The sequence below is a fragment of the Pagrus pagrus genome (assembly GCF_965226575.1).
Source record: "Pagrus pagrus genome assembly, chromosome: 5".
NCBI lineage: Eukaryota > Metazoa > Chordata > Actinopteri > Spariformes > Sparidae > Pagrus > Pagrus pagrus.
In genome coordinates, this window is record NC_140189.1 from 9,847,926 (window position 1) to 9,920,014 (window position 72,089).

The window sequence follows — 72,089 nt, forward strand, 5'->3', positions numbered from 1 at the left end:
GAGTCATGCGCTGAGCCTGGATACCCGACAAATATGTCCAAAAATTGGCACTGGTGGTCACACACAGCTTGCAATTGGATGGAATAGAACAATTTGCAATTGAAATAACACTGAGCATCTGCACTGGGTGGCTTTATCCGAACATGGCAGCCATCAATGCTGCCCACAACCCTGGCGAATGCTGGTGATCCAGCCAAGCGTGCAAAGCCATCACCAATTTGTTGCAGGTCATCAGGGAACGGAAAGCGGATGACTCTGTTCTTTATTTTTATTATTTTTTCAGCAACCCTGTGAATGACATCATGTTCTGTGGACCATGGGATGCCAAACGCTCTGGACACAACACGATAGGACGTCGCACTCGCCAGCCAAAACAAGAAGACAAGAACCTCAAGATCATGACCCCAGCCGTGGTCAAACGGACAGCGGAGGACATGGACAAGATGGGCCACTGTGGGTCTTGAGAGGCGGAAGTCCAGGTGATGGTCACTTTGGCCGTCAAAGTATAAGGCCAAAACAGGGAGCTGGTGGTTCAGTCTACAGTAGTGAGATGGTTGTTAACACTGTAAAAAAAATAAATACAACTGATAACATAGTGTCATAAAATGAAATGTGCAATAAAAATTATGTTTAACTTATTTTATTGTGTGTGTTTTTATGAGCTACTGGACACCTGAATTTCCCCTAAGGGATGAGTAAAGTATCTATTTATTTATCCATCCATCTAATTAGATGTATGAACAAAGTTGTGCAATGTCTGTTTCCACAGGAAGGGGTTGTAGTCTGACAATACGAGTGAATTATTGACACTGACAATACATTCATGATTTAGATGTCTTGTATAAATGTAAAAATCTTTCATCTTTATACTTACAATCTTAGGACGTCTTGCTAGATTGGCTGGAGCTGCAAATCTCACTCTTCTTCGTCTTGTTTGTTGGATTCTTATTCTCCTTCGATCAAAATCATCTGGATGATGGTGAGTAAGAATATAGATAAATTGATGTTTGGTGGCATTTTGGGGAGCTCTGAGACTCATGAAATTGCGAAGTAAATGGGGTCTAACTATAGCTCTTTGATCACGCGGTACAAGATAAAAGAGACAAAAGATGTGGCGCGAAAATGGTGTTTATACATACACATACATGTATATAGTATATAGATTTTATATAAATGTAAGTATTTATTATTGATAGCCACAACCGGCGTTGATGTGTGACGTTTCAACTGTGCGACACCAGTGACGTAATTAACGGTGCCTGAGTAGTGTTCTTTCTGCCGGTGAGCTCCCTATATAGTCCACTATGTTGGATTCCCTATGTAGTGACTAGGGTGTAGGGAATGAGTGAGTGATTTCGGACACAGCCAAAGAGAGAGAGAGCCAAGATGGCAGAGAGCAAAGAAGGCTGACGTGATCTCTTGGAAGATGACATCATGGACTGTTCAAGATGGTGAACGTGGCCAAGTCACGCCAAGGGCTGCTCAATGGAGGCGACAAGGCTTGAACAAACAATGGAACGGTGTCTGTCGACCTAACACGTGCCTTGAATCACAGTTTGGTTTGGACAGAGTTAGACCATGATGTTCCGAATTTGTTGTGGGTGCTACCGTGACACGTGTCTGATGATATAGCAAAGGTTGTTAATGTTTAGTTTTCAACAAGATGCTCATGAAACTATGTGTGTGCGTTTACCCGAACATAAGAATGTGTATATGTGTGGGTTAGTAGAGAAAAACAAAGAGAGCTACCACTGGGAGCGCAGCAAGGAGGGAGAAACAGCCGTGGAGACAGAAGACTCACCTTCCTATCACTCAGCGGCCGGTGAACGAACTCAGGCTCGAATCACCTTCAGCTGATCCTTGATAGAAACGTGGCTTATTGTATGCTCACACAGTGGCAAAGATATTACTTTAGATCCACAGAGTGGAGAGGCTCATATCAGCTTGTGATGAGCAGAAAGAAAGGCAAGCAACAAACAAAGTTTTACAGTGTAAAACTAGCAGTAAAAAGGACTCAGTGGTCCACAAACTCACAAACAATGTAGCTTACAAGCATGCAATACACGCTAATTTCTAGTATCTGCCCAGACACTAATTAAGCCTCACTTGTGATAGCGTCATCTTTTATCCAGCTCGCTTCCTCAGCCTGGATTAAAGGCGTTGCAGCGTCCTACGGGCTGACGGTGGCTGATGAAAAGAGTTTGACATGGGCGAAGGAAACGGGTCAAAGCTGGTCGCCTTGAGGGGACGCTCTTCTTCTGCAGTGATGAGAGACTGGGGTTGCACAGCTCTCCTCTGGGTCAGGAACGTGTTTGGTAAACACAGGGCAATCTTGGCTCATCCAGCGAGATGAAAGACTGCGGCCCCCGAGGGTAGAAGCTTAACGTTTGTGGTCAGGTTTGTCATCCCCTAGCACTAAAAGATGCTGTTGTGAATCTAAAACATCAAATAATTCCTGAAGAATATAAAGAGTAATGTATATTATGTATGTATGTATATACTTACATGTGGATATACTGTTATTTCTCACCAAAACGCATTAGACATCCCTGATGTTTGTGAAATTTTGTAAATATTTTGAATGGGTAAGTGAAGAACAAAGACTTCTGTGAGAATTCTTTGTATACTACATACACTCCATCACTGCACTCTACAATGTTATGTATGCAACAAATATCATTTCCAATGACAAAAACATTATCCCCAATTGAAACTTTGACAGTCCACTTGTCACAGGCCATTTCACCATACTGTGCTTTCACTGACAGTCCACCTACAATTGGTCCAACAAAGTGCTGTTTTTTAAAAGAGGTAACATTTAATGGAGCATCAGTGAACCTCTTCTCTGACAGCTGACGGATAATTTGGGCAAGAGGAAAGTCTGGTTTTCTCACAAGCTTTTTGAGCTTGGCCAGGTGACTTTCATAGGGAAATGCATTCATTGAATCAAGGCAACCATGTCATACTTCATCTGCCAGATGGACCAAACCATGTACATTATAAACAATTTGATCTTTGCCTTATATTTCACCAAAATGATGAACAAAAGATCTAAGTAAGGTGCAAGCATACTGTGTGAATAAAGGAACGCATGTCTAACAGGACCCCTGAGCCAGATGCGTAGCACTCGTCTAACAACACCTAAACAAACCAAATGCATATAGTCCAGAGGGAACTGTGAAACCATGCCAACACTGCTGTCATTAAGTGGATGTGGCCCCTCATGATGATGACTCTCATCAACCTCGTTTTCGAATGATTTGTCTGTCCTTAGGGCATAGTCTGGTAGCCATTGTGGTTCTTAGTGTTTTAACAAAGGACCTGGCTGGTGTGTCACAAATGGCTGTGTCCAGTTTGAGCTTCAAATTCCTACCCTCAAAATCAAAACCTTTCTCTTCGAAATCTTCAAGGAACTCTTTTGCTGAGCTAGGTTTCTTTGGTCCGCAGAACAAACCTATCACTACTGGTTCTTTCATGGGAACACTCAGTAGAAGACCTAGGATAGGCCACAGTTGCAGACTAGAACTCTTAAACTGAGGAAGTCCATTAATGTTTATTTGCAACTTTAAAGTGAAACTGTCCGCCAGTGTGTGGGGGTATTTCTAAGAGATGGCAGAATACCAAAGTAGTGATACTGTCCTCCAGACTTTTCCAGAATAGAGTATTTGGTCTTAGTCTTAAGGAGGGCCCTAGCATCCTTTAGAAGATCAGGATGGCAAATTCAAAGTATGCCCAAAAGTGCTGTCAAAGCAACCAAAGAAATGCCAAAGTGTATTGCCCAGGTGAAAATGCTGTCAGAGTGAAGTCTTATAGACTTCATCATCAGAATGTTCTGAATCAGATGACTGAATCGGCCCATCACAGCCACCAGCTACAGAGCCCTCAGTTATGTCCACCTCATCTACTTCTATATCACCTTCCTCCTCACTAAAGACTACACCAGTTGCAATGTCCTAACAAGTTGGATTGTCTGTGCAATTTGGTTCCTCAAAAACTCTCCTCTGAAGTCCCTCTCTGTTGTCACAGGCACAGTCTTTCTATTCATTTTATCTGAAAGAAATATTTCAGAAACACAAAAGACAGATTGCAACCAGTAAGGTGTGGAAAAGTGGCAATGATTTGTGATGTTTTTTAAAATATATATATATATATATATATATATATATATATATATATATAAACGACAAGAAAATATGACATCAACGTTTTCACTTATGATAATATTTTGCCATAGCTGTAATTAGGGATGCATGATATAATTTGGTCTGATATTGGCAACTTTTTATTTTCTGCTAGTTATCGGTATCTGTGAAATTATAGCCAATCAATAGAGGCAATAATACAAAGCTAAAATGCTTTCATTGACTTCATCAGTGCAGCATTCTTCACAAAGGGAGGAGAGGAAGAAGAAGGAAAAGAAGGGGAGGAACAAGCGTAATATGCTGTTGTCACACTCATGGCTTCAAACCGTGTTTCAAAGGAGGTCAACATGATTTTAATATGCAAAACAGGTTCTACAAGACTTCAGAGAGGACGGGAAAAGTCTTAAAGTGTTTTAACACTACAAATCTTCGATGTTGCCTCGAAAGGCAGTTAATGATCGGCATAGCCTGAAAAAAATCCATATCATCCACTGCCTAGTTTTTACACTTTGATCTGTGTCATGTAGCCTGGTGAGTTGTGCTGGACGTACCTGATGGACCAATCAGAGCAGCAGAACTTTGGTTGAGTGGTTTCCAGGCCAGAGAGACTGTTGTAGGCCTAAATAAATAAAAAGGAGAAGCAGTTGGTGTTCCACAAAAAAATATTTACATGATGTAACAATGAGACATTTCTTAATTGCTTGTAAGTAGAGATAATAGATTTTACATGGCATTTGCAGAGGTGATATAAACCAATAAAACACATCATGAAACAGGGCTGTCTATTGGCATTGATCTCAAGAGTAGATTTGATTATGATTCACAAAAACCTGAACAGATTTATTTCAACTAATTTAATCAGTTCAATGACATCAATTCATCGTGGGAATTTATATTTGTTCAACCTTCAACGAGTAATAAACACTGTTTCCTTGAAAATAAAACTGTAAAATACAAATTGTTAGATTAATTCTAAACAGATTAACCCACTTTTAAAAATAATGATCAATGATTTTTCCACCTTGTGCAATGCAAAAAGACTAAAATATGACATGTTATGATAAGTCTACAGTGTGCAAAATTAGCGATTTTGTCCACCAGCCAAATGTCTGGTGAGTGTTAAAATTATACCAGCCACTTGCATATTTTATCATCAGTTGTTTGATGGCTGGTGCTAAATTTGTGCATTGGGCAGACAGGAGCAAAACAGTCCCGCAAAAGACCGGCAACACAACACATTTTTCTTATTAAATAAATGCTATCTGATACAGTTGCACATACACTTTCAGTTCTAGCTCATTGTGAGCACAAATAGCACAAAATGTTAAGTTCAGTCACTAATTCATCTCACTGTTTGTCATTACATTTTTGTTAACAAGACATAATTTCACTACTGCATTAAATATCAACTACTCCTGCTGTCTTTGTAAATATCACTATATATTCAAGCCAAATACAATTTGGTTATACAGAGCTGGAGTTAAAGGTTGAATTTGAGTTAAAAGAAAAAAACAAAGTCCTTGTAGCTAATCTCTCAGTCATAATTAAGCCTTCATACAGTACAGTCACACGAAACACAGTGCATATTTCAGTGTGATTAAACTCTGAGAGATGGATGACATCTCTGAGGTAAATGTCCATAAATCCACTTTAAAATCAGAGAAAAAAGCTTCAGAACTTGACTATGAATTATCGTGTTTAAGTTTTCTTCAGTGTCAAAGTAACCCACAGATACTTCTCTGTACATCAATGGCTACATAGCAAACGGAGCTGTTAACGGCAAATTAAGCAGACTTACAACGCCCTCAATTTGCCAAAATGTGAACATATTGGCTAAAAACAGGACCCAAACGTGTAGTATAACCTAGCTTCAGCAGCCCGTTTGAAGCTAGGTTAGCATTGGTAATGCGTCAGCATTAATTTCGCCTGTGAAGGGGGGTTGTGGAGAGTACACAACGTTTTGCGCTTGTGACTGAATTAAACGTAGCTGGGCAGGTAACTAGCTAATGTGAAAGCCATCCTCCCAGACAGAAATAAATCCAGTACAAATGAGGCTTGTTATCTTTTAGAGCTCACATTAATGGTAACGTTAAGCTAACTTGTTGCAAAGGTTAGCTAGCCATTATCACACACTGCTTAATTAGAAATGACAAAACCAAACAGAGAACTACGTTTGACCGATAACGTTATAATTTTACTGGCTGTAGTCAACTGTAGTACTAATAAAGCATATATTACATAGGTAACTTACTGTGTTCCTGTCCTGATGCTAGTCCTCAGCTCCTTTCCAGCTCTCCCTGAGAACCGCCAGAACGGTTAACTGTTAGAAATCATGAACAAAAAAAAACAAAAAAGGCACGCACAATGTGCGGGTCCGCCTGGTGTCCGCACTGAGTCCGCTGTTTGACGGTGCGCCACCTGTAGGCAGGGCTGATCCTCTTCGCATGTCCGAAGTGACTGAGACAGTAGAGCGGATGTGCCGACCTGAGGATGGATCTGCCCCGCAGTCCACTGCTTTCTGGGAAGTGTCTTGGCAGATACTAGATATTATCGTGTATTATGTGCATACGAAGTCTGATTTATGTGCTGCTTCTGAATACTGTAAAGTATTCTGATTGTTTGCCTTTCATGAGCTGATTTGAGCCTCTACACGTTGTGGATCCAAGTGTTAGCTTTGCCACTGTGTGAGCGCAAAATAAGCCATATTTCTATCTGTAACAGGGACCAGAGGAAGGTGATCAAGCCTGATAGAAAAAGCCTGGTGATAGAAAAACAAATATTGTGTCTCTTCACGGTCTAAACCTCCTTGCTGCACTCCAAGGGTGAATTCCAATTCCTCGCTTAACCCTCAATCTCAAAAATGCGCGCTCCCGCTAGTGCAAGTGCTGTCCCGATTCTCAGAAAAATTAAGTTGAGGGGCAAGTTTAAGGGCTGTATAGCCCTCAATATTGAGATTTTCCGAGACCACCCTTGGGAGTAAGGACTACCCAGAATGCATTGCGTATTTTGACCGGACAAAGATGGCGCTGAAAGCAGCAAAGCGAGTAAGCTACAAATGTAAGTATTTTCTTTGTTAATAGAAATATAAAAATTATGAAAACCATTGTATTATCTTAGTTTAGGCCCATTTTATGGATTACTTACGTCATCGTTGGTTAACATTTATTTTTTATTTTACGATCTTTTGTCAATAGCCAGCCGGTGCGTACAAGCCATCGTTTGCTATCTTTTACTTTTCAATAAGCTGTGGTGTGCGGTAACTTTCAGCTGAATATGTCCGTGGTTGTGGTATTTATACAGATTATTTGTATGAGTATCATCTTATAACTAACTGATAGGCTGCAAAAATTAATACCGTAATAACCTAAGCTTATAACTGACAAACGGATGTGATGGACCCGAGTCTTCTCCTTCGTACATCTCTCCGTTTGGCTGCGGACAATCTCAGAAAGATGCCTAAAGCCCACGCAAAAGACATCAGCATAGCAGCAGACGGCATTGTCACTGTTTTGTTTGTGTTGATACACGTCGTGTCTATATGCGTCGATGGTAATGGTCGAGTACGGATGACGTAAATGCGTTCTTCTTCTTCTTTTTTTGAGTTGACGGACTGGACGCAGCTTTCGCGTTATTCTGCCCCCCACAGTCTGAAGACGCATTTAAGGGGTGTCCCATTTCTAAGTGACAAAATAACCCTCAACACTTGGTTTTGAGGGCCAGTTAAGATTAAGGGTTGAGCCTGAGGGTTAAGATTGAGGCTTAAGATAGGAATTGGAATTGGCCTCAAGTCTCTTTTTCCTTTGCTCGCTTTCTCCTTACTACTAACCCAAACGTACACACACACACACACACACACACAAACAGACATGCATCACACACACCTCTTGTGAACAGATCAAGTTGAGATCGATTTAGTTTATTTAACCCCTAAGCCATTGTTACACCAGATGCATGTGTCGCGGTATAACACACACCTACATTGGGTGTGTAATGTTCAGCTCTGTCCAACTCCATACTGTGATTTAAAGACACGTGTTAGGTCAGCAGACACGGTTCAACCATTGTCTCATCCCAGTCTTGTGGTCGCCGTCTGACCAGCTGCTTGCCTGCCGTACCCACTGACGAGGCCATGTCCGCCATCTTGCCTCGCTCTCTCACTCACACACACACACACACACACACACTACATGCATGTTTTGTTGATGCTTAAGTGTACCGTTGTGTTTTGTAGTTTGATAATTGATGTTTATGTATAGAAGTATTATTGATTATTGATCAATTTTGCTAATGTTGAATCGACACTATCATACTGTACAGAGCAGTTGTCTGTGAATTTTTGGTGCATATGTGTTGTAGTAACAGCCCTGTTATTATAATTTATATTAATAATTAGATGTAGCACAAAGGACTCAAACATAGTTTTTTATAAAACCCTTTTATACATTTAATTGCAACCTTGTATTTACCTTGTAATAATCAAACCTGCCCTACCAACACTCTCTGTACTCAGCCAGATCACCCAAGTGGTAAGCGACAGTCTATGACAAACTTAATGGATAAGTTATACAGATATTTCCATATATCTTTATAACCCTAATCAAAATGTAGAGTTAAAAGAAATATGAAGCTTTAACCATCAATCCGCTGACAAAAAATAGTCCTTTTTATTTCTTTTTCCATTATTTTCAGTCAAACTACATTTCATCTTTATCAGCAGATGGAGTTGCCCGGTTGTCATGAAATTGAACACATTTATATTTTTCTAAGCACTATCCCACTTTTCACTCTTTTTATTATAAAAGCAGAAGTTTGAAGTTAATTCTTGAGCTTGGAAATGGTAAGGAAGGTCTAAAATAAAGCTCAACTTGTTACAATCTCAAACAGGGGACTAAAAAGCAGCCGCAGACTCAGGGGTAGATTGGAAAAGTTTTTATTGTCCAAAAACTGTTTCAGAGGGTGAGGGAAATGGAAGGGAGAGAAGTCCAGGCAGGGGAAGGCAGGAGAGGTCCGGGTGGAAACAAAAGTGGTAGGTGGTGGTGTGGCAGGCAGGCAGGCAGGGAGACTGAGAATGAATCCTAGGCACAAAAAGGCAACGGTTAGAAAACAGAGCAAAATTCACAAAAGAGCAAAAAACGCTAGAAAAACACAAGGAGCCGGAGTCACAAATACCACAGAGGACGTTTAACAATCTGGCTAGGATGGCGTGAAGAAGCGGGGTAGATGCTGCAGAGTTGACTGCTCGATGGGCTGCCGGTGAGCGGCTTGGAGCAGGTGTGTAGATGATCTCAGGGAGCAGGCACAGACCACACAGACACAGACAGGAGGAAGAAGGAGGGGGGGGGGAGAAATCAAGGGTACAGCCGAGGCCATAAAAACAGATGACAGATGTGACAGAAGAGGGCAAGAAACCACGGCTAGTACAATAGACTTCATCAAATAAAGAATAAAACTTAAAAACACATTAATTGCTCATGTAAAATATAGAAATACAACCAAAATAGAATACAGGAGACAGAATGCAGTACTGATCAGCTGACAAATCATATGTAGTAAATTTAGACAATGATCTTTATAGAATTTTCTTAAAAGCACAAATGGGAGTCACGTTCTCTCTCCTAAATTTAATTGGTTCCTCCCCTTCTCTTCAGCTTTATCTCCCCTCTTCCTCCTCTCATCTCCTTCCTGTTGTAAATCCACTGTCCTCTCAGCCGTGTGTGATTGACTCTAGCAGAGCTGATTGCTTCTAATTACTCCAACACATTGCTGATTAAACCTCTGACACACATTGGAGCACATGCACAGATACAATCTGCAAATACAACAACTTCCTGTGTTATCTTATGCTTATGAGGACCTCCAGTATCTTAAACTATAACTATTCATTTATGTCCTACATTTAAAGTTAAACATTTTTGGGAAATATTTGCTTTGTTTCCAATACCGACATGACAAAGAGGAATGATATCAATATCATGTCTGTTTGTTATCCGAGGAAAGTCTGCAGTGTCTCAAGCTCTGCCTAACTGTCTTCTTGTTTTATGTTTTATTTTGTTACCAGCACATCAGCTGTCCCATATACAGCCGTTCTGACTCCCAATGTGTCAAATACAGCAACCTGGTCAGTATCAGATTTATCAGATTTCTACAAAGTAATGTCAATTGATTATTATTGATTTATATTAAAAATATATAATGTAAAATAAGTGATAGCATAAGTATTCACTCCCTTTAAAGTGACCTTATTCAACAAAAGTCAAGCCAGTTGGTGCTATATTGGTGAAAACTTATGCAATCACTTATTTAACGATATATATTTTTAATTAATTGACATTACTCTGTAGAATTCTAAAGCCAAATGATATTGACCATGATTCCATTTATAAAAGTAATAAAAGGGGAAAACATCGGGTGAATACCTTTTATAGGCACTGTATATAGTCATTCTTTGATAATGAACAGTCGTTATACAAACTCTAAACAGTGACATTTGAAGACTATCCAGACTAAACACCATGAACTCTGATTGTGGAAAGAGACGTTGCTGCTGATGTTTTTGGAATGTCATTTTTTAGTGCTGTGAGCACCACATACTGAATATTATCTTCATGTGTTTTATTGGAGTGGAGGCAAAAATATCACAGTTGGATATCTCAAAACCTTGGTGGATAAATCCAAAACTGTATACCCTTTACAGCGAATGAAAAGGTATGTTTCTTTATGTTTGGGGTTAAAGAAAAAATCACATATAATCCACCACAAATTGACTCAATATGTTCACTGAAGCTGGATTTACCTTGCTTTTAATGAAGGTTATTGGTGTGTGTCATGTGGTGTATGTCTTCATATTAAGGCCAGGTAAAGCTCTGCGTGGCTCAAACTATGATTAAGGCTTATACAGGTACGTTGTCAAGACGTCGTCATCAAGGGTGGATTAAGGGGTGAAGAGGCCCCTGGGTACAGAGTCTGTGCTCGACTACATCCGCCATACTACTGCTAGACCCTGCCAAAGCCCAGTCTGACCAATATCCATCTGTCGATCAACACTCTGTAATGAAAAATTGCCAAGAGTGTGTCACTCTGTACATATCTGTGTTTTATCTAGGAAGGAGAACATGTTCATGTTCTTTTACAACACTTCACAGTTAAATTAAATGCTTCAGTGGCTATGTCAAGTCATTTCATATCGTTGTCTATTTTGAATTAGCATCCTTTTACAGCATTTTTTTAACAATGTGTTCTTATTAGAGGCTTGTAACTAATGTGGAGTAAAACAAAAGTAATTTAAAATATTGATTAGGCATTAACAAGGCCATGAAAAAACCCTTAAAAAGAAGTGTCTAGTTAGACTCTAGTGCTCAAAATCTCAAGGTTCAAGCTTGCTAGCTTTTTTCCAGAGCTTTTGACTCCCAGCATCCTTTGAGGTCTCCTGTCTGTGTACTTGAGTACTCTTTGTGGTCTCCCTGACAGCAAGAGAATTCTATTGGGAAGTATTATGGACGACACCACCGCCATCGGCTGCATTACAAACAACAACGTGAGGTCATCAAGGAAATCAACAATCTCGCTGAGTAGTTTATTGTATTTCATCATCAAAATCATCAAGGAACTATTTAGGAACTGTTTGCCAATCTTTAAAGTCCAAGCGTGTAGGATTTAGTGGCATCTAGCAATGAGGTTGCAGATTGCAACCAGCTGAATACCCCTCGCCTCACCCTCTCCTACAGTGGCCGCTAAAAATGCCAAAGGCCCTCTCTAGAGCCAGTGTTTGGTTTGTCCACTTAGGGCTTCCATAGACACATTGGCTATAAAACATGGCAGACTCTGTAGAAGAGGACTCACTCCTTAAATCGTACAATCTGGACTTTTAACAGACCATCCCTCTAGTATTTACAGTTTGTCAGCATTGTTAGGTTAAGGCAGCTCTTACCAGGAGCTCTCCAGCCAGTTACCACGTTTAGAGAGCTGCAGCACTGGTGTTAGCCTAACAAATCAGTGATTTAACCTATTTACTGCAGTTATCTGTATTTTTTTCCTGCATCACTGTTCACAGAGGAGCACAGAATAGCTGCAGGGCAGGTTATAAACTTTTATGAACCTAGTCTTGTCTCACAATTACCATACTGTAAACCAGATACAATGGAAATAGAGAAAGGTGACGGAACATTAAGCTGTAGCTGATGGAAAAGCAGAGAGGAGGTGTGGCATAGAGCAGCACAGGGCCTTGTGTCTTCACTACTTGAGAACCGAACCTGTGTGTTCAAAAGGGGCAATACTCAGGATGCCACCAGGAAGGGCACTTTAACTGGACAACGATCACAATGTGCACTTGTCGACACTTAACAGCTAATGATTGGAGGAACTAAAATGTGAATTTTGTTGGATGTAGTGTGAGTGTAGTGTAGTTCTGGGTATTGTGCATTGCAAAAAAAAAGCATTAGTATTTATTTGACTCTTTGAACTACAAGCTTAATAAAAAGCAGTTAAAGAAGCTGTTTCATGTTAACTGAAGCCCACCCCGACACTTGAGAGTATTCAAAGCATTAGCCCTAACAGGCCACTCACAGCTGACTTAGGGTTTGTTCGTGATTGCCAACTAACATACTACTCAAACCAAGTTTGACGTCAGTTGAGTATGTAGTGTGTTTCAACTGCATAATATGCAGATTTTGTGTACTTGAGAAATACCGGTTGTAGATTACATTGGCAGAATTTCTGAGTATGTGGCGAAAGCTTACTGCATATACCCAACCGCCCAAGAATGCATTGCGCCTGTTCAGACAGATGGCATTGCGATTCGGCCCCGCGTTCCAGACGCGGATTCTTCCAGGTCCGAGTACGGTCCGGTCATGGACCGGTTATGGCCCCGTCACGGAGGAACGGGAAGTTTTAAGAGACTACATCTGTATCACCAGAGTAACGGCTGACTGATGCTAACAGTATTCTCCTTATACATCTGTGACTGTGGTGTAGTACCTCGAGCTGAATATCTCCACCGGAGGTACAACTATAAAGCGGTATAACGAGACAGGATGAACTGAAGCTAGCTTAACATAAAAACTTCAGTACACTGTATCAAAGAAATTGATGCCCAACTAATCAGTTCAATCAGAATAGTTCAGGCAACATACATTTATTAGTTGACTCAACTGTGTTATCTGTGGCATCTGCAAAAATGCATAGGCAACCACACATAGCCAACAGGGGTCAACAGCAGTTCACCTGGACGGTGCCATGCACTACAACAACCCTAATTTTTGGATCAGGAGTTCTCAAGGTAAGAACAAACTTTTAACCTGCTTGTATTTATCAAAATTCTTGTTTAATTAAGTGCTACACTATGTTGTCAAAGTTAACCTCGCAGCAGCATTTTTTAATGACTGAAACAAACAAACATTGTTTATAGCCAATTGTATACCCTGTTTAATTCTTAGCTAACGAACTGTAGTGAACATAGCCAAACTAAGGATGTTGTCAATATTAGTGCCCCATTTCTGAAAAAAATATTGTTTGCAAATGAGTAAATCATGGAAAATGACTATGACTGTGCATATCACTTTTTTTTATTTCAGCCTTGTGTGTTCATATTGGCCTTTTGATGAACTGGCAACTTGTCCAGGGTGCACCCCACCACTCTCCCAATGTCAGCAGGTTCAGCTCCAACCACCCGTGACCCTGTCAAAGATAAGCGGTTACCGATAATGGATGGATGTTCATTTTGGTTGAGTCTGCAGTACACAATTCATGTCCCATTCTTAATAAGAAAGTTCAGTATGGTTTACAGTATCAGTGCAAAATTGGGTGATATGGTTGACCAATTTGGGCCCAAAGCTTTTTATTTGCCTTGGGGCTGCATGTTCATCCAGCTCCAGCAGAGTAAGAGTGTACTACTGTGTGACAACCATGCAAGCAAATTATTTGCTTTAATTTAAAAGCCCTAAATATGATAAGAAAATGTGTTTGGATTAGAAAGTGGCAGCATCTACAATAAGACATCCTCTTTGTACCTGATGTAGCCGTTCCACAGCTATTGAGAGCCGTGCCAGAACGGTTACACCTGTGACTGAAGTTGATCCGGAGCAGAGAGGGTGTGTAAACTGTATCTCACGGTTGAACTCATCCTTTATGTATTGCTGTTGGTGTAAAAAGAGAAAGCGACAGCAGATGTGCACAGCAATCTGTTGAGGCTTTGGAGACGGGACGAGAAATCCAATTTAAGTGAGTATAGCGGAGATGCATTTTAACACCAGGTGTAAATGTAATCCTGCTAAATCAGAGCAGAGACACACAGCAGATACGAGACACATGCTGGTGCCAGTTGGAGAGAAGGCCAGAGCTGGAGAAACAGGGGATATCGAGGGATCATATCCATCCTTTTGTTATTCCACCACTGATCCATTCGCTGCTTTAGTCAGAGAGCTGGCAGCCACATCCACAGGGAGGGAAAAGAAGCAGAGAGTGAGGGAGACTCCTGAGGTATAGGAAGAGCTCCACCTAGTGGCGGGAAAAAAATGGAACTTATGCAAACACAGAGAGAGAGAGAGAGAGAGGAGGTTGAACACACACACGTGTCATATAATGGCCATGGCACAATCAAGATGTGAAACGCACACTCTTTTTTTAATGCAGATATTAATAAGTTGTGAAAGTGCGAACCTTTGCTCGCAAAAGACACACCTATACACACACACACAAAGACTCAATTACATGTCAATTCCACCTTTTAGTAACACCCTCTTTTCCCCTTCTCTTTGTACTTTTAATAGAAGCCAATTGCTCATTATCACACCAGGGTCAGCCCCTTCTTGCTGCACACACACACACTCTTATATCACCCTCGTACACAGCGTTATAAAAGGTGTCAGGTGGGTTCGCCTTGCCTGATGACTAACATGTCTGTATTAATATGGGAGGCAGCTTTGTTAGCAGATTCATTCATCAGCGGCTGGTTGTTTCTGGCAGGGAGAAGTGTTTGGTAATTTATGAGGTGCTGTTGATGCAGCGCGGCGTGGAGAAACGTATGCTGTGTGGCAGGTTATATGGTGCACAGCTATAGTTTGCCAAGTCGGGTGTTACTGTATCTTATAAGGTTCCTTCTTGGCAAGTGTGATACTGTGACTCAGGTAAGAGAAACACACACACACACACACACACACACACACACACGGCAGATCAGACACACTGCTGATGTTGAAGCTGCACAGTGGCCAACAGCAGCTCTGAGCTCTGATTGTGTGTGACTGGGGGAATACTGAACAGGGTGTACGGGGAGAAGAGCATTTGAAATAAATAAACTAAATAATAAAAAAGTTTTAGATTTAGATATGAGAGATTTCATTGGGGCCATTTCTGGAAAGTGAAGATGGAACTTCATCCATCAGGTGGGAACAAACAGGACTCCAGATCAACAATGTGCAATGTTGCATGTAGCAACTGTTCGCACAGTATTCATATGAAGTATTATGGCTGGACCAGGTATTTTTTTGACATTCAAAGCCTCTATTGAGGTTTTCAAATTAAGCGGCTTTGTCTGTCTCTTGTCATATTTTCTCACCCGAAAAAAACGAAATCCTCAATTTGAGTAAAGTGATTTATCGGACTAAAGTGAGTACCAAGCACATGCACAAGACATATTTTTACACCAGCAATAGACAACTTTTTGTTTACAAATGATTAGGAAGTGTTTTATTTTTTTTTCTTTAAAACAGCATAGATGTCATTTCATGTATTCTGGTGCCTTCTAACAGGTGGCTTGATGCATGTATCTGGATATACTAGCATACTAACATATTTGAAGATGTTGAGAAGAAAAAGTAAAGAAATTGATTCAATGACTAATTTATATGTGTGGTAGAGGCATGTGATAGATCCTTGTTTCTAGCTGAAAATAGATATTTGCTAACACTTCTAATAGCAAGCTTAAAGCTCCTGCCTGACTTGTTAACCTTCATACCTTTTTGTTTACTTCACTTCTTTACCTCTTCATTTCAGCCCTTTCTCTCCCTCTAGTTTAGTTTCATTTACCCTCTCACTTTCCTGTCACGTTTCCCTTCTTCCTTGTAAACTTCCTTTGCTTGAGGCTTTTTGAGGAGACATTGCGTGACCCTCCCTAACTCAGCGTCCGGGCATTCGTAACTTATGCAAGGTAGCAGTGAAAACGTGGTTTGGATTTTCATTGATTTGGATTCTCTCAATGAGCAAGTGAAATGGATTTGATAATGACACAGCGCTTTGAAAAGAGCACCGAGCGGATAAACCGATGCGTCTTCTACAAGGTAAAAGTTGTGGGTTGTAAACTAATTACCACCCTTCCATAATAGCTGCAATGGCCATGAGCACAGCTCATTTAAGGGAACAGTGAAGCATGAGGAAAAGAGTAAGTTGTCAGTCGCTCAACACACAGCGCAGGTTAAAGTTTGCCAGTAAACAAAGGCTGGACCAGAGTGAAGATCCTGTGTGCTGTGCTGGAAAGGAGAAGGCCTGGGAAGAAAACAAACACCTCCTCTGCTCCCTGACTACAGCCTGGAAACTGAGCAGGAGAGGCTAACAGCCGACATTGATTTTTTGTTACTGTGCTTATATTATTGTAATTTATGGTGCTGTTAGATTGCAGTTACACCACCCCCAGGTGGTGACTCTGTGTCGGGTAAGTGGGAGAGCAGAGCAGTTTGTACGACAGAGAAAATGTTTTGGAAAGGCTTAACACCAACAAATATTGATTGTAGCAGAATATTTTAATGGATAAAAAAATGTTTTGGAAATTATTTGAAATATCTTCATTCAGTAGATTCTGACTTTTGGACTTTACAGCGCTCTGGAGTTATTGGACATTTTGAATCACATGAATCAGAAACAAGCCACACAGCCACCACTGGAAGATACTTCTACAAATAGTAGGAATGATAATAATATTAATGTAGATTCATCTTTACCTGCAACTTGGCAGACATTTAAACAGAATAAATAGACATAAAAACAGATGCTGGGCAGCATTCGATTGTTGATTTAGAATTTTGAATGTCATCGTGTTGAATGAAGCTTCGAGGCTTTGAACTGTTCATTACAGCTCAATCAGTATATGACAACATGTCCAAAAAAAATCTGTTAGTCAGCTTAAAACAGCACAAAACAACCCATAGCATTCTCTGGCTCTTGATATACAATTAAAACAAATGAAATGATGCAGCAGCATATTGTCATTTCTATTACATGCATTCTTCATCCTTGTCAAATTCTGGTGCTTACATTACCCGAAATGCAACCACCAACAGTTCAATCAGGGTTATGTTTTGGGCAGAACATAAACCAATCCGAGTGTCGTCTCCCGTTCTCTTTAAGAGCCAGGAGCACCAGGACCTGAAACATAGTAACATGCATGTGGTCCTCAGCTGCTGGACCCTCTGCCCCGCCGTCTCACAACCATCTGTCCTATCAACAGCTCTGTTTGACTGCATATGAAAAAATACACAGATTTTAAACACAGATTTTAAAGGAGGAGGAGGAGGAGGAGGAGCACTGCTGTCTCTTGTGTGTGCTGATCTCAGTCCGTGGATCAGGAGGGACGGGTCATAAAAAGTATCATCCTGATCAATAACGGTGGGATGAGAGGGTGAAATACGTCCTTAAAGAGGAAAATATTAATGACAATACCTGCAGCGATCCTCCAGCAGCACAAACCATATGTGTATCTCTACATTAACATGCACATTTGTGCAGGAGGAACGGCTGATAAGCTTTATTGATTATTTAAAACTCCTGACTCATTCTGTCTGGAGAGTTTATAACTACAGCTTTTAGTTTTGCTGATTGAATGTGCCATGATATTTGTTACAGTGACATTACCGTGTTCATGGCAATGTTTAAAGTAACTGAGAGCAGCCTCTCAAATCATAAAATCAGAGTGTATGAACGGTGTGAACCCGCCTGTGTAGGTGCGTCTGATGCGTCCTTTAAATAGCAGGAAACAGACTGCGCTTTTGACTTCAGACCAGCTTTTTGTTCGTTTATGGTGCTGTCACTTTCTGCTGCCTCAAGATAGCAATCCTCCATCAGTGCGCCTGACTACACCTCACTTTAAGACCAAGACACCCATGGGCACACAGGTGAGCGCAAGTACATCTGCTATTTACACAACGTGGGCGCTGGGCGTGAAAATGACAACTGCGTCAGTCTGAAACTAGCAATGACACCTGAGCTGTGTGCTGCTTTGTGACGAGAGTAAGACAGAGCCCAAGAGGTGGGTGCCACACCTTTAGATTATTACCTCCACCAAGGAGGTTATGTTTTCCTCTATGTCTGTTGGTTTGTCAGCAGGATTACACAGAAACTACTGAACAGGTTTCCACCAAATTTGAATGCAGAATGTGTCTTGGTCCAGAATAGACCCCATTAGCTTTTGGTGCAGATCCGGATGAAAATACAGATCCAGGAATTTTCTGCATTTTCTTTAGCATTGTGAAATATGGCGTGTTCCAACAATGTTTGTTTATTTCTCAGGGAATAATGCATAGATCTGGAGGGGGAAAAATCAGGCATATCTAGGTGGCTGGTATCTATGAGTCAGTCATTCTTCTTCCACAGCCCAGTGGAGATTATGACTCTATCTGCAGTGTTTTGTTCTCCTGTGGTTGGCTGCTACACATCTGCTGAACTTAAATTATGGTTCAGCAGTTATGGGTGGTTTAATATTTAAAGTGATGCGGTGCTATCCAGTTTGATATTGGATTAGGTGTGACTGAATTGAAGGGGACTGTCGGGCCTTGGCATTTTGACACATCAAATGTGTCCAGAAGAACATTTCGTTTGACTCATGTTGAATTTTTTTATCTTTCATTTGATTTATTTTAAATTAAAAATGTGCAAAGTTTTATATTTTGTTTTAAATTTTATTATTACAATATTCGTTATTAATGATTGAATGGCTTTTGCAGAAACACACACACAAGGCTGATGTGTCCTTCAAGCCTTTTTTCCCTCTAGTTCAAGTCTTATTTTTTAACACACACACACACACACACACACACACACACACACAGCTGAAATCACATAAAGTACATCTAAGGTGAGAGAAGATTAACCCCCCTGCACACCTAGACTTCCATCAGCTTTGTATGTCTTACACGCACAAACCCACCAACACACACACACACACACACACACACACACACACACACACACACATACACACACACACACACACACACACACACACACACACACACACACACACACACAGTGATATCAGGCTAATCTGCTGTGGTACAGCCCCAATGTGTCTACAGATAGTGGCCAGCAACCTCGCTAGGTGTTTACTCCCATAGACAGGGAGATTACACTGGCTTATTGAGCCCTACTCATACACACACACACGCACACACACACACACACACACACACACACACACACACACACACACACACACACACACACACACAGGTTCGCAAACACTCAGATGCATCAAAGGAGCTACATACTGAATACTATCGACCAAGAATATACACACATACATGCTCATGTCATTACATAAATGTGTTCCACAAGAAAATCAAAACGTCTCGCACTCAAAATGGAGATCACGAAAAAGATAAAGACGCAGCGAGAACGTAAGACATTCATACACACACACACACACACACACACAGCTATTGTTCAGCTGATGGTCCATTATCTGCCAGACCTTCTCATCAGTTTGTGTGTGTGTGTGTGTGTGTGTGTGTGTGTGTGTATTTGGACAGCAAACCTCTGTCCCACCCACTGTGGCTATAAGCTTTCTGTCACACTACATTGCTGCTACATTTACTCCACACGCACAGAATGAAATACACACCCACCTGCACACACACACATAAATGCAGTGATACACAAAACAGCTATTGTTGCAGCAGTAATCCACAAGAAAAACATCTTCTGGGATGAGAACAGGAGCATATTGTCTTGACAACAAAAAGCAGCTGTGTTGCTTTGTGAACGGTGAAAACCAAAGTGAAAACAAGAGTGATGATCCACAGAGATACCTAATACATAACCCTGAACATGTTGATGTTTATTGTACAGTAGATAATAAACTAAACATTAACATGTTTAGTGTTATGTATTAGGTGTCTCAACAATGTACACTTAACAGGTTCTTCTAAACTATTTACAGTATGTTGACCAGAACCAGCAATAACTTATGTATTTCAATGTCTACAGGTGTAGTTCGACTCATCTGTAGCATTTATGGAGTGGATACAGAAGCCTGTACTGAAGAAATAATGCCTATGAAAAGTCTAGACCGTGAGATCTGTGGATTACACCGAGAATCTGTAACTGTTGGTGATTTTTCCCCTTCGGAACACATATACCTACAGATACAGCCTCTCTACCTCCTCTATGTGCGTCAATAAGCTTAACTCTAAATCGTTTTTGACTTGTGAAAGCAGTAAAGGACAGGTGGAATTAAAAACACTGGTACAGTGCTAGTTCAAAACATGCAGTCCAATAATAAAACATATGATACATTATTATTCATCACACTATTCAGCTATTACATTAGAATTAAAGCTCCACCCTGAACAGACATTTGCCTGGGGCCACACTTCAATAATCTGCCCCTGAACAACACACACAAGAGAGTTACAAAGCAGCCGTCTGGTAATAAACATTCTGTTTGTACAGCTAAAGCGTACACTTAAATATCATTCAAAAACATTTGAAGTAACAAATGCAGTATAGTAAGGCGATACAGTAACAAGATCTTGATTCATATTTGAGCAGTGTATTCAGATGCTTCTTTCTTCACACTAGTGGCATATATGACCTTCAGTAAACGCCTGAAAGGTTGTAAAGGGAACTGCAAACATAGTTATTGATTGCAAAATAGGTGTATTAGTCGCTTGCATTGATGTAACCACTGCAGTTATAAAGAAGAGCATGGATTTATTTAGCCATAGTGATGTTAGTGTCATAAGATAGTGTGGCAAAACTACTACTGGGCTACTTTTATCCACAGCAAGTTGTTTGCCTCCCCATGAGAAACATGTTCCCAGCTTCTGTCTGCAGAGTCTGCTGCACAGAGCCGTGTTCCCTGTTTATTCAAAATGATTCATATTGAATTCATAGTGTCGCGTGTCTAAATTCCACCAAATTCAACACAGCACGTCCTTGTGTCCTCAGCATCAACCCTGCCAAGTGTGAGGTAGATTGGATGAATGGTTCTCAGGAAATGCGAATAACATACATACAGACAGACAGACAGACAGAGGGAGATACATTTATACAGTTAGACAGATCAGATTCTCACAGCCCTAAATTGAATAGTGCCGACTCACGAGTGTGCAAAATCAAGGGATGAAGTATAGAGGAGAGTGTTTAGGACTAGGGGAAGGGTGAGGACATTTTGTTTAGTGATGTCACCACACTGAAGTCCTGTGCTCATATCTCCAGCAGCCACCAGAGAAGAGAAGACAAAATCACTGTCCAATATCCCAGAGAGTGTTTCAGCATCTCAACAAGATGGCAGCTTCTTGCTGTCATCCTCAGCCTGTTGTTGAGACAGTCAATACAAAACTGATAATGGCAGCTACACTCACACGACACACACACACAAACGCTTATGATGAACGACACTCGCGATGAACAACACACGCACATACACACAGAAGCACACACTGTGTATCAGTGTACTCACGACAACAGAAGCTTTGGTGGCTTCATTCCCGCTGTCACTAAGGGGATCTGTACTGACGAGATAGCAGACAAAATGTGTGTGTGTGTGTGTGTGTGTGTGTGTGTGTGTGTGTGTGTGTGTGTGTGTGTGTGTGTTATGAGAATGAGGGCTGAATTGCATTCAAAGCTCTGTTATGACTCTCTACCTCTCTCCCTCACACAGTTTCAGTTCCTCTCTCTCCTATACTCTGTCTGCCTCTCTCTCTCTGATGCTCACTCACTCTGTCTGTCCTCAGATTGCACTGACAGACAGAGGCTTTGAAAAGAGAAGCAGACTGATTAAAGCAATCTTGTTTGCTTTCTTTTATCATATTTGTTTTGTAATATGTACAACTGAAACATATTGTGGTCCTTAAATAATGCAGCAAAAACAAGCTCACTAACCAGTAATACTACTGCCTATATACCAAAGTGGCATTCTCCATGTTGTTCTGATCATACAATTCATTTTTGTTCATTCAGCTTTTTATTTAAACACCTTTTCAAAAGTGAAAAGTGTGCATTTTTTAAAGTAGTATAAAGCGTTTTGTGGCTCCAGAGGAAGCTGCATGTAAAAAAAATGTTAAAAATTGCTCCAGTGGTGCCACTCAGTGGCCAAGTTGCATTGTGGTTAATGTAAGCACCAGCTTTTGGAAAGCTGTTCACTATACTAACATTGCTCTCCTATAACACTGTTGGACTGCACAGAACTGATACAGCAGAACCAGCTTGCAGGTCGATTAATATTGTTTATTTAACCTTTACAAGGGTAAAGTTGGACACAACATTGTACACTATACACTACACTTTCAGCATATTTGTTTAGGTTATTTTAGAGAATATTCTGGACAGTATCTGTCTTTGTTTTGGATTGTTGCAATAATAAGAAATATACATTTTACATATTACATTTAACATACATATTTGTCACACCCATGTTGGCAAGAGTATGAAAAACTAAAGGTACATTAAGAACAGATAAAAAATTTGCCATGTGTGATTAATTGCAAGATAACTATGTACAATCATGCGATTAATCGTGATTAAATATTTGAATCGATTGACAGCCGTATATATATATATATATATATATATATATATATATATTTATATATACATACACACACACACTTTGTAATATATACATACATTACATAAGATATTGTGCATTGAATTATGTGACTATAAGGTACATCAATAAACATTAATTGTATAAACAAGCCTGACTCCTTTATACAATCATGTGTTGAACCTCGCCCCATCCTTAATTGGATGTCACTTCATACCCAATCCTGATACTATCACCAATAGAACCTGTTTACCTGTGGAACCATAGCCATTTCTTGCTATATGCAGATTATGCAGTTGCATACTGATAACAGGTGATAGCAGTAGAAACAGCACCTTGTTGTGGTGGCTCAGCACTGAGCTGACTGGACGTCCTGAAAACTTGACCCTTTTCATCGCAGACATTTGGACTTAAGGCAGGAAAACAACAGGTGTGATCGATAACGTATTGTCTTAGTAAGTCATGTCAGTGAGTGAGCATGCACAGTATCAGAGCCCTGGAAATAGCTCACCTAAATATAATGCAATCATCATTAATAATATAAATTCCACCTGTGATTTTCCTTCTTTGACACACCAAAATGTCTGCCATGAAAATGTATTTATTTATGATGGTCCCAAATAATGAACAGTTGTCCTAAATCCTGAATCCTGCCCTTGTTGTCCTGAAAATCAGTAGTAATAGATAAGATATGAAGACATCTGTGTGCTGTAAGACTGAACATGACTTGATACATACTCCTGGAAATCAAAATCACAGAGGCTAGATTCTGTAGCCAAATTCTCCTTAACTTTTACAAAGAAGAAATAGAAAGCATCCTGACTGGAACCATCACAAACTGTCATGGTTCATCACAGTCCAGGAAAGGAAGGCTCTACAGCGGGTGATTAAAACCACCAAGAACATCACTGATCATGACCATGATCACTGACCATCTACAGAGCATCAGTGACATCAGTGAAGTGAGATGTCTGCACAGAGCCCAAAGATACTAAGAGACAACACCCACCCAGCCCCAGTCTGTTCACCCTGCTGCCATCTGACAACACATACAGAAGTATCTGCTGCCGTACCACCAGACTACAGAGCAGCTTCATTCATGAGACTGTGAGACTCCTGAACTCATCCTCAAAACTCCATTTTATAAAATAGTTTGTTTTGTGTTTCAAGTGGGATAAAGGAGCTTAAACTCTGGTGATGTCAAATGACAAATAAATGAGCCTTTGACCGAACAGGCATAATGCTGAGGACTTGGAACTGCGGACTTGGTGACACAGTAATTTTGATAAATGCAGCTCTGAACTTACTGTGTATTTTTGAGTGCTGCCAAATTGTCATGAATTATTAATAACATAACAGAGATGTGTGCAACAAGCTGCTGCTGTCACCAGAATAAAGAAGATGATATTCTGATATTCAAATGAGAGAACCCTTTCATTAAATTATGAAATAGTCTAAATTAATTTGAAGATCGATTGTTTTTTTGTTTTTTTTAACTGAATCTGTGAAGATATTCTGATTAAATGACGTAGGTATGCTACAATTTCTGCTTTGAATGGTTGAAAATGTCCTGTTTGTTTTCTGTAAAATATGTGTATTATTATTTTCCCCTGTCTATCGCACTGATCGCTCAAACGATGGCTGTCACTCTGCCTGTTTTAAACCAGGTGACAGAGTGCAGCTGCTACTGCCGGAGGAAAACTATCTGAAACTATGTTTGTTAACTCGTACAGGTTAATGACAAACTTGTCTTCTGCAAAGATCTTTGAAATGACTGTAGCATACCTGTCACCTGGATATAATAATTCACACGTCTTTTACACACAGCCAGCACACTTTGCGTCATATCATCCTAGAGCCATCTATTTTATCCAGATTTACAGATTATCACAATTAGAGTGTGATTTTACTCTAATTGCGCTATACTATTTAATTTCTCTAATATTTAAAATGAATCCACCTGTTTGAGTCACTGGTTGAACATGACGTTAACTAGGTATAGCATACTGAATCAACTGGACCCAGGAATAGTGTGTGGTACCTACTTTTTGAAGTAAACATTACTGTTTGAATGATGTTACTTGTAATATGGTTGTGAATTTATTCTTGTTAAAAATAAAAAAGAAGTTGCAGTAACGAGGACGGGGAAGTGTAGCTGTACACAACTCAGACACAGAGTGATCTGACACGATGAGCTGACAGATGTGATCGGCAGCGCACTGATGACTGCTGTAACGGAAAATGATGCACACACTGTTCATTAAACACTGTCATTGTGTCTCTGCCTGTATTCCCACATTAAAGTTATTTCTATCTATTTTCTTTTTATTGTGAACAACTAAAATAACAGCAGTAAATTAAACTTCTGTCAAAAAGTTTTTTGTTGTGTTGTTGTAAAGCAAAAATAAAAAGGGGTTTGGAATCCCCTCCACCATAGTTTCCCAAAATAGGGCCCCCCAAACAACATTTTGCATAGGCCCCCCCAAAAATAGAAATGTGTTTTTGGAGCATTCCATAACTTTCAGTCTTTTGTACCCAACCAGTTTGAAATATGTTGCTGCCATCAAATTCACAATACGCTTATATCAACAAAAATCTATGAAGTTGTTGAGCCAAATATTAAGTATATTTGACTTATGTCACAAAGGATCACATTGTGTTTCGTTTCTGTTTTGTGGAATGGGATCGAATTGTAGTTGAGATGAGCTGGGCCAGAGCAGAACTGATCAACAGTGATCCCCACCCAATGCATGTCAGTTAAATCTGTTTCTATTTGTGACATCATGCTGACACACAGCAGAGTTGCCTGACATCACTGTTTGTTTGTGCGTGTGCTTGGTTTTTCCTGCAGGTTCCATTTTCCTCCACTTTCCCTGACAGCTGCAGGGTGGCGATGTCTCCTCCAGGGGGCTCTGTCTGGTTGTCTGCTCTCACTCCTCCTTGGCTCCTTGTCAGGGCTTGGTGCTGCTAGTTGTAGTAGTAATGTGTTGGTAAAAGCTGGCTGCTGGAGTCATTGGTTTACAGTGCACATGGTGAACCTCTAGGTGTCACCCATAATCTAGTTGTTAGGGCAACAGAGGTGGGAGGTGACTCCATCGAATCCAAACCCCTCCTGAAACTCTCAACAGCTCTCTGTCTCTCCACAGCAGCTTTTTTCCATCTGCTTCCACAGCACATTTCTCCCATTAGCCACCACACATCCAAGCCTGATTCTTTTGTTTTGTGAATTCAAGTGGCTCAGAGATTGCTGACTGAACGCAGAGCCTCTCCGTGTTTTTCTGGGCTAAGACAACAACCCTGGCTGTATCAAGTCATTTAGTGTCTGTGGAAATGCTTCAGAGCTTTTTCAAATGAGCAGGAACATGTCGTGCAGATTGCAAACACAGTCAAGAACTGAAATTTGCTGATGTGAAAATGAGGAGTCCTGATAGTTTGAGTGAGGGGTACTTTTGTTCTGTTCATACACAGCGTTTTCAGACACAATCTGTCCACGCCTTTCAGTAAACAAGAGCACTGCAGGGCTGCTGTATGACTATTGTTAGAGATATGTCTGATGTCTACTGGGACTTCAAATGTCTTTTTTTGTCTGACCAACAGTCTGAAACCCAAAAGAACCAGAGAGATGTCGCACATACTTACTGCCTAATTGTTCCAGTACTGAAATGAAGTAATGAATTCTTCCCCTTCAAAACATTTTGTCTTCTTTGGTACTGAGTGTGTGTTGTGTATTATTTCACTTCTTACTTCAGTGGCATTGTAAACATAGCTGACAAACCCGTCTCACCACAAGGCCTGTTTACTTGTAGAGTAAGTCTTTATTAGTCTTTAGTAAACATCTACAACTTCCTGGCAGCCGGGTCGACTGTATGTGCTGAGGAAAATCAGGTGATGCAGATGCAGCTTCTGATTGGATAAGTAAGATAGTTCGTATACTTCATATATCCTCAACAGTGGCTGGCTCTGTTTTCCATTTTGGATATAAGACATGAACTTATTTTGGTGATAAATATTCAATTATTTAGCTTTTTTTTTTCTATTTCTACTTGTCCATCATCTTCTATCTACGATTTGTACCTTGACCCCTTCTTGATTGGTTGTTGCAGCCTGTAAAGATGTCTTACTTCCATATTGTGAGTTGAGAATAGAATTGGAGGTACCCAAAATGTATTCACTCTTATAAAGTACATTTAATACTATAGAACCTCCCACTATCATAACAAAATACAGATATAAACCACAGACACCTGAATAATATTTGTGTATTATTATTTTTATTTGTGTACGGTCCACTTCCCCACAATAATCCACAACGACAAATGTCCATTAATTAATTAATATATTTATATATACATAACATAGTGACAAATAAAAAAGAATCACAATACAAAAGACAATTTAAATATGTAGAATGTCGATCGCATGTCAAAGTCTTGATTCAATGTTTTTAAACTCAACATGCATTCGAAATATAAAAATAGACTTCTGATTAAGTTTATATACACTTTTTTTTTATAAATATAAGCATACAAATGTATTTTTAAAATACAAAGATAAATACAGTCACATAGTGTACATTGTGTACCAAACCAGCAATTACAAACAATTTTTTGGATATTTAGCATTCACAAAACACAGTTATTACATTAGAAATGCAACTTTAACGACAATTGCAGGTCTTGTTTTTTGTCTCATTGTTTTTTTCTCTCTGCTTTAGATTTTTTCTGTCCGTCTTTTTCCACCCACTGTCCCTCACTTTTATTGTGAAGTAAAGAGAGCAGTCAGTGAGTGGTGAATAAATAAAGAGGGTAAAAAACGGATGTTTAGCTCTGCCGAACATCCTGTAAGAGTTTGTTGATCTCAGCCACCAGCTCGCTGGCATCCACTAGCTCATGTCTGCTGTCGCTGCGTTTGCCCTGAAGGTGGCTGAGCACTGAGTCAAAATCATCCTCCTCATAGTTTTCTGGGATCTCCTCCATGGCTGGCAGCCACTTGGAGGAGGGCCCGGGGAGAGGAACTGGCACTTGCACTGGGGCCGGGGAAGCCTGCACCATAGTGGGGCTGACCAGTGCTGTGAGCAAAGGGCTGCTGTGGGGTTTGAGGGTGTGGCCGCTGTTCTGGGGGCTGTTTTTGGGCACCTGCAATCCCTTATGGCTGGTACTCTGAGAGCTGAGCTTGGTGCTGGGTTTCAGGGTGTGGTAGCTGCCACCCTGGTGGTGGCCAGATGGGCCGATGCTGCTACCCGGGTTCTGGAAGTGGGTGTTGGCAGCCCAGGCTGCCACTCCCTGCTGGTGGACAGAGGGGTTGGACTTGCCAGGGAGATGTCCCCTCCTGCGATCTAAAGATCCAGTCATGGGGACACCCACCCCACTCAGGCTAGTCCCCTTCTGGTTCTCGTTGACCTGGACGTACGAGTCCAGACCCTGGGGTAGCAACCGCTGGAACACACTGCTCATCTCTGACAGCAACGATGTGGTCCCACACAGATCTTCATCTCTGGCCTCTCCCTCACCATCCTCTCCCCCCTCCTCTTCACCACCGTCCTCACCAACCAGGTCCTTGCCGAAGGTGGAGAAGCTCTGGTTCCGGGCGGGGCCAGTGTCAGTGCAGGGCTGTGGAGTCTTTTCCTGGGACAGGTCGGCGGGTTGGCGGGCTTCTTCTCCCGGGATGTAGAGGTTACTGCGGTAGTCGGACGAGGATGAAGCCGGGGAGGCCAGGGGGGGCATCCAGCACTGATCTGAGTGGCCCAGGACAAGACACTCCTCTGTGCACAGCCTCATAGCTGGGAAAACAGATAGAAACACTCATAAGTAATCAGCCACATGCTGTCACTGTAGCCAGAAGTTCAGCGCGACTGACAATTATACTCATTACTGATTTAGTTGTCAATTAATCATTTAAGCGATTAAAGTCAAAACACCTCCTGTTCCCAGAGACATCTTCTCATGTCTTGTTTTGTTCAAGCAGAAGTCCAAAACCCAAAGATGTTCAGTTATAATGGTGTAATACAGAAAGAAGCACAAAAAGAAGCTAGAAGCTGTTTTGTCACATTTTATTGATTAAATGACTAAAACGATGAATCCATTATCAAACTTCCTGCCAAGAAGTTTTTTGTTGATCGACTCATTGATTAATCTCCTAATTGTTTCAGCTGTATTTAAACTATATTGATTAAGAGATTAGACTGTACTGAGGTTGGTCAGTTGTATACGTGTTGTATTTGCTGTGCAGATATGTGTATGTGTGTGAGTATACACAAATATTTAAGTAGAGAATGTGAGAACAGGAAGGGGGGTGGGAGGAATTGCTTGGAGCCAGTGGACCAGTCAAACCCACAGAACTCCATATTTGGTGATTAAAAGGATGACCCAAAATATTCTACTTTATGAGCTGAGAAAATGATCCTGCATATATTAGATGTACTTTGCAGATAATGCTAAAATAAACCCTATTATTTTATGTGTATGTACAAACCATAAGTTTGATCACAAAATATAAGAAGATTTGAAGCTGGTTCCTGTCAGGAAGTCTCTTTCCTCCCATCTACTATTTGTGTGCTTCTCTTCAGGTGTTTTTGCTGCACTGTCTCTGGAAACATGGTAGAAATCTGCCCTAATTAGTCTGAAAGGCTCTCTGCAGGAGCACTGCCTGCTACAGTACAGTACCTTCCAACATATTTACCATGGAGAGACAATTCAGCAAGGCTGATCAATGCCTATTACCCATTCAAAATAACTCCTCCTCTAAAAGCCCTGCATTTTTCCCTTTCAAGTCACTCTTTTCAATATTAAATCTTCAAATAGAAAATCTCTGAAGAATAAATTAGACAAATCAAATATGCCAACTTAAAGCCTTCATTAAAAGAGTGCGCCGCTTTTCAGGCGTGCTATTGAGGGACTTCATTATCCCCTCATTAACATGAAAGGAACATTTATAATACATCTTAGAGCAGATGAAAAGTGCATTTGGGTGCACTGGAAGGGAAAAAACAGCGCGGGGGCAGCAGCAGATTGGTGCCCTGCTGATGAAAGGGTAAAAATGAAAGATTTAACCCAAATGATTTGTGTGTAAAAATGAAAAGAGAACATGTCAGGCAAACATTAACTGAAAGCCTGCCCGTCTGACTGACTGCAATGTTAATTCAGCTAACTTCCTGACTGATCATTTATTGGCCAGTAAATTAGACTAGTTTTATTCAGAGCTCTAAACTAGCTCACTGCTGATAATGTGTTTGTTTATTTAAGAGCTTTTCTTTTTTCAAATTTGATCAGGATGCAAGAGGCAGGGTGCTGTTATCCACTGAGCAGAGGGACAGACAAGGAGTGTTGGCAGTGAGATTCAGCTTAGACTGAGGACTACAAGACTTTGATGATTTAGTACAGTTCCACAAAGTCCGAGTGACTGTGGGAGAAAGATTCAAACAAGACTTGTCCAAATCGAGGCAGCAGAAGCTAAGATATCAGTTTCAGTTCAGAGTATATGGCCAACTGTAAAAACACTAGTTCTACACTTGCCATGATGCAACTAGAAAGCATCTATCGTTAGCCTGGTAAAGACAAACTCCAAACACTCAATTTATAACACAGGCTTTAAATAATACATTTGTCTCCACGCCCAAGCTGGTAAAGCCCTGATTTCATCACTATGACATCTTCAGGGTTATTTCCCCAAAGTGTATAAAGAGCCACACAAGGTCTTAATCAACAGTTTTAGTACTGACAGGTAGTAAACTGACTTTGACATGTGAAATTGCCTACATGTCTTTCTTCACTCCTGCCTGTGCGTGACAACACGTCTCATTCATTATGCAAAAAGAATGGGGTCAGGCTCAACAGTGAGAATATTTTTAACCGACGTTATCGCACACAAACTGTTTTCAGCACTCTGACCTCCCGTTCATCAGTGTTGCGGTACTTATTTTCTCTTCTCACTGTATATCACAAAACATCAGCTATTCTTGAAAGAAGACAAAACAGAATAAGGACCGCAAAGGGGTTCTTTGGGCATTTAAGCATGAGTTTTGCAAGCCCGAAGGTAAACTCCCAGGTGATACTATGTATAATATCGTCTGCATCTATAGGGCTACAACAAAGAGTTTCTACTTCAGCATCCTTGTGTGGGGAGAGTTGCCACATCCATCCATAATGACAGGGCACTGACTACACGCTGCCTGAAATCATCCGTGCTGCAGTGGACATGGGGGCGGGAGGCGGGGTGAACATACAGAAGGAGAAAGGTGAGCTTTGAGATGTAATTATGCTCTTCAGGGCTTAATCATGAGCACAACTCTGTGCTGACTCCATAGCAACTATTCGTCACATGGCAATTAAATGCCTTCTTTTCATCAGAGGAGCACTAGGGCTTCATTTTTGGACGCCTGAAAGTGAAGGCTTGAAGGTGGGAAAAGGGAGAATGACTAACAAGCAGAGCTCCTCCACACAGCTATGAAGGGAAGGCGGTGGGAGGGGGGTGGTGTTAGTGATGAGATTGTCTGCCCGTCTGGGTCGACTTTAATTGGGATGTAGCTCAAATGCAGTGTCGAGTGATGGCTGTGTGGGAAGCTGGCTGGAAAGACGGCGGGAGCTCTGGGAGGAGAGGGATGGCGTGATAAAGGAAGCTGTGGCAGCTTGCAACCTGGGTGAAGTTAGCTGAGACGGGCTGAGAGGCAGAGGAGTTTTAGAGTGTGTGACCTAGTGTTTCCAACTCAACCAGTCAGGGAAACCTGCCTGCCAGATATTTGATGCTAGGTGGGTAGAATATCTGGAAGTCAGTCAGGTCAATCAATGTTCAGCAAGTGTTCAAAATTCTTCCTCGTTTACATGGTTGGGGAGACTCCATGCGATGTGACAGTAGGGAGAAGACATGGGTGACTGTGAAGGAGGATCAGTTGAGCTATCCAGAGAAATATATCAACAACTTTGTGACAGTGCAGTGAAACAAAGTGGTGGAGTAGGCACGGTATCATTCACAAACCTCCAAGGCCAGTGCACATGCAGTCACTTGCAGAACAAAGAAGGCATGCCGAAACTGCTAAAGCAGTGTTCTGCTAACAGGCAGCGGATGAGTACAAAGGGGTATGGCACTTGTTATGTCTTAACACAAGATTGTCATGATCCCATCATGAAGGGAGCCCCACATGTAATGACAGAGGAAATTAAAGATAGGCTAATTTCCTAAAGTCTGTCTTAATACAATAAAGCCTTTAATTTGCCCATAGGCACACTGAGTCATTGGTCAATGGCTGCCAAGTGATTACTTTGTAGCTTGACTCCACTGTTAGAGACTGTTCACATTTGATATCAACATCCGTCCTGAGTGATTTTAGTCACAATTTTACAAATGACTAAATTTAGTGAGAAAATTTATAAACTTTGTGAAACACTGTCTCTGACCAATTCCTAACTATTTGGGCCTTCTCATTATTTCGGCAAATGTCATACATAATGACATGTCTTTAATTGTGTAAAAAACATTGTTTTCTTCCTCATTAAATATGTTGAAACTGTGCTAGAAAGGGATCACTTCAGGGACAGTGTATGTTTGATTGTACATATAGCATGTGAGTATTGCATTACTATAGACTTAAAAAGCAGAACATATCCTTTGAGATATATATATATATATATATATATATATATATATATATATAAATTTATATATATATGTATAATTCAAAACTATTAAATCAATCTCTACACTGAAAATAAATTGAGCGCATCAACATGTGATTTCAAGACATCTGCCACAGTCTGTGCTCAACAGGTGACCTCTATAGAGGTTAATACCCTGAGGTTGAGAAGCTTCAGCCATAGTTAAAGATTTAAGAAAGTAATTGTGGGCTGACGTTTGACCAGAGTTGATGATCTGTGTTACTGACCATGTAGTGACATAGATGGAATCATTTCCTTTACACTATAACTCTTTTAGTGCTGAACAATTGATAATTGCTCAACTTGTCTCATACCAAATGAAAATGTTTAACATACGCATGTTCCGGCCCCTGTATGTCTTTTCTCTGGGTTTAAATCTATATTTTAGAGACAACAACTTGGAATTGGGAAACTTGTCATGGGAATTTTTCATTTCAAACAGTAATGAGAACAATTATCAGCCCTCATCTCTGCTCACACCTTTCCAGTGAAATTTAGTAGATACAGTATAACAGTTTTTGGAAACCTATAGTACAACATAAGGATAGGTAACGTTTCATTTTACAGGTCTCAGAATGTCATGGCAAGTAGGTGGTTGATTAATAATTAGTCACCTGATTCTTAATTATGAAGTTGGTAATTAGCTATTTATGGTGGTTAACTATAAAAATTGACATTTAGATAAATTGTTCCAAAGTTGGACTGATCTGCTGAAGTCATATACATTGGTGAGAATGTACACACTTCAATTTACTGATCAGCAGTTTTGCAGAAACCAGGTGGAAGTTTCCTGGAAATGTATTAAATAAATTAGCAGCTATTTATTAACTGTTTGTTGGAAAGCAGAATATTATTATTAAATCATGTTGGGATAATTTAATTATCATTACTGTTGTGATTTGGGGTTCAGTTCAAAGAATTTCAAATGTCGTTGCTGTCCAGTGAAAACCACTTATCTCCAAATGGTGTTTTTGTTTTTCTGATAAAACTGAAGGACCTTTATGAGTTGAGACAATTCACGTATTTGTTCAGCCAAACAAACCATTTACAAAGTGATTGAATGATCTGAAAAATGCATTTCCACAAAGCTGAAGACATGGCTGTTTCTCCTAGCTCATTTTGGAGATATGTGGTTTTGACTGGACAGCAACTCTATGTTAATTACCACCAAATTCTTACCATGAAATCTATGAATATAAATGAATTGATGCACTGTAAAAACTGATGCATAAACTGCACTCTGGATTCAGGACTAGATGCGAGGGAGACAGGAGGGGAATGGTAGGGGATATAAAGGGAGGGTTGTGGGGTGTGGTGGATGGGGGACCAAAGGGTGTACCTGCATGCGATCTGTGCTGGCCATCAGGGGCATATATCTCAATAAAGCCCTCACCAAGGAGCCTATCCATGGGTGACTCCCTGCCAGGCTCATAGTCGCTGTCTCCGGCTTCACTGTCTCCGCGGCCGCTGTCCTTCAGACTGAACTTATCCATCTCATTTAGGGCGTATCTGCATAGAGAGACACACAGAGGTTTGACACATTTCTCATAGAAGACTGGCTAATCACTGACAATAATATTATCAACTTGTTAAGGGGAAGCCATGCTACTGATGGATAATAAGGCGCACAGAGAGGCAGAGAGTGCTCTGCAGAAGAGGTTTTACATAAAATTATGCAAATTCAAAGTTAGTGAGCATACACTTTGACTCTAAACCAAAAAAGCTACTGGATATGGATATAACAGATTATGTGAGAGTGCTGACAACAAAATACAGTGGAAAAATATTACAGAGGCGTACACAAGGGTATCCCTTCATTTTGACCTTACTTCTGCCAATGTCAGACAGTAACGGCTTCAGACACTTCATTCTGTATGTGCATTACCTGTAGCTCCTGGTGTATTTGTTGCCTCTGAAACTTGGTCGTGGCTGGTACTGGCCCTGATGGAGCATGGATAGAAGCTGTGAGACTTGCTACAATCCCAAGAGAAACAAAAAAAGACAAAAAGAAAGAAAAAGACAAAAATAAAAGGAAAAATGAAGAGGGGAAAATGAATGGAGTCAAACAAGCAAGGCCACAAGACAATGTTGGGTGGGGGGATTGTGGGGAAGGGGTAGGGGTGACATGAGTTTGTGACTAGGTCCTGTATGTGATGGTCAACAAAAACATGACACAAAGGGCTGAAGGTAACAGAATATGGGAGCAAGGGATAAATTCAGAACAAATACTTGATTTGAGACAAAACAAAACGTGCATACTGGCCTACGGGACAGAAATATGAAATGTGGTTTATCTTTTGGCTTTAACAGCTGTGTACAGATGATGTTTACGGGACTGTTACCACAAACAGCAGTCACAATGTAGCATATAAGTCTTTAAGGATATTAACGATAAGCATGAAATCACTGTCTTACCTCGACAGGAGGTGTGGCGTGGGCCAGCTCCAGGGCAAAGTTCTCCGGCACATGATTGGAGGAGATGGTGACCAGGCTGTTGAGGGACTGCCGGCTATGATGGCTCTGCCTGCTCCCCAGGGTGCCCCTCTCAGGTGTAGGGGAGGCTGAGGGGGAGCGTGGGTGGGCACGGATAGGCAAGGTCCCGTTTACAGTTGGGACCAGGGTGATGTCTGCCTTGTGGATCTGCCTTGCGGGCTTCTTGGGGTGGTTCTGGTAGCTGCTCTCTGCCACTCTGCAGTTGTAGTTGTGTCTGGGGTCTTTCTTCTCCCGGCTGCAGCGGGCAGTGGCAAACATCACCATGACGATGAGCAGCAGAGCGCATACGGCGACTAGAGAGATGATGACGATGAGGGAGAGATCCAGTGAGGCCTGGCTGGAGCCAGTGGGGTAGAGAGGGGGGAGGATGTCCATGGTCTCCTGTAGAGAGAGCCTGAGGAGGGCCCCTGTGGACAGCCGACTGGTGCCCCTGTCCTGCACTTCCACCCTGATCTCCATCACGTCGCGTGGAGCCTGCTCCAGGCTGGCGTTGGTTCTGAGCTCACATCTGCGGGCGTCCATCACAAACAGGCCATCCTCATTGCCACCAATGATGGTGCAGCTCACCTCTCCATTGGCACCGGCGTCGCGGTCAGTGACTTTAAGTGCAGTGATCAGCTGACCCGGTGATGCGTACTTCCACACCGGCAGCTCAGCAGTGTGATTCCTGAGGGAGGGGGAGTGGATGATGGGCGGGTTGTCATTTTCATCCAAAACAGTCAGCAGGACAGTGGTGTTAGTTGACAGTGCAGGGTTTCCCCCGTCACGAGCCTGAATGGTGAAGGCAATCCGGCTGACATCCTCATGGTCGAAGCTGCGTAAGGCGTAGATGGCGCCGTTAGAAGGGTCAATGGTGACGTAGGTGGAGATGGGGCTCCCCTGGACCAGAGCATCTATAATGGTGTAGGTGACTTGGCCATTGGTGCCCAGATCTGGATCTGAGGCCACTACCGTCATCAGGTAGGCTCCAGGAGAATTGTTCTCTGACTTAAAGACCTCGTAGCGGCTCTTCTCAAAACTTGGAGGATTGTCGTTTTCATCCAGAACCTGGACGGTGAAGTGTTTGATGGTGGAGAGGCTGGGGGAGCCCCTGTCCTCAGCTATGACTGTCAGACTGTACTCTGACCGCTTCTCCCTGTCTAGAGAGACATTGGTCAGGATCATGTAATTCTTCTCGTAGGTCTTCTGCAGTCTGAAGTGGCCGTGGCCGTGCAGCCTGCACACCACCTCACCGTTGAGCCCAGCGTCGATGTCGTCAACACGCACCAGAGCGATGAAGGTGTCCACAGGGGCGCCCTCGGAAATGTAGGCCACTTCCTCTTTGCCAGGCGTCATCAGGTTGATGTTTATCTCTGGCTTGTTGTCATTCACATCCACGACTTTCACCACAATTTTGCAAAGTCCAGGAATAGAATTAGGGCCTAAGTCCTGAGCCTGGACGTCCAGCTCATAGGAAGCAGTGGTTTCATAGTCCACTTTTTTAATAAGAGTAATGTGTCCATTTTCTGGGTTTATCTTAAACGTTTCAAGGATCTTTGGTGAGACATGGCTGCTGAAAGAGTAGACTATTTTCCCATTAGTGCCCTCGTCTGGATCTGTGGCGTTTAAATCAATGATTAGAGTCCCAAGGGGAGAGTTTTCCAGCAGATTAATGATATAAGCCTGCTCATCAAAGGCTGGGCTGTTGTCGTTGGAATCGGAGATGCTGATCTTGAGCAAAGTGGAGCCAGACTTTGGGGGCACACCATTATCTGAGGCCGTGAGCTGCAGCTGGTAATTTGACTGCACCTCCCGGTCCAACTCCCTCATCACCACCAGCTCTGCGTACTTAGCCCCGTCCGTCCTGGTCCTGATGTCGATCTTAAAGAAGTTATTGGGCGTCAGGGAGTATGTGTGCAGGGAGTTCTCCCCGACGTCCGCATCCACGGCGCCATCCAGCGGGACGCGCGTCCCCACGGATGCGCTCTCGGAGATCTCGATTGGAACGATGGCGCGGGAGAAGTGCGGGGAGTTGTCGTTGATGTCCAGCACTTCCACCTCCACATGGAACAGCTGCAGGTACTCCGTCGGGAGAGTGACCACGTCGAATTCAATGGAGCAGTTTAAGTTTTTCTCACAGAGCTTCTCACGGTCGATCTTGGTGCCAATACTGATCTCCCCGTCCTCCTCCCGGACGGACAGGAACGGCGTACTCCCTCGTTGCATAGCGCGGAACCGAAAGGTCAGGGTACTCGGTAGTTTGGACAAAACCCCGGCTACATCCTCCTTTAAGCGTGCGATAACAGTGCCCACTTTCTGCTCCTCGTAAACTTTATATTTATAAGTCTTACCGGAGGCACCGTGCACAAGCGCGACCAAAAGCAGTAGTTTGAGCAGTGCCGAAGAGAAAATATTTCCTTTGGTTTGGATTGTTTTTGGCCCCATCTTCTGCGCGCACACTGTGGCGATCACTTCCACAGAGGGAAAAAGTCGGGGCGTAGAATAGATGTCTTCTCAGACGTCTGGCATGTTAGATCCTCGGCTGCGCTCTCACCCTCCGCAAAGAGCTCCGCAAAACAGAAGGAGAGGAAAACAAACAAAGAATAAATAAATAAATGAGTAAACTTTACTTCTTTGGGAAGAGAAAAGCGGCCAAAAGCAACCCGCGGCGCTCTGCTTGTACACAGATCTGTTGCATATATCGACATATGCCCGTCGCCTTACGAGCGTGTGCGCCTGTGAATGAGTGAGAGTGAATGTCTGAGCGAAGAAAAGGCGCAGCTTTCTCCCAGTCTGTGCACGAGAGAGTGTGTGTGAGAGAAAGAGAGAGAGAGAGCGAGAAAGGGGGAGGGAGGAGGGAGTGTGTGGAGCGGCGACAGAGCAGAGCGCACGGAGCAGGGCGCACACTCTCTCTCTCTTTGCCCGCCCCGCACCCAAACTGCGTATCCCCCCTCCTCCCCCTCCCCCTCCTCCTCCTCCTCCTAAAGCATCAGAATGGCCTCCTTCAGCAGCACAGGAGGGACTATTGATAGCAGCCCCGTCTCTCGCCCCCACCTCCCCCCACAGCACAGAAGACACCCCGGTATTGCAAGTGTGCCACAACAATAGGCCGGAGCAGGAATTATTCTGGGGGCAGCCACTTTTAACACAACCACACACTCACCCACGGCAGACTTACATTGTTATGGTTGCAATGCACAACGTGTGCCAAGTCGGGTCTTTTGTCATCAGGAAAGGAAACATGGTCATCACTCAGCGCGGTTATGTGACACTTTAAAACAAAATCGCAGAAAAGTTGTCTGTTGTGTTTGTGTTGGCCAAGAGCAAACTCGTATCTACTTTACCTTAACACTGCCATCATTTCCTTTAAGTGGCTCAATGACTGCTTCTCTCACCAAACCTTATGCTCTGTGTGCAAACTGACTGCGCAATAATGCACGAAATACCTTTGAGTTGGTTGATGCTGGTGCCATTAAACCCCAATATTCATGTCTTTGAGCTTTGTATTGGGAACTTAGCCAAATAAGCCCATATTACCACCGGTAATATTCCTGTATCATCAGTACAAGAGCTGAAGACATTGTGTGTAAGACACAAGATATCCAGAGTTTACACTACTTTAAAATCTGATTGCATTGCCTTCATTTCCTTTGGGTGCACATAATATTGCAATTTATCCAGGTGATCTTAAACTGTTTGCTTTTTGCATTAATTCAGCTTTTTCTCCTGACAAAAAGAAGAACGTCAATTGGGGCGACAAGTCTGCCAAACCAGTGACTGCAGCTCAAGTTTGTCTTCTCAAAAGTCATAAGTGTGAAACCACTGGATATTTTTAAGGAGACCAAGGGGCATCTGCTGCATCCACATGACTGTGGTGACCAAAACAGGCATTTTAAACCAAAACATGCTGATTTTCTAACCCTACCAAGTAATTGTTGTGCCACACCTAACCAGAGACAAAAGAAAAACTGAAAATTGCAACATAAAGACTCGTAAAGCTTTAACATATCTGTAGTTTGCAGAAACACACGTTCCCAACATTCATTCTTGTAATTGGGTTGATTCTAAAACAGTCGTCTCTGTATGTTTCCATATATTTATGATGCTTTAAAACACATCCTCGCGCTCACCAAGTGTTAAGTTATGGTGAGTGCTTTGCCATCTATGCAGCTGACCCCCCACGTGTGCACTTCTGGCACACCTCCCCCTCATCCTCTTGCTGCATAATAATGTTTTATGCGAGCCTACAACTCCTGATCCCACCAAATTACCATCCTGCAAACTCAAAGTGTCGCTCAGAGAGCAAACAACTGGGCAAGCAGAGTCTTTATGAGAGGAGCAGCAGGCCATCTGGCTCGAGCTTCAGACAACCCAAACCTACAATTATCATCTATTCAGACGCTGCCGCCTCCCAGCCAAGCAACACCAAGTGAGAATAAGCCCCAGTCAGATAAAGTATGATATCCTCATTGTAGTGCTGCAGTATGACTCTTCTAAAGCAGTTTTATGAGTGTCCTAATCAGTAGTAATGAGAGGCAGTCAGTGAACTTTGGATTGACTTTACTTGGATGTCTCAGAGCTGCTGATTTGTTTCAGGAGAACAAAAAGGGCATTAAGATCACAGAGGCTGATAAGGCTTTTTATGTCATATTAATTCATTCTCCACCCTTAAAGTGTGCAGTTTCACATCAGAGCAAACATTTCTATAGTACAGCCTCGTCAGTGTGTCACAGTCTCCAGTAAGCCAGCAGAAGCCCATTCTGAAGGCTCCCCAGATTCCATTTCCCCCAAATCATTCGGAAAGTAATGAGTCGCGCTTAGACTTATATTTTCAATAAGTTTCATTCAGGGTGCAAGCCATATCTGATAACTGGCGCACTGATTGGTTTCAACAGAGCAAATTATCTGGGGCCGGCATCTTTGAGAGGATGCGTCTCTGTGATGGATTTTATCTGCATTTTAAATTCCTATGTGTGACCCGTGGGAACAGGCCCTCTGCACTGCCATCTGTCTCTGAGCAAACACATGGACATCAGCTCTGAGCTGATATACACACACACTGATGCTGAGTGACTCAACAAGGGCAAAGTGTCCATTCAGTCCAGTTTAACACTGGAAGCGCTAGAATCCCATGAAACTGCTGGGACTGCTGCGAGTCCTCGTTTTGTCCGCTACGATCCAAACTCTGTCAACTCTCATGATAAATCCCCAGTGGAGAGAGTGATGCATTCATTGTGTTAGGATATCTTTTAAAAAGTCAATACAGGTGTTTGAACTAATGTCCCCCTCACACACACACAAAATAAAGTGGAGAAGGTTTGGAAATTTGGAAATAAAACTGATAGAAAATACAATAAAGTAGCTAACTAAGTCAGTCAAACATGGGACATTGACATCTTTACTTGAACATACAACAGATACTTACAAATTAAATAGTTGGATGCAAAATTTGGACACACTCACTATAATTTAGGTTACAAAAATCAAATGTTGCACCGCTGAACTAAATCTGTGTGTATTTTGTATCATTAATGGGTTGTAAGTGTTAAAGTCATGGTCTCATCCACCCGATTACGCATTAACAGAACCATTACGCACGGTGCCAAGGTCTCTCCATGCGCAGCAACAACACTGTGGTGGTGTCTCTCACAGGAGCAGACATGGTGCCCCAGCATGTCTACAATAGAATCAGCCGCAGATGAAAGAGTCCCGTAACATATAACAACATTAGCCACGGGCCGTTGCTCCTGCACATATAGCTCTACAGCCTCCCTGGTGAGAAGCTGATGGTGCCCTAATGCCATTATTGGAGTCGGGAACGCGCTCAAATCACATTTCCTCTGCAAGAGAAGAAAAAGGAAAAGCTCAACACGTCACACAGATTTCAGCCAAGAAGTTTCTCTAATCCCGACAGAGCTGCTGCTGCAGAGCTGCACCAGGGGACTGAACTGTGTGTGAGGCTGTGGCGCCTGATACAACCTAATGCATAGACAGCCTCACTGTGACTAGGTTATGGATGAGTTATTAAGACCTAATTCTTTTAAATGAATAACAAACTTTCTGTCAACTGGTGGGGATGATAACGATCTGAGGATGATGATGATGATGATGACGCAATCACATTCCAAATGTTCCCAGTTTCAGCAAATTGAATTTTCAGTCAGACCCATTTTTAACTCTCATTCTTCTTCCAGAAGGCAGAAGGACGGCAGCATCCTCCCAGGCCACTCGTATGGCCAGTTGGAGGGAGGATGACTGGGTGGGTGATGGGGTAAATGCAAAGTTTCTGCCCTTGGGGACCATAAAATTGCTGAAAGGAGTTCGGAGGGGAGTGTGGGGGGTGCAGGGTGAGGGGCAACTTTGTCATTGAAATGAAACAGAGGATCCAGATGACAAAGGCTGCATAGCAGGTGGAGAGAGGGCGGCGCAGGGCGGCCCTACCAAACCATCCTCCCTCCCCCAGAGAATCAGTGCACACCAGGGGTATGGTGGTGGAGGCTGGGGGTGGTGGTGGGAATATACGTGCTCCCTCCATTTCCATTCATCTGTCGGATTTTGTCTTTTCTTATTTTCAATTCATATAATATGCTGGGAAAGAGAGAGAGGAAAATTGGTAATAAGAGAAAAAGAAGTAAGAATAAAAATAGCTGTTTACAGCGAATCTTTACTATTCAGTAGAAACCGCTATAGTTATAAATTCATTTGCATCCCTGTATGTAGATATTCATCATCCCTCTGTCTTCATCAGGCAGGAGGGGAGTCTCGGCGTGCGTCGGGGGGTCTGGAGGATTGTAAAGGCACGCGAGCATCTGCCACCATCTCATTAGCATGCTGTTAGCTCGCATGAGACGGAAGGGATTTGGGCTCAAAGAGAGGGGAGTCAGGATCCTCTCCTCCACCCACCCAGCCTGGCCAGAGATGACACATCATAAAGCCAGAATATAAATGTGACACCTCACCAGCTGATCACCGGTTCAAGTACTGTTAATAACAAAAACAAGCGGGAAACACAGTCTAAATTAATGAAGAAAATAAAAGCATGATCACTGATGACACAGTGCTGAAGCAAAGTTGACCCTGCTGACAAACATTTCACATTGTATGACATATTATGACGTTTATATTGTTATTAACGTTGTAAAAAAGTCACAGTTTGGTTAGGTTTTAGGCACAGTTTGAGGAAAATACCATACTTTGGGTTAAAATAACTGCATTCAGTGAATGGCCCACCCCTCCAGCTCAGACTTTTCTCCCCCTTTATACCACTGCACCAGAGGGATGCATCTAGAAGTGATGCTAGTCATGCAGTGTCAAACTTAGAAGTGCAAGGCCACTGACCAGGCTTCTGTATATGATGGATCTGGGAATGAGACCGGGCTGTGGTAGGTGTATGTTTTCTACATTTGGGCAGAGCTATGCTGGCCATTTCCCCTCACTTTCAGGCTTTATGCTAAGCTAAGCTAATCATGTCCTAGATCTGCTCCATATCTAGCGCTGAGTCATGAGATTGTTATTTCTCCTCGCATCTCACTCTCAAAGACAACATTCAACATCCCCAGGCCCCCTCACAAAATTCTGTCTCTTAAACATGCGATGTTCACTGTATATCAGCAGTAAGTTTGACTGTTCTGCTGCATCCTCAGCATGCACTGTTTATCTCTACAGCAGATAGTGTTTTCGGACATTTCTGAAATGTGTTGGAAAAAAGGTTCTTTGTTAAGATGTGACAGTGGAGAGAAGATGTTGCACAATTGCACAAAAAGAAAGAGGACAGGAGAGAGAGTATTGTGACAGATCTGCAACCGTGCAAGCTGCATATTTGAATCTTTGTCTCATCTGGATTTCCTCCTGGTAATTGTTAAACTTTGGTGCAAATAGTTGCCCTTTGATCAGAGAGACATCACGTTCTGGTGTCAGTGCCTTGGAATAAAGCTCCATTGTAGTTGTGGAGAAGCTAGCACAGCATGATATCATGTTGTCTACATTTGCAGATATCCACAGGAAGAACAATACAGAGACAGCTTCTGTTTTCTGGGTTTGGTCTTATCCCCGTAGGTCTGATGATGGAAGGTCCAGAGATACTCACACGTCATTTTCTGCAAGTCCAAGCCAAGTCTCAAGTCTCTTATGGGTGTAATGAGCGTTCCATCATCTGCTACATGCTATCTGGTCTGCTAGAACACTGCATAGTTATATCGAAGGAATTCAAAGCATGATAGCCGATGCTGAGCATCACATGTTTGCTAACTGTCCATTAACTTTGACATTACCAAGTGACTGACCTATCGGGTGTGTTTTCAGGTACGTGATGAAGTTTGATGTGGTCGATCCAGCATCTTTTATATTCATTCTGCAAACATTGCATGTTTGCATCTTTTGTTTGCACCTTGTGTGTAATTCCTGAAGGCAAAGCTTGTGACACATGGGAGAGCAGCAGCAGTTGTTGTGCTCGTCGCCATAGTGTTGTTGCCACTTGTGGCCATGTGCACCGGATACAGAGTCTCAAGTCAAATCTCAAGTCACTTGTGAGCGTACAACTGAGTATCACTATTCCCCATTGGACCAAGCCAGGTCCATAAAGAAATGGGCTGCTTGGATCCACCTGGTTAAAGGCTTCCACAATGAAAAGCCTACCTGGAGTTGATTATTTGTTAGGTCTTGAGAACCCGATTACATGTACCTTGGTGTCAGGTATGAAAAGGGTAAAAACTACTATCATTGACCAGCCTGTTCTTACTCCCATCGTATCAAATACAGAAGCCTTGTTAGTTGCCCTACCCTTCTGAGTTTGACACTGTAGGTGCCTCTCTGCAGTAGAGCAGCAAAAGTGTGAGTCAGGGGTGGTTGGATGAGTCATACATTGGCATTTCCCTCCAGAGATTGGGGTTTGTGTCCCATTGGTGACCAAGAGTCAAGAGTGATTTGTTTTAAAGTTATGTTACATAAGTTAACGTGCTGAATGTAAATAATGTAACTTACATCACTGACATTATGAGACTAACTGTAGTTATTATAACTCAAAGCATGATCTTTTCCTAAACCTAACCAAACTAGGACTACTGTAATAATGTCATAATATGTGAACTGTGACGCTTGTGTAAATAACTGCCAATCAAGATGCTGAGCCTTGACCTCTGGGTAGTCAGAAATGTTGCTGACATGTTAAGACTGAGAGATTTGGGTGATTCTGTTTTAAGCACACGGTTGCTTATAACAGGCATTTTGTAACTGGACTTTTGGACTGTTTTGGACTTACATTTGACATGAGTTGAATTCATTCACTGACATCAAATATCCGTTTCAAATAGTCCCGGTTATTTGTCCAATGCATTTACATTTGACCTCACAATAGACTTTGAGAGACAGGAAAATGGTAATAGTACAAACAAGTGTTTGCCAACAGACAATAATGCAACAGCATATTATGAACATCAGCAATAAAAGAAAAACATCTGTACTCACATCAGGAAGGTTTGAACAGCAGTCGGCCTCTTCAACAACATGATTTTCATGTGCTCCTAAATGTTAGTGTACAGTGATCTGTGTATCGTCAGAGAAATACAGCAGGCCTGTGTCACATGACAAAAGATAAACAAAGAAAGAGAGGAGTCGTCATGTAAATTCAGTGTAAGTTGTAATTACTGCATTGTTTACATCACATGTGAGGGGGTTCATCCCGAGCTGCTCTCATGCAGTAAAGCCTGGTCGCCTTTCTCTGCAGCAGAAAAGCTTGTTTGCTCTCCTCTTGTCTCTGATCAGCTCTGATTGTCGGACTGCCAGCCCATCCATAAAGCCCCTGCCTCTACCTGGGGTGCAGTCTTGTTAACTGCCCCCCAGGACTTCATTCACATTTGGAGGTATTGAAGGAGCTCCTTGACTTGGTGATGGGGTTTTCGAGCTGTATACAAGGCCCTTGTCTTGTTAGGTATGTGCTGTGCGCCACCACCATTTACCTTGTTGACTTTCTCCGAGCTTTGAAAAGAAGCTTTTAGATGTCCTGTTTGGCTCTGAAGAGCAGCTCTCACAAAGAAACCACACGGTGTAAAAAGGTCTCTGAATGTGCAGGGATGATTTGCCCTGAAAAGAAAAATAAAATTAGACTCATTTCTATGGAGGGACTTGAAGGAAGCCACATTTGTAGCCTTCGCTCAGAAGTTACACATTTTAAACTCGGCTCTTGCTGAAGTTGTTTTACAACTTATGAAATATTCATGAGCTTCAAAAATCAGGAATATCTCGTCGATACTCTCTGCAAGCAGCAAGTTGTCATCGACCGTGCTCTGTAAATTAGAGCAGTGCTGACAAACACCACAAAGGTATCCATCTGTGAGGATTCTGCTGGCGGGTTTTCTCTGCCACAAAGGCTAATTGACTTCTCTGGCTCACCTCAAAAGACTTGCGGCAGTCTTATGTTTCATGTACGAACAGCACAAGCCTGTTTAGGATGATCACAGGCAGGTTTTTCAGCGGGTCCTTCCCTGCAGTCATCTTGTGACAGAGCCAAAGCCCTCCTCTCTGATGGACACACGTCTGGCATATGCTGCCCTGATACCTGATCACTTGTTTTTGAATTCGCACAATAGCCTTTCCTGGTCTACGCCCTCTTTTCATATCTTAGGACTGGGAGATTAGTGTCTGGCTGGTTGTTGTCACAGTACAATATCTTCTAAACCTTCAATAATACCTTTATGTATCCATCCACCTTTATTCATTTTACCACACCCTTCTTTTACTTTTCTCTATCTTCAAAGGGGCCAGATATCTGCCAGATGCCACTTTTCTTTTTGTCTGATTTTAGTCACATCCAAAAGCCATTCTCTCTGCTAGCCCTCATACCCACATAGCAAAGTTGGTCAGGTCCAGTGATGGGTAACACAGCCACATCCACCCACATACAGCCTTGAATTATTGGTGCAGAGGTGGTCCAGATCCGGTAGACAGAATACAGGTGCCCATGACACACAGTAGGTCTGGTTAAGCCAATTGTACTTTGACTGTAGCGGGCCCAGAACCCAAGCACAGGACTTTCATTCAGGAGACCACTGTTCATGTCCAGAGTGAAACCAGAAGTCAACAGTGAGTTCTTTGAACTTACTAACTTAGTGAAGTAACATCACGTGACACAGTAACCCAAACCGCCATGTTTTCCTGAACCTAACCAAACTGCGACCGTACGCCGAATGTCTGGTACGTGTGACGTCGTTACTGCAGCGGTCGTGTTGTTTTGGGAATGGTGACACATGTTGTCGTTTTGGTATGAGGATGTGTTGGAGCTGAGTGTAAGTGGTTGCGTGGCCTGTCACGGGTCCAGGCTAACTTTGCTCAGTCTGTAAAGTAGCAGTGGCTCCTCAAGCACTAGTAATTGTTCTGGTGTTGATCATAAAACTCACCAAGTTATTGCGGTTGCTCCCCCTAACATGGCTCACTAAAATCGTAGTTTGCCAACAACATGGAAGAGTGTCAACTCATTAGGCTCTCCAACACAAAGCTGTCTTTTCTCAACCTGTCTGAGAGTTGTGGGTGATGCGTGCTAGCAGGACAATAGGGGGAGGACAGCAGCAAGTACAGAGTTTTTGTGAGTGTCGGTGGGGGAGAGGAGAGCGAACAAAGCCCTCCTATCTGGCTCGAGTTGAATGTTTACCACGTGCAGGGCCAATGGGTGACATATTTTCGGAGGTGCTCATTCATTAGACTGAAGATTTACTACCCGCAGCCGCCCACCAGCCCCCACTTCTTTTCTGTTTGTCTTGGCAGATGTGAGGCAGGCGCTGGCCTTTTCTTTCTCTCTTTTTCTTTGCGTTTTTGGAGTGGGGGTAGAATCTTTCTGACCGGAGCGCCACGTGTTCTTAATTTTGGAGCCATTTGCATGGAAACTCTTGTAGATCCCTGGATCAGCTTTCACAGCAGGCTCGACGTTGTCCCTCTGTTGTGATTTGGATTTCGGAGAGGTCTGTAGCAGAGCCCGAGTCCTGTTTTCCTCCAGTCTAACCGGTGGTCTAAACTGCCTTCGCTTAGTCACCCTTTTGTGTGCAATTCCCTGTAATTAGGAAGCATCTAATTCGTATTCATGTCATATTTTATGTTTTTAATTGTTATATTGCAATTAGATGCAAGACTTCCTTTAAAGTGGGGGCTATTCCTCTGATTTGTTCGTCATTATTAACCATTACCTTACTAACTTTACAGGCAAACAAAGTTCCCATTGAGTAATTGGGTGCACCACAGAGCTTTGTTAATAATGGCCTGCTACGGTACCCCACACAGACACCGACATTCTCTATATGGAGTTTCACAATAACTGGCTATTACAGGCAATCCAGTGCTATTAGTTATCACTGCAGGATCTTGTTTTACAACCTTAATTAAAAAGTCCAGACAGTGAAAACAGCAGTTGTGTTTATCATGGTGGCCCGAGGGGAAGGGGTACTAAAGGGTGTACTTATTACACGGCCCATAACCAGGCCAGTCGTAATGATTCTCAGACCCGGTGCTTTATCCAAACACATTCCAGGTTTGTCCTGTGGAGGAAACTGCGAGGGCCTCATCTAGTGAACCTTAAAGGCTTCAGCACTCAACTAATGACCTCAGTATGAGCCTCAGCTTTGTCTGACCTCCAGTAGAAGCGAGGTCTTGAAGGAAATTCAGGTTTAAGTCGGATAATCTAAGAGAATCTCTTCAATCAAACAAGTCTCGTGCGGTGCATACTCAGCCAAACACCAGCAAAAGCCAAAAACATGACAGAGTCGGGCTTGTAGAAACAACTGTAAGTGTATATTTGTTGAAGTCTGCTCTCAAATCCACCAGTTGGTTTGAGTCGCTAAGAGAAATAGACAGGGGAAAAGCACAAGTGCAGCCGGTACAAGTTTTTGGAAGTGTAGCAGGGATGAGAAAGCCCCAGAGTGGGGCTGTGGCGCGGTGTAAAAATGAAAAGTAAACAAGATTTTCTGACAGCTAAAGAGTCTCCTGGCATCTACTGAGCTCATGTTCTCCAGACAGACCCACTCCCAGCTTCTGAGGGAAGTGTACAGGCAGCTGCAGGGCACAGCGACCGGGGCCTGCAGTGTGTGTGTGTCTGTGTGTGTGTACGGGGGCGCAAATTTTGTGTGAAATCACGTGACTGAAATGTGGGCCAGAGCGAGCGCTGCACCCGGGGCCAGTACCTGCGTGTTGATGAGGAGGGACACGTTAAAAGCAGCCCCCGATTCACATTAAGAGCCACAAACACTTAGCGGCGTGCTCCTTCTTGAATCATTCATAAGCAACTCAACACATACATTCAAAAAAGACAGAAACGTGGGGGCAGGGAAGGAGAGGGAGGTGATTTGCATTAGGAAAAGTTGAAATGTCAGACGACCGAGAAGCATTTCTCCTGCGAGCTGCTGCTTCACATACGGGAGCGAGCTCTGGCATGCATGTTAATAGTCGGGCTAATTGACTATTAATTTGAATCAGAGCCTTGCGCAGGATAAAAATAACTTTGAGAAACCACCCTAATGATCTGATTTGGTGCGTTGCGCGCTTTCTTTTTTCTCCGTTCTCCCTGCCGCTCTTCTTCTTCTTCTCCCCCATTCATCCCAGTGGGTTTGTTAATGAAAACTTAAGGCTCAAACAGATCCAGTCCTCCCAGGAGAGAGTCTCTATCGGGGCAGGCTGAAGAAAAAGAGGGAGATGCACCAGAAGCATCTCTTTGCCTAGCTGTGTTTAAGCTAATGAAAGAGCTTCCTAATTACTCTGCCAGCGTTGATTTCCATGAGAAAGCCCTAGTCATCAGTCACGACACCTTATTCATCGGTCTTGCCTAAAGGACACCCCCACCCCTCGTCTACTGCTTTCATTTCTAATCTACTCTTCCTCACTCCCTTGCTTTTCCCTCCTATTATAATAAGCCATAGTGTTTTCAGAGTGAGGGAAGGGGAGAGGTGCAATAAAGGGAGCATGACACAAAGCTTCATGGAGGCTATAGGGATGAAGTCCCTGAGTGTTGATGTCAAACATGGCGAGCAGTGGGACATTGTTTTAGGTCTTTGATGCCAAATTAAAAGTCCTTTATGATAATTGGCAGTTTAATCTAAAGGGCTTACCATGGGACGTGCAGGCAAAGTTCATTTAGAGGATGGAACTTGATTATACAGTGCTGAGGACAGCAGAAAACATAGGAGTGATATCTCTTCTGAAATGTAATCTTAATCTCTCGGGTCACTCATAACATTGTACTACTAACCTGAGTTCACAAGCAAGAAACACAAGATTACTGGGCTTCCCAGTGTTCCTGTGTCTCAGCCCTTTCATGGTTATGACGACATAACCAGAGAGAATGAAGGTAAAAACTGAAAAAAACTAGAATGGCACTCATTAGAGCACATACCTCCACAAAAGCCCAACGACCCCTTTACCCTTTCCACTAATACCACTATGAAAATAGTCCTGTACAAGTCTTGCATTCAAAAATAAAATATCCTGTGTTAAAGAAAGTGAGGAGAAATTCCTGGATCCGTCCCTGTATCTGGATCCACACCAAAAGTTACTGGGGTCTGTTCTGGGCTGAGACCCATCCTCCATCCAAGTTCTGTGGAAATCTACTCTGTAGTTTTTGTGTAATCCTGCTGACAAACCAACCAACAAACAGATACGGGTGAAAAGATCACCTCGTGGCGGAGAGTCCACTTCATTTTCCACCGTATCTTAAGGTCTTTTGTCAAGACCTGCAAAGATTGAGATATTATCCCCTGGAAACTATGTAAGATAGCCTAGAGCTACTCCATTTATCCCTAAAAATCCACAAGTTCAACTACATAATGTATTTAATAACTTAAAAGCAATACTGAACCACTGTTACACAGTATGTGTTTACACTCTGTCTTAATTCAATACACCATACTCTCTGTGGTAGCACTGTGTTGGTGAGTCTGACAAAAGCTGCGCTCTGCACTCTGCACCTGTTCATCTGCTGGTACGCTCAGCCTTCACTTTAAGGTTATTTCGTCCAATCGGACCAATGAACAGCTTCAATGAGATGCAGATGGATGGCAGCCTGAATCAGCCGATCTGCTGCTGCTCGACAGCAGGCGCTGCTCAGCGCCTCATCGTGCTGGAGCACATCTACAGATGTCCACCACCAGCCCCCTCTCTCTGCTGCTCTCCGACGTGCTCCCGCTCCCGCTGAGGGATAAGTGTCAATGTGTCGGGATGTACAGATGCTGATCCGTCATTGTTAGAGGCCAGGCGAGAGCTGATGGTAATAAGTCTTCTCCTCCCAGCCCCCACTCCCAGGAACATGACTTTTTGTTGGGGGTTCAGGCCCCTTTTATCAGGCCACATGTGACCCCTGACCCCTCAGCCCTTCCTCCACTGGCATGTGGGGTTAGGGCTTAGTTTAGTTAAACCCTAACTCACGCATTCTCATAAGTCGCGCGCTGCATCACCCTCCCACAGACACACTTCCAGACAAAGACACTTGTGTGCTGACACTGATTCGACCCTCTCCCTCTGTCTGCGTCTTTCTTTCTCCGAGCTCTTTGTGGGAGGTAGGCCTCCTGCAGGTTATTAGCGCGCAGTGTGCTGAGATTAAGAGAGCCTCCTCCTTTAATTAAGAGTAAAAGAAAGAGGAGCGACACAGGGGATAGATAGACATTAGATGGAGAAAGAAAAGAGAGAAGCATTGCTTGAACCATTAGCGCTTACGGAGCAGAATACCTCTCACCTAACTTTCTCCTAAATCAGCCCGTATCCATCACTCTCTGATTGAGGCTGCCTGTAAGACACACACAATTCAGTATTAATGCATTTCCCCACATTAGCATTCACATTTTAACAGCTTCCTTAGGGGACATCGCACATAAAGAGTTTCCTCCAGGAGATCACACATTACCTTTGTCAATAACTGAACCCGGAACATTTCTCTTAGCTCTGCATTATCAAGGGGGGGTTCCAGGAGAGGGTAGTTTAAAGTTTTTAAGCGAACGATGAGTTTTTCTTTCTTTTCTGGAAGCAAAGTAACTTTACCTCACAGTTTGAGGATACGCGGGGAGCTCAAGTAGTTTGTATTCCACTGTGGCCCACCTCATCGCCTGGATTTTAAGACATTATACAGAATGCCTCAAAAAGTACTGAGGGGGGTTGGCAGTGGTGGAAATGAGCGAGAATCGAAAATGTAAAAAGATGAAAGTGGGCGACTTATCGGGATGAATATTGATGTGGAGCCTATTTGGAAATCACCCTACTTTCTCTACATCAAACTGGGGGAAAAAAAACAATATTGACCTCCTTTCTACCTTCGCCTCCATGCTCAAAGAAGTACCAGGAAAATCAAACAGTCAGATCAGTGAAAACTTGCTTAAGGTATGCCAGTTTTCTTTGTTATTAAAAATGCAGCACTCACTAACCGGGTTAAATCATAAAGTCCAGTCATCTGAATACATTATCTCACAAATGGATTGGGAGGATTTCAGATGACTGCAGGAACACAGTGCAGTAAATATAGTTACTGTTTAACCGTGCGCAATAAAGTCATCTGTGTCTGTTCATGTAGAGGTTGTAGTCCTATGGGCTGAGGGTGTGGTATGCTGCACAGGGACACAATCTAAAGAAAAAACACAGTGTGGGTTTGATTGCTGCAATTTTATTAAGTCTGAATAAATAAAGTCCACTTGCAGGATGTCTGTGTCACATGGGATCAACTACTTTTTCACAGTTTTGTTGGTCAGGCACAGCTTGAAAGAGCGACTGACTACATGCCATTGCATATTAGTAGGAGGAATACAGAATCAGCAGGTGGAGTGAGGCGGCTTCAGTAATGACCAATCAGATGAGCTCCTCTCATCTCCTTTTAAAGGCAGCAAAGAAGATGAAAGGAACCAGAGGAGAGAGGAGAGTGGAGAGGAGTGTCCGGGAAAAGAACAAAAAGCTGATAGGTGACATTTTTTAGCTAACGTTCAGACTTTAGACCATCGCTGACACCCTGTATAATAACCAGGTCAGATAGTAGGTGTGTCTGGTGATTGCATCAAATGTTCCACATTGTGGCAGAGAGGGCTGAAGGAAACTCCTCTCATTCATACTCTCCCACACGTGTGATGTGTTAAAGGTACCTTGTGGACCTCTTTTTTGAAAAGAAGCAAAGTTTTAAATACATTAAAAAAGATGTTTAAATCATTTTGTTAGCATCCATATTTGCTAGCCGTAAGTTTTCTTCTTACCTTTTCTGACACGTTGCTTGGTTTCTTGTTGCGTTACCACCGACATCAAATGACATCCCTTTATTAAAACAGCTGTGGCTCCTCTACGCACAAACAAGTCTTCCCAGAAAGAAAATAATTGTAGCAGGAACAAAGGAGCAAGGATAATGAATGTATCTGGAATATAAAAGTATGCCAGAGTCAAATTCACACCCAAAAAACAACAAACAAAATAAATAAAAATGTAACTGAAGTGCTTTATTTAGACCAGTGTAGTGTTGATGAAGTCTCAGTATAATAGAAATCAAATGAATGACGGTCACTGACTGGGCACTGAGACGTGTTGAAACCTGAACACGTATCAGTCTCATTCTGCCAACTGGAGGGGGCTCTTCGTTCTTTTTCAGTCTGAGCAGCACCTCGGCTAATCAGTGCAGCAATCGGCCTGCTCTCTCGCTCTGTGTGTGTGTTGGTGTGTGCGTGTGTGTCTAATTTCACTGCAGCATTCATTCCACTCCATTTGTCCTCGCTGCTCTGCCACCTCCCCCCGACTGTCCTTTCACATTCTGTCACTCATTTTCTTCTCTTTCCCACTTCCTTAATTTCTTTCTTTCAGTGGCGGACCCCGCCCCTCCCACCAAACTGTCGGCTTGGCAAGGACCTCCTAGCAGTTGTGGTGTGCGTTTGTGTGATTTCAAAGCAAGGCTACCAATACACAGGCATACACATTAGAAACATGCTAGCTAAATGCCCATATGTGTGCACACAGAGCACCAACTCTCTCACACACACACACACACACACACAGAAATGTATGCAGATCAAAACGCACCACATCACAGGCATAACAGCGTACCACATCACACAAACACACAGAGGGACAGCACCTCCCTCAGTCTTCCTCTTGAGGAAATTAGTCTCATCTGGAGCCTCACAGCTCTCTCTCTCTCTCTCTCTCTCTCTCTCTCTCTCTCTGCCTCCCCTCTCTGTCTCTCCACCCTCCCTCAGAGAAAATCAACCCCAACTGCATCTCAACCTACAAGTCTCAACCCCCCGAAAGCTGAGTAGCACAATTTATTAGCAGCATGATTGTGAGGGGTTAATATTTAAATCATCATCACCATCATTACACACACCAGCTCATAATATGACAACACACTAACATCATTGAATCATGATCTATTTTTAACAATGCAAATCATTGCAGCCTGTCAAATTATTCAATTTCCAAACACAGCACCAAACTCTTATCGTACCAGTTTGCCTTGCCGGTGGATTAAAGTGTACCGAGGAAACAAACTGGGACACTGTGTTTGGTGATAAATTTAACTTTTAAAAATCAGCCAAACATGTCAAATAGAAAATCATTAATGTGACTTACAGCAATACCCTAGGTGCTGTTGCTTAAAATATATTGGAGGTTTAGGGGAAACACAGTTCAGGTTAACAGTGAGAGGAAATACAGAGGCAGGAGAAATCTCTTTGGAGGCAGGCTTTGCATACGGTGGATGGGCTCAGACAAGACTGTTTACATCCATGACCACAGTCTTTACCATAGACTTATCGTATCTGCAATTAACCAACGCAACCGATTATAGCTATCAAATAAATGTAGTGTCAGATTGACCTCTGAAATGTAGTGGAGAAGATAGTAGCACACCATAGCAATACAAGTACTTTATTTAACTAGAGTACAGTACTTAACCTACTTTCCACCACTGTGAAATACTCACTGTTTTTTTCATTGTTTTTGTACGGCAATGTCAAACAGTACTTTACTATTTGTTTTGGAGAACGTGTTTGGTTACCGACCCTCCACTGGAACAGCACGGGATGATGAAGAAGGTGACCTTGAATTAAGACAATAATTTGTAACAATCGTTTTTAGGTTTGTTCTCATTCTCATGTGTTTATGATGAGACTTGTTATATTGGTTAGGTTGTTGTTGTACCTGCAGTGATTTTATAGTCATTTCAATTTTCAAGATTTTTTTTGTTCTAATTATGCATGTTTTGCTGATTCATGTGTTTAATTTTATTGATTCACGATTTTACAGTGCGTTTCCCTTATCAGCGTTTAACTGTGTTAAATGCTCAGCCAAGTTTCTTACATCCTACATCAGGAGGTCACAGAGGTGTGAGGCACTGGCGCTTAGAAGAGACATCTTCACTCACTTAGGTTTATCCCAGTGCTCCAAGCAACATATGGACGGTGATGAGGCAGGACACTGGGATGTGGGGGCAGAGGTTAAGCTCCCCCCACCACCTCCACCACCTCCACCCAGACACACACACACAACACATGCAGCCACGAGCGCATCTCTTCCCCACAATGAGATCTATGAATGCATGGGGTCATGGAGCAGCGGAGGGGACTGTGTGTGTGTGTGTGTGTGTGTGTGTGTGTGTGTGTGTGTGTGTGTGTGTGTGTGTTTGGAAAATGGAGGAGATGACCTTGGTGATGTGATTCACACACACAAATACCACAGGTGTGACTCTAGTCTCACTATCTCACCCCCTCATTCTCTCTCATTCTGTGTTTGTTTGCGTGTGTGTGTAGCGTCACACAAAGACAGTGTGTGTCTACCAGCTGGACACCTGACTCAAGGCTCTTTTAATAGTGCACGCACACACGTGCAAACACACAAACACAAACCACGTGTCAGGGCCCACTGGAGATGTTCTCAGTGTATTCTCCCATAGCTGTCTGTGCTTTATGTTGCCAATGAGTCATTAACTGCACACATACGCACACACACACACGCACACACACACGCACACACACACACACACACACGCACACACACACACACACACACACACACACACACACACACACACACACACACACACACACACACAACATCTGTCATTAGTGGCCAGTATTTGGGGACCACTCTGGGTGCCATGTGGCTGCTAAGTGGATGGATTGTGGACACAATCCTTGCAGGCAGTAACTCTTCTAAAATGTTACCTGGCATAGATTAGATTCAGTACAAGTCACAAGGCTCAAAGGACCTGCAGACCAACGATGTATATTAGCGAAATGCACTTGTTACAATTTTGGGAAATGTACTGTACTTTTTTGAAAGCTTATCAAAAGACATCCTTTCAATCTTGTCACGTGACGCAAGTTACGTACGTTAACTTACGCGTAACATAAATTAAAAAACAAATCACTCTTGACACAAAACGGGACACAAAGCTCAGTCTCTAGAGGCAAAGTCCAGTGTATTACCCATCCAACCATCACCTGAGATCCCCTTTCTACTAGTTACCCCTGTGGAGGTGACACCACAGGGGTAACTACAGCGTCACACTCAGAGGCAGAGGGCCACTGACCAGGCTGCTGTTTGTGATGCGTTGGAAGTCTCTCATACTGTCCTTGCTGCAGCACCTATATTCACACTTTATTTTAGTGCCTGTCAGCTCTCACATGCCAGAGCAGGCACCACCTACCGTGTTTCTACATCAGCTCCGTCAGGATTTTTGCAGCCACAGCCGTACTGGGGTTGTATCTGAGGGTGGTGACTGCATAGTTGTGACATCACAACCGTACAGAAGTCCTGATGGCTCGTTTAAAGGCACAGTCTCTTTAAATAAGATTATGGTCTCAGGAAACATCCATTAGTATGTTTCTGAAATCAGGAACAGCTCAGGGTTCAGGGGACGAGTGGCTGCAGCTGCTGTGGATGAATCAGATGAAAGAACGCAGTAAGTCTCACAGGCTGCTGGTCGTCCATACATACTGTAGCTTCTGAGACTCATAGCACCCGGAGCTGAGGCTTTAAGGCAAAGTCAAACAAATGCCATCAGGACATTTGGCATTATTTTAAGACTTGTGACTATAAACTGTTCTCATGCTCGACTTCCACATGTGCGCACTTTCCAGTCGGCTCCTTTCAAAAATCATAACTTGAGTGTTGTAAACTTCACGGCACTTTTTACGACTCTTTTATTTGTCACATATGTGTCGTTGTGTCTGAGCGCAGAGCCTCTGTGTCTTCAAGAAAACCTTCTCTCACAAGTCGACGAGCAGAACAGAGAGAAGCAGAGACGATGTAAGATGATTTAAGCATGATGAAGCAGCAGAATTCCTGTGTTTAGCCTCCTGGGCTCGCTCTCTCTCTCTCTCTCTCTCTCTGTGTGTGTGTGTGTGTGTGGGACGGAGACGAAGTAGGAGGTTTTGATGGGAAATATTTATTTTGGAATCCGAATTTTTGGAAACTACAGTTTCTTTCTTTCTCTCTCTTTCTCCCTCTACTTTTTTTCTCCCCCTCCACTCACCACCTCCACCCTCCTGGTGTCCCATAACCAAAATGGACCACTCCACATCACTTGAAACATAATACCTCCTCCATCCCACCCCCTCCTCTCTGTCTTCTCCCTTTTGAGGGAATTCAAAACAATGAGATCCTTTATACTCTCTCTCTCCCTGTCTGTCTCCCCAGACACCAGCCGACCCCCGGCTCCCCACCCCCAGTCCATACCTACACTCCCCCTGCAGCCCGCTGCCTCAACACTGAAGGAAGCCCTGCTGCCTTTAAAGCAAACCTTAGACTTCCTCTGGCCAACATGCACGTTCACATACACACATATGCACATATACAGTGTCTTTAATGGTGCCTAGCAAGAAATTCAAACCTTAATATTTCATCAGACAAGTTACATATTTAAATGTCTGTCTCTCTGTCAAACGCACATGCACACACACACACACACACACACACACACACACACACACCAGCTGCCATCTCAAAAGGCCTTGATGGACAGCTCTCTTTCTAAGGACCATTGCTCAGTACAGCTGTAATTGCAGAGACAGGCTGAGGCAGTCGAGTAAGCAACCTGGTGTTTGTTCATTTAACTAGTTATCTGTTAAATGAAGTCAGACTGTGTGATTTTTAAAAATAAGAAAAAGGAGAAAAACAAAAGAAACGGTTGTGAATAGAAAAAACTATTTTCGACACATTCTATTGTCTGACACATATTTGGATCCTTTACTCAGGTTCGAGTGGAAATATGAAGATTTTAAAATGTTCTCTTTTATTTTTTGTAGGTATTTAAAGTCAACGTACTTGTTTTAAGTAAAGCAGAACTCTCCTCATTGCAGCAGTATCATTTTGTAGATGTGTCTGAAAAGCTGTGAAACCGCATCTCAGTCGGTACACGTGTGCTCAGATTCATGAATGTGTGCAAGAATCTCTTAATCATGTGTGGTCTGATCATATGTGCTCAAAGAACTGAACGTAAACGGCTTTTGATTGTGACATGAGTTACGTAGCTTACGTTACACGACTGAATGTAGTTATTTTAACCCAAAGAATGATCTTTTCCTAAACCTAACCAAGTAGTTGTTGTACTTAAACTTAGATGTAGTGAAGCACTGAACAATTACTTCAGCATTGTATCTCAAATGTACAGTACTTGAGTGAATGTTCTGGGTCCACTGACGACCAGAGGGTTATGGTTGCCAATGGTAACTGTTAGGAGTTACAGATAGATATTGCTGTGTAAAGACTGTGCAGCTAGGCTACACTGCGCTCTAGTATTTACAGTCATCCTCTTAACGGCAGTTTGTGACTGGCTCGAGGGACGGCTGTTCAGCGCGAGTGACATGATACACAGAGAGAATCGTAGTTTCTTCATAATCTCGTCTTTAATTAGATTGAAAAACAAAATCAACAAACACAGCGGGAAACACACGCGTACGCAAGGCACTGTTGGAACCGCGCTCAGAAGTGACTTCAGACAGGCAACATACAGAAAAGAGCTGACAGGCGCGGGGCATGTGTTTGGAATCATTCTGGGAGCGCGGCCACGGCTTGATTGGTCTCAGATTTCTCTCTTTCATTCTCTTTCTGTCTCCCTCTTGATCTCTCCATCTTTCTTTCTACCTCTCCCGTCCACACTTCCTTTTTCTCCTCTCTTTTCTTCGAGAGAGCATTCCCAGCCACAGACTTGGATCCAGACCTTACATTAAACACACACACGCACGCACGCACGCACACACACACACACACACACACACACACACACACACACACACACTCAGACAGACAAAGAAAGAAAGAAAGAGAGAAAGAAAAGAGGCACGCGAGAGAGGTTTATGAAGTTTATGCTTTTTATGCCGCATTCAGCACAAAACCACTCTAAGCCCAGGGGATCGGCGTGCAGCAGACATGAAAACTTGCACAAAAATAAAAGAAGAAAAAGCAGCACAGAGGAAGAAAAGAGGGAAAGAAGAAGGAGGACTGCAGTGGGAACGGCTCTGATGCTCTCAAATTGCCGTCTCTCTCTCTCTCTCTCTCTCTCTGCTTTAAAAAAAGAAAAAGGAAAACAGAGCGCCGGAGAGTTTGGGGACTGCAGCTAGTCAAATATTGGTTTTGAATGATGTAAGGAACATGGCATTCTGGAGAGCCACAGCCTGCACTCAGCTCTGGAGACCCAGTCTGAGACTCACACTGGCACTGCGTCGTCAGGCACAGAAACACGGCGCTGTCTCCCACCGGCACTTGTCGATACAGAGAGCAGGGGGAAAGAAAATCCTGCATGTGTTGACTGTGGATCCCTCAAGACAGCTCGTCTTACTCCTGCTGATCCCTCACTGTCTGGGGCCGAGCGGAAAATATGCTTTTTTTTCTAAAATAGGAAATCAGTAATATTTAAACTTAATACATCTGCAGGGGGTTGATTTGGTTCTTGATGAGTGCCAGTGACTCGACAACTACTTGGCCAGCTGCTGAGAGTTTTGGCTTCGAGAGAGGACTTTCCAGTCTGTAGTGCTGCTCCCTCCCCTCGCTGCAGCGTTAAAACACTCCCATGCCTGATGATGTTTTGATTTAAATACACATCAGCTGCAGCCAAAGTTGAAATACAGTTTCCTACTGTTCCCCTTTGCCAAGAGCAATTTTGTTAACACTTAGCTGTGTATATTATGTCACAGAGTACAATATAGGGAGATGGCTGTTGAATTAGCTGAAGCACTGGATTGAATTGCGCCGTCTGTTTTCTTCTTCAGTTCCACAGTTAACTATTAAAGGTTGCTGTTGCTTCGTCCACCTTTTCATTCTCTACTTTTTATACCAAATACTTAAAACCATGACATAAGGCAGGCCAGCTGACACAGAGCCAAAAGCCTGCGGGGGGCTGCAGTCAGTGGGTTCTGGTTATCTGATTAAACGCAAACACACGATCGATTGAAGCCAAAAACCCACCTGAAAGCAGATCCTTCTGATTTGAGCCAATAAAGCTAACACTGTGGCTTTGCTGATTCTGGGTGAGTTACACTGAGAACATTCAAAAGCCTGGAGTCATCAGTTTTGTTCCCAAAAGAGAGGAGAGGAGAGGAGAGGAGGTACACAACCTACATTATAACACACTTTCTGTACAACACAGCTTTTGTCTTACTTAATTACAAGGCAGCACGTGTTCAGAGCAGCAAACGTCATAGCTGCTGTAATGTCCCAGCACAGACTGCCAGCATTAACATGGATGTAAACAATGCAGGATCTGGAATCTTTCTATAAAGTTAGGAATCTCTGTCAGTCTGGATACTTTTCACATATCTCAAGAACCGTTCATCTGATCTACTTCACACATGTTGCTGAGGACTCAAGTATGTGCAGTGTGGAATCTGGTGCAGTTTGTATTACATGTTCAGTGGTGGCGAGGCTTCACCGCTCCGGCTTCATGGCTCTGCAGGCTGAAGCCGGGCTCACGTGCGACCCCTCTCACATTAGCGTGGTGCAACAACTCGCTGGAGCAACACGTTGAAGTGGGAACAAGGTCGACATGGGCTTTCTGTTCTTCAGAGAGAACTGGAGGTGAGATTTTAAGATTCTTTCATCAGTTTCATCATCGTATGCTAGCTAACGTTAGCCTCAAGGGCGTTAATGTTTACTGTTGCTTGGCAGCACCATCAGCTGTCCGATGAGTGTGGGGTGTTGCCGTTATTAGTGACTTCACTTCATCACGTGGTCCAAGTCCTTGACTTCCACATGGACACACACACACAGCAGCCCACTTCTCACAACAATCGTGTCAAAAAGATGACAACAGTTATTCAGTCTAAATATGAGAAGGTATGACAGCGCACAGCCCAGACAGAGACCTATTTATATGGTCAATATAAAAGAGACTCTCTAGGCTATATTTCTATTAGAATTATGGTTGTTGGTAATGTGTCAGTGACCCCAGAGATCTATGATTTTACTGCTTTCAGGGGAGCTCAGACCTTACCTAATTGGGAGCTCAGCTCCTATTTGCTCCCACGTAACTCAAACTCTGGATTAATACAGCTTTAATTGATTTTTAATGACTCCTGTTGAAGTCAGATTTGACCTTAATTCATGTATTTAGTATTGATGGTCTGGTCTTAGACACTAGTTTCACTCATCTGTACTCATCAGTTACACTTTGTAACTGAAGCATGAAGTACAACTTCAGAAGTGTTCACAATACACATTGTCATAAGGCCCATCGATGATATAAAAGTATTGATCAGTGCAGCTTTAATGGAATGTTTGATGGCAGACTTGTATCTTCTTCACTGAGTGCACAACACTGACGCCTGATTTAAACCTTAACACTTGTTAACAAACTTTTATTAAAAGCCAGTTTGTGACCAAAGATAGAAAACTATTGACTTGCAAAATCTCCCATCTCAACAAGAATTACTGAGGTGCCGTTGAGCAAGTTGCACAACCCCCAGATGTATTCTACTGGTCAGCACTCAGTGTGAACATGTGGAGCAAAAGTGAAGCATGAGCTGATCTTCTCATGATAAAGAAATTGTCTAAATAAATCTGTTTTTATGCCTCTTGTTTATGTGTGTGTGTGTGTGTGTGTGTGTGTATTCACTGTTGTGGGCACACTGATTTGTGGGTTGACTCCCCAGCCTGCATGTTTGCTCCAGTTTCTATTCTTGCCCGGGATGTGGGGAGGAAACCAGAAAAGGGAATGTGTCCCTTGTCCCTCTGGAGAGCAGGGCTCCTTCAAGGATATATTTTTGGAGTGAACTACTACTAACTTTACAATCAGCTATATTTATGACTTTCAAAAATGTTCCTGTTACATATGACAGCATGTTTGCTTTCCGGCCAGTAACGACTGGAAATAGAACCTACTAAAAATGAGCACAGTCCGACGAGAACAGGCAGTGAAAGAGAGCATTACAGTGATGTGTCCCCTCAGAACAGAGTACAAGGGTGGTAGTTGAGATCTCCCCCTGTGAAACGGGGCAACCCTTCAAGACCCTCATACACCTCCAGCTGACGTGATGGTGTTTACATTAAGACCGGACATTTTCAATGTTTCATCTTCAGCTGCGTTGATTTCTCTCGTGTTACTGTGGCAGTCCTGGTATTGTCACCATTTACTGTTTATCTGATGGAGATGGAAAAGCATGGACACTCGTTATCCGGTCAATCAAGCCATCAAATAAAAAACACTGCTTCATTACCTGGATGCCATCGGTGGTTTATAGGTTAATATTAGCAACCTGTGCTGCAGTCTGTCAGTGGTATTAGAGGAGTGGTACCAACTGCAGCAACTTCACTGCTGGAATTTAAGTCCAGTTACAGGCGTCATATGCCATCAACACTGACATATGTCAAAGTGTGGGACTGTCATTGGGTTATTTCTTGCATGTGTGCACTCTTTTCTGCCCTCTCCGGATGATGCCGGGGAGACGCTGGAGGCGGACGCCCTGCAAAGCGCCACGGCTGCCCGGCCATGTTAAGCAAGCGTGCCGCTCTACTTTCTCAGCGTGCTGCAAGCAAATGTGGGAAGAAAACATGCGGTTAATTCTATTAGAAACGGTGTCAACGCTGCTCGCGAGTGTGTTTTTAAGAAGTTATTCCTCATATTTGGGAGTTGCGTCTAAAAAGACAGTGAGAGAGACGCACACCCGCTGGCTGCTGGCAGGAGATAAACCCCTCACACAGATCATCACATAAGTCTATTGTCTTTTTTAACTTCAGAGAAGAAGCACATGAAATACATTATAAATGAACAAGGTTGTTGTAAAGATCGGCTCTGTGTGTGATTAGAAAAGAGCAGAATTGACGGGCGTGAGCTGAGGCAGTTGGTATATTGGTGAACAAAGTGGAGTGAGACCAAAGCGGAGCTAGCAGAGAGTAAATATTGGACTCACATTCATCAGACGGGCACAGACACGAATGTTAATGTTGTGCGTCTGTTTTTCAGCTCATCCTCATACGTTGGATTTTTAGCTTGAGGAGTTTCGCTGACAAATTAAGAAGAAAACACATAACTGCAGTTTGGACAGACTGCAGCACCACTGTGCCAGGAGCAGATATAGTAAGAACACAAATAACATATGTTGGCAGTGAATTAATATTGCCTCTTAATGCTGTTAAAAGAATGTGATTCATGTTGCATTACGTTTCTGACTAAATATATTTGCTAAGTTAATGATTCAGTTATAGTACACAAATGGATGGATTTGGACAGAAACTAACAGTCTAAACAGTCCAACACGTTCTCACTCCCAGCTCTTCAAATCCAGCAGCTTGGTCAGTGGCCTTCAGCTTCAAACTATGACACATGTAACATCAAAAAAGTCATCAAATATGCTTTCTTAAGGTTTGACTGGCACAGAAAGGAGAAGGGTTTTGATATAAAAACATACAGGGGCTCAGGATACAAACTTTTTTTTTTCACTGTGTCTCTAAGATAATCACACCCACTATTTTATCAATTTTAGTCCAAAGATATGCACATACGTATTTTTTTAATTCAATTATTCATTCATTTGTTGGTGATGTCTTTGCACTGCCGTCCTCAAAGATCTTCCGTCAATCACAGAGTGTGGACGGGACTCAGAGCCTTTATCTGTCAGTGGAGCTCTTCTCCGCACACCACAGGATTTTCATGATAACCATCAGCCCTCAACGATTTCAAGAACTTGCAAGAGGTTGAATCAGCTGTCTTTAACAAAAAAAGATTCAGAGAAGCAAAGCAACTCATTTTTTCTAGTAAATGAAAGTATTGCTTTAACAGAATTCAACATATGAAACCATTAAGTTGGGGTTTTGTAAACAAACGTTTTACGGAGAGTGATTTAATCAACGTCTCTTTCTCCTATTCTTAATCGCATACGAGCAAAAACCACCCCGGGCCACCACACATCACTCTGTCGCGTTCTGCCCGTAAAGCAACAAGAGGTCAGAGCCTGCAGCGAACTTCCCACCACATGCACAGGGGCCGTGTGCGGAGGGAAGGGTGGGGGTCGGGGGGGCAATCTGCAACAGTAGACCGGGTGGGCTGCAGTGAAAGAGACAGACGGTGGCTGAGGACAGCATGACAGATGCCCTTTTCACCACCAAATGCAGGCAGTCCACCAGAGGTCAAAGTATCAACCAGAGGTCAGAGGTCACCCCGCCTGCAGTATGCATGGCCAGGCAAGTGGTTGGACAGATTCAGTGATCAGAGGTCATAGAATTCAGCTTTAGGATGGTGGAAATATCATTGAGGCAGCATTAGCCTGATGTGCACCGGTGCACTAAATATGCATGGGCGCACCCACATATACACACAAACGTAGACACAGGTAAAAGCAACACTAATGCCATCTCTAATGCCTCTGCATGAATGAAAGATGAATGAAAGATTTATGCAAAAAGACAGCAACATTCAACCCCGAGGCCTCTCCTCACAGGAAATGGATCCTCTTCATCTCTGCATGCGCACACGCTCTTGTGTGTGTGTGTGCGTGTGTGTTGTTGTTATCGTGTGTATGAACAACTTGTGAGATGCCGGCAGAGCATGCTTTTGCACAAACACACACAAAGACCTGGATGTTGGGAGGGATAAATAATACGTCCTATTTTTAGAGGTCTGCTCCAATTTGTGCTCCACTCCTCTGAACCCAAACAGAGTCGGAGCTAATCAACGCTGCCTCCCCACCGCCACAGAGAGAGCCACAGCCTGGCTGCTCGTGTGTGGAGAAAATACCTCCGCAGCTTAGCAAAATGAGAGGCTGATTAGAGACATCTCTTTGTCGAATCTGTTTGGAGTTAGTTAATAAGTTTTACTTTCTTTGGTAACTCTGTGATAGCGTTACATCTCTGTATTTTTGTTCTTATATATTTCTGTACATGATATTTGTTGCTATGCGCAAAAAATCCTGTGTCTGTGTCTGTCGCAGGCCTCTAATAAGCGCGTCCAATCATCACATTCAGCCTGTATGAATAGATTAGATTGGCTACCTGTCTGTCTACCTACACACCTCTGTCTCCGTCGTTCACTTTTTCATAAAAGCTTTAAACTTGGCACAGTTGTACAGTTTGGGGCCCCAAACATTTTCAGAGATGGAGCCATCGCAAAAACGCCAAGCGGCAGCCATGGCGGCTATTTTACTTTCCGCCATAACTGAATTATGTATTTTGCATCATATCTCCTGAACCAAACATGATAACACAGAAAAGGTGATGTCTATACCTATATTTTGATGATCAAGGATTACAGTGATACCATATACTACATCATAAATTGTTCAGATTAACAGTTAATGGTGAATTCAGGTACGTTGTGATAACGAAACAAGATAGTCCAGATAATCAAAAAACCTTTTACTTCTTCTCAGTGAACATTTTTTTCGCATATCTTCCGGACTATAAAGCTGTTAGCAAGCTATTGTCACAAGAATGGCAGAGAAAGTGCAGTAAAATTTCCCAATGCTAACATGCTAGCTTGACAGCAGTGAGTACTAACAACACCCATGTTCATTGTTTACATACATTATGATAATGTTCATTGTTTCCTACATGTGACTGAGACATGAGGTAGTTGGCTACGCTTAAAGATGACAACGATGTGCTGCGCTCACAGTACACAGCCTCTGAGACTGCTGTTCAGCAGCTAGCTAACTCAGTAGCACAAAGCACACAGCCCCTGAGCCAAAGAACAGCAGACAGCAGCAGCACAGACAAACTGCTGTTCAACCGCTAAGAGATTAGCACGAAGCACACAGCCCCTGTACCATAATACAGCCATGGCTGGAGCAGCAGCCTCCTTCAGCGGCTAAAGTTAGCACAGAGCACACACCTGCAGCAGTAGGGAGTAGCTGTTGTGCCGGGACCAGCTTTTGTTTGTGTGTTAGGTTCATCATCAAAAAACAGGACACAGTAGAAAGCAGCAGATATGCTTCATCAAACTACATCCAGAAGATGTTAAACTTGTTTTAAAAAGTCGTAATGATGACATCCTGAATTATACAGTTTTTTTTTCCAGAGTGAGACATCTTGCTTCTTTTTCTCATCTGTGTTGAGAGTTGCGCATGTGCAGTACTGATCAGGCAGCTGACCGGCGTGGAAGCCACTAACGTTGGTTACTTTTGAAAATATCTTACTTCGTCTTTCAAACTCAGCACAGACTGGACGATGTTCGAGCTGCTTGACAGAGACGGAGGGAAAGATATTAACAAGCCAGTATCCTTCATTTCAACACGTCATAGCATCGCGCCTGAAAAGTGCCGAATATTAATGTGCACTCGGGTGTTGTGGACGCATCACAGTGACCCTCTGAGTTTCCCTCCTCGTGGTGCCAGGGCTCCTCTCTGGCTGCTCTCAGTGCTCCCTGCAGGGCTTCCTGCTGCTGAACTGACCCTGACCTCCTCTACACGCCTCCATCGCAGCTCACATGCTCTGTGTATTTGTGCGTGTGTGTGTGTGCGTGTGGGCCTCTCAACTCGTGTTTGGTCAGAAGGTTTTAGAGTGTGCAGACAACATCTTGACCTCAGACTGAAAAATCACACACACGCAGCGTAGATGTAAACCGTCATGCGCACATAGCTTACATTCCAATTACATTTTCTTCTGTTTATGGTAAGAGAGGAGCACTGACCTCCGGGTGGTTTTTGGGAAAAATGGAGAGAAAAAAGTGAACAATTATTCAATTATTGAGATGATCTGATCTGTAAGGGTGTGTGGATGACCAGGGGAAAATAAAGGAGTGAAGCTAAGGTTGAATGAACATTATTTATGTTGGTAAAATAACCAAACTCGAGCTAGCTGATGCTGTCATGCTGACCTTTATTTCACTAAAATTTAATTAGGATTCTTTTCTACCAGTTGCCTCCTCGGTTATTGTTCATGACGGGGTGCAAACTTTTTTTTGGCTTCTTAACCCGCGTGACATAACAAGTTTGAGAAAGACTGGGTCAGTCTAAAGAAAAGAAAACAATGTACAATCATGGTCGTGTGTGTCGTAGTTCAGGTTGTAGCGATCGGCACCTTTAACACACGCCCCTGCGACACACACACCCAGCAATAAGTTGCAAAAATCTATGCTGGATCGCATATCAAAGTGGCGCATGCATGGCAAGTCACCACGGAAGAGGATCGGTCTGTCTTGTGTGTCCGAGTGTCTGTTGTCTAGGTTGCCAACCGCTGGCTTCGGGCTTAATAATCTGTAAGTCACAGCTTGCTCAGTGTCTCCGCTTGGATCTCTCTCCGCTGCCTTCATACTGAGTGGATCTGCCGTTAAACTGCCCACAAAGATAGCAAAATTGTTGAGGCACAGACCTGGCCAACATACCGCTTACTGCCCAAATTTGTACCAGTTCTGCTTTATTTTGTTGGCTCTTGGCTGATCTTGGCTTGTGGCAGGCCATGGCATGGCCAGGAGTGGACTGCCCAAGTGTCATCCCTGGCATGCTATGTATGTGTGTGGGTCTGATGAGGGTGTCTGGTAAATTTTGTTATCTGGGCAGCGTCCAGGCCGACTCTTCCCTGGAGCTGACAGCAACGCACTGGCCGGCTATGGAGGGTAACTCCCCGACCTTTTGATAAGATAAAATATACATATATTGTAATGAATGTGTTGTTTTATGACTGTAATATGATCATATGATATTGAGAGTGCAACTCATTTCATTAAGTGCAATTAATAATATTCCCAGTGTACAGTAGTGTGGATATTATTAATTGCACCTCTGTGTGTTGGACAGAGGCCAGTTTCTTGGGCAGCCAAGTCTTATGTCTGACAGTCTGAGGCTCCAAACTGTGCGATCACTCTGCACATTCTTCAAGCGAACTTCTATTGTATGTGTGTGTGTGTGTGTGTGTGTGTGTGTGTGTGTGTGTGTGTGGAGAGACGGTTGGAGGAGAGAGAGACAGACAGATTTCTGGCTTTTATCCATTTTGTACAGGAATTCTAACGTGTAATTATAGTTGATGTCTCTTTTTCTACATCATGACTACTGCTGGGTGACTGTTCCTGAAATATGGAACTGATCTACTGTAAGCTTTCCATCTCTGATATGATGGACATGTGAGTGACCAATATAACACTGGCACTGCGTAGGACATTGAGCGAGCAGATAGAGAGCCCTGTCTATTATAACACCATTCAATACAACAGCCCTGAAATAAAGCTCTGTGCAGCTTATTTTATTAACTTTTTTGTCAGTGACTGTTGATTTATTTCTGTAGCAATTTAATAGGTCAGTGGTGGTGTCACATTGTGTTGCAGTGTAATACTTTGCTTCTGTATGTACAGACAGGTGACAAGTCGAAGGAAAAACCTGAATAATCTGTGAAGAAGCGTACTGAATGCAGATGATCAACATGGCTCACTGGATGAGCAGAACGTACCACTGCACTACATTTTCACTCTCTATTTATTTGACAGCTATGGTTTCTAGTTACTGTAACAATGCATTGTTTTAATACAAAACATACGAAGAGCTTATAAAATATGACCGTCGTGGATCAAACCACCCATCAGTACATAAAACTGTTTTACTGACTGATTAAAAGTCTTGTTTAATGCAAAAACACCAAACCTCTAATGGATCCAGCTTCTCTAAAGTGAGTATTTGCTGCTTTTCCTTTGCTTTAATCACAGTAAAATGACACTTGGCGTGTCACCTTGGCTTGTATTGTGATAAGCATGCCCCACAATTTTCTGCTGTCCTTTGCTTCCAGCATCGCTGTGACCACAAATCCAGCAGCTTAGCCAGTGGCCTGAAGCTTCAGACCTCTACCCCTCTAGTGTCAGTTTGCACGTGAAGGGCTCCACGGTCAAGAGCCCACATAGTACGACATATTACGACTTTTGGACTGACAGACAGATACTGCAGACAATCAACATTCGATGTTGTGAAAAACATCAGTCATGGAAATCATCAGAGGTTTTGCACAATCATCCAGCATCAGCTCCTGTCCAACAGTGGGGTTGTGTTATCAAGATTAATTATCCTGACTCAGACAGCAAAGCATCATGTAAATTACAAGATGGGTGAACGTTTGATAGAGAGAGAAAAATGATCAGGCAACACTCGTCAAGCAAAAACATCATTCCAAACCACATTCTAGAAAATACGACAAGGCCGATCTTGATCTTGAGTCAACTAGTACTCGAGCAGCAGAGCCTAACATCTGTCAGTGTTGGGCAACAGTAACTCATACTGAGGTGAAAGAAAATGTGTGGTTGACACAAAGCATTGAACTTGTTTTATTGTGTTTGCCCTACTTTATAGCACAACAGTCAGTTGCATTCTATAATGGAAATAATGGAGTAATACTCAAAGGTAGAACCAGTCTATTTATGGGCTAATACAGGATGAACATTGTTCGAATGTATCTTCACACGTTGGCACTCATCATCTCGACATGACTCCAGCAACACAATAGTGACAGCAGCCAAAAAATGATGCAAGTGCTCGGGTCTAATCCCGGCGTCCTCCCTGGAATCACAGTTTGAGGCACGTGCCTGACTGCTCTTTGAAGGTTTAGCTGTGTCCCACTGTAATACTGGGGGCTTGCTCACAGCCTTTTGGAGTCCTTTATGAACACTTTCTGTAATTCTGCATTCCTGCGCACTTTGCCTGAGGGAATATCCCACAATTCACTGTGTTGTAATGTTAAAAATAGGGATAAAAGAGGAATTGAGCCAACAGGAACTTGCTTACATAGCTCGCCAGTAAGCACTGCATGTAGTTGTTTGACTTATGAAGACATGATGATGATTCCCAGGTGTTTTCCAATGATTTGATCCAACACAAAGTTCTACTTTGTTTGAGAAAAGCTGTCCAGTCAAACTACATGTGAGTAGAAGGTCATTCTACAGGCCAGATGCATCTGCTCCACAGCCCCAGTGAGTCCAACACAGCAGCCTGGTCAATCGCCCTACAGCTAATCTAAGTGTGACGCTTATGTTGTTCTATATGTATTTTCTTGTACGTATTTATTGTTGAGTTTGTGTTTGCATTGCCTTTTGTGTATTTGTTGTTGAATTCTATGTATTTTAAAGGCCCATCAAGGGAAGAGCATTGCAAATAAGCTCAGGCTATAAATGCTGAGGCAATCTCCTTGATAAGCCCCTCCCTGTCGGACCGTTTTTACAGAAATAAATGAATAAAAATGCTATCATTTGGGAAAAAAGAAAAAAAAGAAAAATAATAATCACTACAAAAACAATAGGGTCCTTGCAGGTTCCCTGCTCGGGCCTTAAAAATGCTGAAGCAACTAACACTCTGCCGTTGGTTTCATCGGGATTCTAAATGAAGAAAGTAAGACTAAATTCCTGGATCTGCACCAAAAGTTAATGAAGTCTATTCTGGGCTGAGAACCATCCTCCATCCAAATTTGGTGGAAATCTATTCTGTAGTTTCTGTAGTAGAAAACATCACCTCCTCGGTGGGTATTAACCCCAGTCATACGCATGTAATTGGCTGAAAGTTTTAATGGAAACCTTTGTCGTTCTGTCTGCCTGCAACCCGTTTGCGCTCCTCAACTGCAGCTGCTTAAATTAGTATCACTTTAGCGTCAATGATTTATCACTGCTGACATATGTGCTCATGTATTTACAACATAGATTCATTCCCCTGTGCGCTCCCATGCACCTGTGGAGCAGATTTATGATACACAAACTCCCACATATCACCACATGTGTCTTCCACATTAACGGGATGAGAAACAGTCTGTCTCTTGGACAATGGTTCATTTAAATACGAGAATTTTGTTACTGCTTAAACTTGAAGTTTAAGCAGTAACCCCCCCCCCCTTCATTGTTTATGCAAAGTCAGCTGCTGTACAATCCTTTTACACCGATAACAGAGATGAGATCGCCGCTGCGGATCTGCAGTTTTCTGCCGACATCTGCACTATCTCAGGCTGGTGCACACACATTCGCCCACAGGCGCACACACACACACACACACACACACACACACTGTAATCTGATTGTTCCGGAAAACTGAATGTAAAATTGCAATCAGTGTAGTGCAATTATTAGCCATCCTGCAATTCAATCTGCACTCTTCTCTGCCTCCTCCACTGCTGGAAATCATCACATTCGCTACAGGCAAAAAGATGAACAAGTAGGTGGAAGGAAAGACAAAGACAGAAGTGAGCAAGAGAGAGAGAGAGAGAAATAGGTGAAAGAAAGAAAGAAAAATCAATTGCTGTCACATCCATCACGGAAAATACAACGGTGGAAAGACACAGAAAGAAAAGAACTGGGTACCAAATGGGCTCAGAGACGGAGAAATGGCTGAAAGAGAAGCAAAGTGGGAGTAAAGACGGAGGAGGAAGGAATAGTTGAAAGAACAAAAGCGAAAATATAGAAATCAATTAGTGTCACATCTGTCGGAGGAACTGGAGCGGTGGAAAGGAAGAAAATGAGAAAGGTTGAGGAGGGGAATCACATCTGAAAACCTGCATCTAAAATTCAGAAAGCTTCTTTCATGAACCTACTGAAATATTCAAATGGCAGTAACCAAGGGACGGCACATCCATCGGCCTAATATGTTTGATATTTCCATGTAGAAATAAAAGCCAGGGCGTAAAATATTGATATCTGCTTCCTAATGACCTGTGGAGGATGAGGAAGGAAATGATGATGTATAGAGGAGGAGAAAGTAGAGGAAAAGGAAATAAAGGAGGTGGAGTGAGAGACCTATTTTCCCAGGTGAGGCGAAGGGGGACCCAGGACTTTTACTTTAATGGCCCGTCTGTGTGACAGTTACAGAGGTGGAATGGGGGACAGTTTGGTTCCTCCTCTGATCCTCCAGTAGTTTCAGAGGACAGACAACATCTGTGTGTAAGCAGGCAGCACAGTACAGGAGTGTGACCGTCTGATGGTGTTCAGTCTGACAACTAAACAGATCCTTCACTCACCAAATAAAAGAGAAATGTCCCACACTTCAACCCACAAAGCAACGATACAGGACCGAACAACAGTAATGTGGTAGCAGGTCGTGTCTTACATGAGGAATGAAATACAGAATTTATATGAGGAAAAGTGTCTCTCATCCTGTCTGTCTCTCATCCTGTCTGTCTCTCATCTTGTCTGTCCTACTGACTCTTCATCACACTTCTGCCTGAAAAACAGCGTCTGTCCCCGGCAGAGAGAGCCAGACAGCTCCTGCTGTTTACTGGAGGTGATTATGTGACGAGATTTAGAGCAAAAAAGTTTAACCCACCATGTCTTTGTGTCCTTCACTGTTGACTGTTGTGTTGTTGTAGTTACTGTCTCTGGAAACTGATCAATCATGAAAAAAAGTCAATGCGACGGTCGTCCCTCCCTCCAGAAACAGCATCCCTCCTCACAAGTGAGAGAGTCAGACAGGGTCCTCTGTTTACTGATGGTGATTATGTAATTATATAATTTAGAGCAAAAAACATAACTTTGTCACTTTCCACGATGCATGGTGGGTCAGGTTCTCAATCACAACACAACAGGGAAACATGTTAAAAACACACACAGATCTCAACGTTATGATGTGTGCTGTCACACTTCTTATGGTTCTGCAATGGTTCAGGAGGCGTAAAGGTGAGCCTTCACTGAGGCTATAGTGCAGAATCTCTGTGTGCAAGTGTTTTTTGTGCATAAACTTCACCAGAGCAAAAGCACAGTGCTGAGAAAAAATAAAA

The 72,089-nt window shown here is 42.8% G+C and overlaps 1 protein-coding gene across 3 annotated transcripts; it reads right to left on the bottom strand.

Moving 5' to 3' along the window:
• Positions 1-27,153: 27,153 nt before the first annotated feature.
• Positions 27,154-37,847, bottom strand: pcdh18b (protocadherin 18b). Of its 3 annotated transcripts, none has more exons than XM_084352968.1 (4): positions 34,956-37,847; positions 34,426-34,481; positions 33,880-34,049; positions 27,154-28,672 (listed from the first exon to the last, which is right to left on the bottom strand). In XM_084352968.1, the coding sequence occupies exons 1-4, from the start codon at positions 37,455-37,457 to the stop codon at positions 27,714-27,716; spliced, it is 3,687 nt and encodes a 1,228-aa protein (XP_084209094.1). In that variant the 5' UTR covers positions 37,458-37,847; the 3' UTR covers positions 27,154-27,713. The 3 variants fall into 3 exon arrangements, with proteins under 3 accessions (XP_084209094.1, XP_084209095.1, XP_084209093.1); XM_084352969.1 differs by having other exon boundaries at positions 33,934-34,049; positions 34,426-34,514; XM_084352967.1 differs by having other exon boundaries at positions 34,426-34,514.
• Positions 37,848-72,089: the final 34,242 nt, after the last annotated feature.

Excerpts from the sequence above, each read along its gene's own strand:
- pcdh18b (XM_084352967.1), bottom strand. The coding sequence starts at position 37,457 with ATGGGGCCAAAAACAATCCAAACCAAAGGAAATATTTTCTCTTCGGCA. Across the intron at positions 34,515-34,955 it reads ACGCCACACCTCCTGTCGAG|CAAGTCTCACAGCTTCTATC; the intron begins GTAAGACAGTGA and ends TTGGGATTGTAG. Across the intron at positions 34,050-34,425 it reads AAATACACCAGGAGCTACAG|ATACGCCCTAAATGAGATGG; the intron begins GTAATGCACATA and ends CTCTCTATGCAG.